Source organism: Hydractinia symbiolongicarpus, chromosome 14, assembly GCF_029227915.1.
Source record: "Hydractinia symbiolongicarpus strain clone_291-10 chromosome 14, HSymV2.1, whole genome shotgun sequence".
In the NCBI taxonomy this organism is placed as follows: Eukaryota; Metazoa; Cnidaria; class Hydrozoa; order Anthoathecata; family Hydractiniidae; genus Hydractinia; species Hydractinia symbiolongicarpus.
In genome coordinates this window covers 18,765,087-18,836,967 of record NC_079888.1, presented here as the reverse complement: position 1 = coordinate 18,836,967, position 71,881 = coordinate 18,765,087, and the positions used below count along the sequence as shown (strand labels likewise).

At 36.4% G+C, this 71,881-nt stretch overlaps 7 protein-coding genes across 7 annotated transcripts; 6 read left to right on the top strand and 1 right to left on the bottom strand.

Moving 5' to 3' along the window:
• Window positions 1–29,191: 29,191 nt before the first annotated feature.
• On the top strand, window positions 29,192–29,816 carry LOC130625263 (uncharacterized). The gene is made up of 2 exons (XM_057440315.1): window positions 29,192–29,273; window positions 29,374–29,816. The coding sequence occupies exons 1-2, from the start codon at window positions 29,192–29,194 to the stop codon at window positions 29,814–29,816; spliced, it is 525 nt and encodes a 174-aa protein (XP_057296298.1).
• A 621-nt stretch (window positions 29,817–30,437) lies between these two features.
• LOC130625262 (uncharacterized) lies at window positions 30,438–31,990 on the top strand. The gene has a single exon (XM_057440314.1). It carries the CDS (start codon window positions 31,550–31,552, stop codon window positions 31,988–31,990), a length of 441 nt encoding a protein of 146 aa, XP_057296297.1. The 5' UTR covers window positions 30,438–31,549.
• A 12,541-nt stretch (window positions 31,991–44,531) lies between these two features.
• On the top strand, window positions 44,532–47,126 carry LOC130625260 (uncharacterized). The gene is made up of 3 exons (XM_057440313.1): window positions 44,532–45,645; window positions 45,695–46,392; window positions 46,467–47,126. Exons 1-3 carry the CDS (start codon window positions 44,532–44,534, stop codon window positions 47,124–47,126), a joined length of 2,472 nt encoding a protein of 823 aa, XP_057296296.1.
• Window positions 47,127–52,316: 5,190 nt separating this feature from the next.
• Window positions 52,317–54,203, top strand: LOC130625259 (uncharacterized). The gene is made up of 3 exons (XM_057440312.1): window positions 52,317–53,612; window positions 53,835–53,897; window positions 53,979–54,203. Exons 1-3 carry the CDS (start codon window positions 53,286–53,288, stop codon window positions 54,201–54,203), a joined length of 615 nt encoding a protein of 204 aa, XP_057296295.1. The 5' UTR covers window positions 52,317–53,285.
• Window positions 54,204–55,819: 1,616 nt separating this feature from the next.
• On the top strand, window positions 55,820–56,758 carry LOC130625258 (uncharacterized). The gene has a single exon (XM_057440311.1). The coding sequence runs from the start codon at window positions 55,820–55,822 to the stop codon at window positions 56,756–56,758; it is 939 nt and encodes a 312-aa protein (XP_057296294.1).
• A 6,173-nt stretch (window positions 56,759–62,931) lies between these two features.
• On the top strand, window positions 62,932–63,672 carry LOC130625257 (P2X purinoceptor 7-like). The gene is made up of 2 exons (XM_057440310.1): window positions 62,932–63,214; window positions 63,377–63,672. Exons 1-2 carry the CDS (start codon window positions 62,932–62,934, stop codon window positions 63,670–63,672), a joined length of 579 nt encoding a protein of 192 aa, XP_057296293.1.
• A 2-nt stretch (window positions 63,673–63,674) lies between these two features.
• LOC130625380 (uncharacterized) lies at window positions 63,675–66,778 on the bottom strand. Its single transcript, XM_057440463.1, has 3 exons — window positions 66,260–66,778; window positions 65,950–66,084; window positions 63,675–65,722 (listed from the first exon to the last, which is right to left on the bottom strand). Exons 1-3 carry the CDS (start codon window positions 66,476–66,478, stop codon window positions 63,821–63,823), a joined length of 2,256 nt encoding a protein of 751 aa, XP_057296446.1. The 5' UTR covers window positions 66,479–66,778; the 3' UTR covers window positions 63,675–63,820.
• Window positions 66,779–71,881: the final 5,103 nt, after the last annotated feature.

Here is a 71,881-nt window from a genome sequence, read left to right as displayed (position 1 = left end):
AAAATGCTTAAGATAGGAAAACAAAATAAGTATAAACCCACCTTAACCATGTGAAAAAACAGCTAAAGGCAAATTTCTGATTCTTATAAAAATGTTTAGAAAGTTCTGTATAAAAAATTGAGGTTACAAAAGTTATTATAAATTTCCAACCCCGGAGATGACGCTTTTTTATAAGAATCAGTGAAATCTTGGCTTTTGTTCTTAACCAGAAGTATAAGAGCACAACTTCAGAATTTAGCGTTATTTTGTTCTTATTTATGGAAATGTTTTCTTAAAGTTCTCTGGAATTTATGTGTTTATGTGAAAATTAGTTGTTTTTGTTGCTGATGCAGCTCTGTAATTGTGCTTATGAACAATGGCGTCATTCGTCAAAATATAGACTCGGATTGTTCCTCGTTTTGAGAATTATGCTTGTTTTATTTTGGGCTCCAGTCAAAATCCGCGGGCGTAACTTCGAAGATCGTAATCACAAGCAATTTCTAAGGTTGTTTACTACACCCCGGCAAAGTAAACTGTTGCAGCTTATGCAAAGGACTGACCAAAGCATGCTGTTGTGCCATTTCGAGAAATAGCAAAAAACGGCCACAAATATCGTGTCCAGGGTTGTAGATAGATTACGCTTATTACAATTACAATTAAAATGCGGTTGCGGTTTTTTTACTCATGTATGTTAAATGAGGACTGTTGTTTAAATAATAATAAATTCTTTTTTGACTTACGAGGTTCCAATGAGCAAGTCTTTGTCCGAACTATGAAGGTAATATGTTCTTCCTGGGGAACCATCTTTTCTAACGGAGAGTAAGCTTGCAATAGATTGATCCATTGTCTATTTTAAACTGCAATTGTAATTACAAATACAGGTCACGACATATACAGAAAAAAGCACGTTTTCATGAGAATAATTGAATTTTAAGTAAGATAATTGTCGGGACTGTCTTGTTTTGACTAATTAAATGAACTAAATCGACAGAAATTAACTAACAATTTTCCGAATGATCACAGCTGGAAACAGGGGGAGGGGATAAGGATTTGAATTCTCTTTTAACTATTGCTTGACGCTCAAGAAAGGGCAACTGACTAGATAAAAAATAAAAATGACTATTAGAAGAAATTAATAAATAAAAAGAAAAAATTAATAAGTAAAAAGAAGAAATGACTGCCAATATTTATGTACCGCCTATAATAGTTTATATCATCCTTTTTTGACTTAAGAGGCATTACACACATTACATAGGACAAACATTTTTTATCTTTTAACGGGCGTTTTAGCCAATATAGAGGCTCAAATTTGAAAACCTTTTGTTCGTTGGACGCAATCAAGGTTGCGCATCCTTAAATACTAAACTATTTAGCGTCTCCACGAATTCTAAGCTACAAACTTGTGAGGCGAAATACAACTCTATACTCATAACTTATGTAAACGCTATACTTTTTATTGTTTTTCCATAATTACAATCGCTCGCGATAAGTTGCTGGACGGGTTGGTTGGGAGGCAAAGGTGCGTATCGGACTACAAATTGGTACATTTGACATAAAAACACTGTTTAGCACTGACACGGTTCATCAGAATACAGGGTCGTTTGTCCTATCGTTATCCTTTGTGGGGAATGACGGGACGCACGGGGCACGTGTGACTAGACTTATAAGTTAAAGGGGCAAGTTATAGTACAGTTTTTCGTCACATTTTAGCCTATACATGCATTCTGGACCTGATTTAAATAAACGTGTTGTTAAAAGATAACAACCGCACGCACTAATTTATCTGCAGGCACTATTTCAACAACCATACATAGTAGAAATGCGCTTATTGGACTGGAGATTGGTGCATTTGACATAAAAAGACACCGTTCAACACTGAAGCCATCTATGCGAATGCAGGGGTGTTTATTCTTTTTTATAGGAATGAGGGGCGCATGGGGCAAGTGTAACTTTACTCATAGGTTAGAGGGGCAAGCTATAGTACCGTTTTCCGTCACAATTTAGCCTAGATAGACCTTCCGCACTAAATTGGAATAAGCGTGTTGCTAAAAGATGACAAACACATCCACTTATTTACCTACAGGCACTATTTCCGCAACTTTAAACTATAAATGGACACACAAAGTGTCGTTTGGAACTTATTTTTAGCCTCCTGTTTTTCCCAAAGAAGGAGTTAGGTTACCAGCCACGATGGAAAAAAATTGCAAAGCAAGATCAAGTTTGTTTGTTTATGGTTCCTTAAGAAAAAGAAGGCACTCTAATCAAAGCACTATTTTGTGTACCTAGCTGGTTTGCTAGCTACATAATTGGTCTTTAGATTGGTCATTAAATTGGCAGAAATTAAAAGGTGTGTGTATTCTGGGTACAGTATTATACATTATACAATTTATAGAACAGTAGTAGAACAGTAGTATTACATATCATACAATTTATAGAACAGTAGTAGAACAACAGCAGTAGAACACAGCACCGGGCACATATACATTATACAATATTCAGAAGCGGAGGTGATCTCTATCGGCGAAAGTGAAAACCTGACCGAGCGGAATTTGAACCAGCGAACATTGGGTTAGCGCCCCACTGCTCTGCCAACTGAGCTATCGTTCCGATAGTGAGACGAGTTTGCAATTGCCTTTTCTCTCACTACAGGATCGAGCCCCGTTGGTGGTTCGAGCCCACCATATACATATGTATATCTCTATCTTCCATCAGGCAATTTCAAAGATTCAGCCCAGCGTAGCGGCGACGGAAATCAATTGACATAAGAATAACCTAATAGAATTTATAGAATGTTTTTTCCAGATACTTGCGCACACATTAACTATATGGTTTGGCATTTTCTTTCATTACAATCAGGGGTGCTGGGTGAGTAGGTGCTTACTGTGACTACTGTTCCAGTGTTTTGCATTATCTAGGAGGATATATCAAAAGATAAGAAAATTTAGACAGGGTATTTAAATTTTTAGGAAAGGTTTTCTTCTTACAAAAAACCACCGAGGACTTTATTTTAAAAATATTACCACTTATCTGTTCAGTCATTGTCATTGAATAATATACATATTATCATGTCATCAACAAGCGAGTTTAATCTAGGCTACGAGTATATGGTATCATTTGACGTTACTTCACTGTACACAAATGTACCGATAAAGGACACATTATATATCATCAGGGAATTACTGCTAAATGATGATGAGTATGAGAACAAAACACGCATCCCTATAGACAAACTAATGTCCTCGGTCCAAGTTGTGCTTACAAAAACATGGTATTTATTTGACGGTAACTTCTTTACGCAAACTGACGGTGTGGCTATGGATGGCCCAACTTCCTGTGGTAGCTGAAATATATATGCAGGCTCATGAGACGCCTTAACAACTGCAGATCACGCTCCAAGAGTTTGGAAAAGATTTGTGGATGACGTCTTTTTAATAATTAAAAGAGCACATCTAGACGCATTTCATGAACATATCAATAATTTGCACCCGAAGATTCAATTTACAACTGAACACGAGAAGAACGGTACGCTTCCTTTCTTAGACACTCTAGTGTCTCGAAACGGTGGTAACTTATCAGTATCAGTATACCGCAAACCAACTCATACTGATCAATATCTCAACCACACATCCAATCACCAACTGTCCTGCAAAGAAAGTGCGGTGTCTTCATTACTGGACAGAGCAGTCAATGTAGTCAGTGGAGAGAATGACCGAAAGAAAGAGTTATCTCATATAAACAACGCCTTACTTGCAAATGGGTATTTGAGACAAACAATTAAAAGGGTTGAGAGGAAAATCAGGAACAGAACTGATAAGAACAGTGACGGAGAGGATGCAGAAAATGAACAGTGTGTATGCCGTATATACCAGAGACAAGTAACATACTTCGTCGGGTATTGAAAGATTATAACATAAAGCCAGTGATTCAATCTAAAAGCACGCTACGTAGTATACTGTCGCATCCGAAAGACAAATTATGTCTAGAGAGTCAATGTAATTGTCTACGAAATCCCGTGTAAGGATTGTGATGCTGTTTATGTCGGTGAAACGAAACGAATGTTCAAACAACGTGTGCAAGAGCACAAAAGAGCTGTACGCAACGCAGATACAGACAAAAATGAGATTGCGGACTATAGCTGGAAGAATGATCATGTTATTGACTGGGACAATAAAAAGATCATAGACCGAGAGTCTGGTTGGAAAGCAAGAAAAGTGAAAGAAACCATAAATAGTATAGACAGAAATACTCACATCAATAGTATTTCCTATCAACTTCCAGAAATATGGTTACCTGCACTTCGGAAAGCGAATATTTAGAAAAAGTGCAAAATGGTTCGGGACAAACGTAACAAAAACTTTTAGAAAAAAAGAAAAGATTTTAATCAATCCATTGCTTCCATCTGGGTCCGTGAAAAAGTTAATTACTTTAATCGCTGTGATCTGATTGGTTGATTTCGATCCTCTAATTATCCTCAAATAATAAATAGCCAAAGATGATTACGATCATTGCCCGTCGATGACAGCTGTAGCTGTCGAAACGAGGACTTTATTGTGGCTTAGCAGATCTGAATAGAGTTCTTTCTCTCTTTTCGCTAGGAGAGGCTGAGGTGCTTTTATTGGAGCGCACATATTACAATTTGCAAATGTTGTTGGGACAATTTGTTCGAATTGGAAACTCTTGCCAACGGAGAGGGATTTTGTGCTTTTCAAAGAAGTACGGATCATTTGTTTATTTCTAGTTACAAAACATTAGTTTCCGATATTCCATGCTTAGAAGGAACATTATCAAAGACTTTTAAATGTTGAGTTTCCTTGGAATAAGAACTCTCTGAACAACTGAGTAGCAGTTAAATGCCCCTGCTATATTTGTTACATGGAAAACTTCCCGTTACTATCCAGAAGATATGGCAAGGAAAAGACGATACAGTTGACAGATGACAGAGATATAGTAATGCAATAACACAACTTGACAAACAAATCGTCCATGAAGAAAAGTCGTTGGAAGGACACGTTTATTAAAAACTGTTATGCAAGAAACGGCAATGCAACATATCAAGGAAACTACAGAGGCACCAAGCTCCAGAACATAAAAGTTTTGAAGCCTATTGTTCGAAATCTTATTCGTTCCCAAGCTTACATTAACAACATACAGTTTAGATTTATGGCTGGACACAGCACACACAACGATATACATCGTTTAAATGTATCCTTTTAAATGCGGGAGAAACACTTTATTAGGAAATAGTCAAGGCTATTGATACTTGATTTGTTTTTAAAAGGCATTGAAAACAACCTCGTTTCCAGCACATGTTGTCTTTTATTATACTGGGACGGCGAGCCGAAATAGAAATAAGAGGCGCTGGGAACAAGGTTGCATAGAAACATTATTGAAAGGAACTGGTCTACAAGATCTCTTTCAAAAGTATATGCCGAAAACAAGGTAATTTAAATGAAAAAACACAATATTAAAAGTAATGGTTGCGTTCATTAAACAATAGTTAATTACCATTAATGACATTATACATTTTTAGACCTTAGTACTGTGAAAACATTTAATCAAATATAAAAATGATAAAAAAATGGTGTAAGTGCACATTCGCAAATAATTATTTTGACCATACTAGTCTTTGGTGTGCCAAAAATCCCACAGGTTCGCGGGGAAAAACCCGACGTAGTATAGTCGATAAAAATATATCGCATTTGCTATTTCGTTTGTCCGTAACATGACTTTTTCTCACGCGCGCAGACAGAATACGGATTCTAAAAATCTTTTCCGTATAGTAAGTAAGTAAGTAAGTTCCCGCCTGTGTTTTTATGGATCACTTATTTGGGCGTGGTTAGCACGACCTGGTTTTCACCCACAGACAGAATACGGATATTACTAGCCATAGTTACCACAAATGCACCCCAAAATGCTAATAGCAAGAATTACTAATTCAGAAAGGGATAGAAATGTAAAATGAAAAATTGTGGTGTTTTATGTGATTGCATGATGACGGGAACAGAAATGTATCTAATGGAGGATTGTTGACAAGCGTTTTGCCCAAAGGAACAGAAAATACATAAAATATGATAATATATAAAATTGCATCAATCAATGCCTTTTTTGCCGTTTGATTTATTGTAAACCTTGTTTAGTGTACAACCTGAAGTCAACATTAGAATCATTTTTAAAATTCCACAGTACTTCTCTTATTATACTACCCTTCGCTCTAAATTAATTCATAATTAATTCTGGCTGTGATAGCATTCGTATTGGTGAGAAATCTGGCCACCTGAAAACATTTATATTCAACGAGTCATGTTTCTCAACTTATAGTAATAATTGATTTAAAATAATAGATAACGTTAAACACAAAAGAAAATTTAAGAGTCACAGAACCCCTTTATATCCAATGAAAAAAACCCGATCTCAATTCTCAAATTGCTCACTTGGCAATTTTATTTATTCTTAAGATGGCTAATGACATGATTGAAACAAAACTAATTTGTTTCTTAAATATATTCACCCAATTCGTGATTTCGTGGAAACAGCTATAGGCCTTTGGATCGACGCCAGGATGCGTTCTGAGTATAATTTCATATAAGACATAAGTAGTTACTTTACTTTCTTACTGTTAAAAAGTTTAGCAACGTGGTTGAAACAACAACAAATACTTTCTTGAGTATAAATTCACGTGGGCTGCAGCAATATTTAAGCAGGCTTTTAGATTAAACGAGGCAAACAAACTCCTATTACCATAACAAAAGCGTGTCAATTACATTTTTAACAAAAATTTTGCTGAAGTTTTTGTCTTATTAGTACAAAACACACAGGTCGTGTTATAAGAGCCGACTTGGATAGTAGAGTAAAAGTGCCCCGCGAAGTAGACAGTGAAAAAAAATTATCCATACACAACACAGTCCATTAAATGTGCGCAATTAATTGAGACTAGCCGTTAGCTAGCTCGTCCGCCGGCACTCAAATTTTTGCCTGTCGTACAATTTCCTGCATCGGTATTTCGTGGAAAAATCCACGAATTTTTCCGTCCTATAAATTCTTGCAACAAAGTCGATAAAAATATATCGCATGTGCTACCTCATATGTGCGTAGCACAACTTTTTTTCTCGTGCTCAGATTACGGGTATTATTATTATAAAATTTTTTTATCAAGTAATGGAGTCTTAATATATCTCGTTGGACTAAGAGAAACAAAATGCACGGTGCGGCCGTCCAAATAAAATCATACAATATGTGTCTCAATAGATTCATGGAAACAAAATGCACGGTGCGGCCGTCCAAATAAAATCATACATTCTAGTACAATATAAGACCTGAATTCTACAGACATGCATCAAATTGAAAATTTATGGTCCATTTTGAGCAAGATCGATAAATACAGTCTTGATGCATCTCAATAGATTCAAGAAACAAAATGCACCTGTGCGGCCATCCAATAAAATCATACAATAAGCATCTCAATAGATTCATGGAAACAAAATGCACGGTGCGGCCATCCAAATAAAATCATACATTCTAGTACAATATAAGACTTGAATTCTACAGACATGCATCAAATTGAAAATTTATGGTCCATATTGAGCAAGATCGATAAATACAGTCTTGATGCATCTCAATAGATTCAAGAAACAAAATGCACCTGTGCGGCCATCCAATAAAATCATACAATATGTGTCTCAATAGATTCATGGAAACAAAATGCACGGTGCGGCCATCCATGCATCAAATTGAAAATTTATGGTCCATTTTGAGCAAGATCGATAAATACAGTCTTGATGCATCTCAATAGATTCAAGAAACAAAATGCACCTGTGCGGCCATCCAAAAAATCATACAATAAGCATCTCAATAGATTCATGGAAACAAAATGCACGGTGCGGCCAAATAAATTGGTAAATCAGACAGTAACTTACACAATAATTTTGTTTGATATTAGAGATACCTAACACCAAGAAATAAATTAAACCTGATATATAAACCATAAAATATGGGTACTATTTCATCAAATATTCGAATTAAACGGTTACATTGTGTTAGCAGGTGTCGAGTATGTGGCCTAAAAGAAAACAAAGTGAGTTTCACTATTTCACTATTTCGTTCATACAAGATCTGGCTGAGATTATGGGTACTTTTAACTGTTACACCTGAAATATTGAAAAAATATATTGAAAAAACTGATAATTGACAGAGCTCTTGGGTCAGGCTTAGCAAATTTGAGGAAAACTAAAAAGTATAAGAAACATGCAGACAACACCTCAAACGTATAGGTTTCTTGGTAAAAAAAATACGTATTTGTATGATATTACAGCATTTTATAAAGAAATTTGTTAAGGACAAGTAAATGTATTTGTGCTTTTCTACAACAACCTACTACATATATATACACTTATGTGTAAAAAGCAACAGTAAAAAAAGTTTGAAACTAAAAGTCCTGCTATTCGGTTTTCTTGAAACAATGTGATCTGATTACTTATTGGTTGGGTAGGGTTTTTTTTGGAAGTATATATAATTAACTTTCCAGCGATAAAATTGTAATTTTCTCAGAAGTACCATAGTCAGGAATGTTATGATTCATTACTCTTGAACAATAGAATGAATAGATCTTGCTTAAGGACAGAGAATTGTGTATATGCAATCATCAATCTTTGAGCAATTCACAACAACATAAAAACCACAAAATAATTCTTACAATATAACAAACCTACTTTAGTTCTGCCACATCTCGCAGATTAGTGTAAATTCTTGAACATTCTTAATTAAACCTAAAGATAAAATGATGCAATGATTTTGTCAAAAGCTCAGATAAATAATGTGCAAACAAGACAAGAATTTGGTACAAGTATATACATTTTCACCTTTTCCGTGCATCACTAATTAATGAAAGGATATGCACAGTATAAAATAACCGTATATATATACATGTTTTGAAATTGTTTCAATGCCAATGAAGAAAAAGTGTTGAAAAATATGAGAAACATTTTTAGGCTGATCTGTAATATCTATCAATATTTTCCAGAAAAAATTGTGTGGCCATGACAACACTAATCAGTAATCAAAGCATTATGTTAAGTTGTGCAATATTATAATAGTGATTTATATGTGGGACAACATTGGCTATCATCCTTTCAGGATAGAAATAGTCATGTTACAGTTTAGAAGTTGGGAAGCTAATGTGCAGGCTTACGTCTACAATAATCTCGTTTTTACTGCTTTTAATTTGTTGTCAATAATAAAACACTAAATAATGTTTATCTGTTACGTTGCTATTGATCAAAACTATGTTCGAATCATTAAATTTGAAAATACTGTGTTGTGGATAAGTTTTTGCATGCCAAACTAAATAAACTAGAGATGGTCAGGATTCTCTGACCTGCTAGTAACTGAAATTTATCTTTGTGCCATATTACAATATTTTACCACAAGAGCATTCAAAATCAATGCAACATAGCCAAATATGATATTTTTTTGCCTCACATCAGCAGATTTTTTAAGCAAGCAGAGAGAACAAACATAGGAAATTTCCGCTCTGCAAATTGGTGAAGCGTAACATGCAAAACTATGTGTCAGTGCATATTAAAAACGAGAAATTTTTAAAAAGAGGTCCATAGCTGCTGATGCATTCAGATTGCAATTATCTTAAATAGGGTTGTGAAGCAGGATTCCAATCAAAGTACAGGCTTGCTGTCATACTGGAGATGCTGCTGTTACTGTTAAAAACTATATATGTACCCATACTTTTAAATTGTGAGTCATGATGTCATGACGTCACTGATGTCATTGATGAAATAAGAACAGCTTCATGCTCAGAAACAGTGAGGTTCAGGTTAAATTTTACTGGTATATACTTAAAAAAAATAGTATCTAACAGTATCAAAATGAACTGAGTTTTTGTGTATTAACCTACTCATACCTTGTCGTGGAATATAAAAATGTGCCAAATCGAGCTTAATCAACATTTCTTAATCAAATTTCTTAGCATATCAAGAGACTTTAAACAAATCATTTTGCTAAAAATATTGGTACCTATTTGCTTGATTTTTAGTCAAAATCTATTGTTTTGTTTAAAAAGTCTCATCTGTGTCCTTTGAAATGCCTAAATTCTGAAACTCAGGAAGTATATATAGCCAATGCAAAAAACATTTTTTATGCTAATTTCATTACATTGACCTATATGCACTCCATAACAACTTTCAAGTCCATAAGCTTTTTTCTACGCAAAATATTTGAATTTTTGAATTCCACGAAAAGGACCTGGGATGCTTCATTATGGACATTTGACCGCTATAGTCACACTATCTGGACATTTATTGTCATTTTTTCTATGTTTATCACTTTACTAATACACAAAATGTTTGTTGTGACATATAGATTACTCACTATGTAGCTAAGTGTCATTGCCTTTTCAGACCATTATATTTCACTACCTAGCTAAATCTTCAAAAATAAAAAAATTAATCTTAAAGGATAAACAGATAAACAATATTTTGTCTTATAGCATCCTTGTATTGCATATACAGGATACTACTGCTATTCTGTAGCTACTGCTTCCATGACTTGTTTAAATTTTCCCAAAAGGTCTTTAACTCAAATCAGAAAATTGAAATTCCCACTTATTTTCTAGAATTATTTTAAAAAGAAGTCACTTTAACAGAGTAAAACATTGTTTTATGCTGTGCAGGAAGGTGTTTAGCTAGCACTTTTAAATTGGTTAGCTACATTAGCTACAGTACAAAACAAAGGGACAGTATGCTTTGGGAGCTCTCCTAGTACAAACATAGCTTTTGCACAAGCTAGTTAAACCAGTATAAAAGCATAGATAAAAGAAACGACCAATTAACAATATAATTAGTGTATTTCGGATTTAAAAATTAATGTTTTACCTAAAAACATGCCACAAACAACAGCTTTACGATGCACAACCCTGCAAACGACCTGGCGAGGTCTGTTTAGCTTTGTATGAACCAAGCTAGCGCTACACACAACAGCTTTGGGCCCCTTGCCGTTTCGGCTTGAATGGCCCGCTTGGTGTATGAGATTTTGCAACAGGGTAGTATAATTCCCAGAATTTTGTAAACTTTTCTTTTATAAAGCTCCAAGAAATTATTAAAAATTAATAAACTTGTTCCCAAATTACTGGTGCTCTCGTTTCCTTTCTGATGGTGTATACATACACACAAATGTATTCACTTACGGGAAGTCATAATATTTTTTTCTGCATGCTGTTGTTAGAATGAGTGTCAGCGAGCGGAGACGAGTTTAGTTGGGACAGGTCAGCTCGACGTTCTGGTGAAGTCGAAATTTTAATAATTTAATACTAAAAGTTGCTGAAAATTTTTGGAGTGAAGAAAAGTGTTCTTAAAACAATTTGTAAAAACGCATTTGCTTTCTTAAATAATATCCCGAATTCTTAAAAACCCCAATCTAAACATGGTAGTATAATTCCCTTTGAATAGCAATCTATTCCAAAATAAAAGGGTTTCAAGGGCTGGTTTGACTTCAAATCATCTTCATTTAGGCTAACTTAGTTTTTAAAATGGATTTCAAGCATTGATAATTCTTCCGATCAGCGTATTGTGAAATATTGCAAAATAAAAATTAATAGGGGAATTATACTACCAAATTGATATAATTATTATTATTATTATTATTATTATTATTATTATTATTATTATTATTATTATTATTATTATTATTATTATTATTATTATTATTATTATTATTATTATTTATTATTTATTATTATTATTTAACGAATGTTTATACAGGATTTGCATGTCAGTATATAAAACACTGTTATAAATATGCGTCCTGAAAATAAAATGTTAAAAATATTAATATTCATTTAAAATGGTTATATACAATAGATAAAAAGTAAATATGTAATGTGAAGATTATGTATATTTGTACGGAATAAAATGAGAGACAAAAAGAGAGAAAGACTATATCGAGAAAAACAGGGAAACAAACTAAGAAACTGTCACAAAACGGTGCACTATATAGAGTCCTCAGTTGAAAAAGAATGTTAACACAAAACTCAAAAAGATTGTGTCAAAAGCTAAACCAGGCTGTATGGAAAACACACTCACAAATACACTTATCAAACAAAATGTGCTTGACACAAAGCTTTAAATTCCTCAAAAATTTCACATTGCCTAATTCCAATGGGTAAAGAGTTGAATAAACTCACACCCATTGAAAAGAAGCTTCCCTTTGCAAATTCTAATTTCACTTTAGGTATAAATAAAAGAAAACCGTTGTTTCTTGTTGTTCTTTGATGACGCTTCACAGTGAAGTAGTCTTGAAAGTTATCACAGACATTACCATCCAAACATTTTTTAACAAACAGCACAGCTCGTTTTTCAATTTCTTTTCTGATCTCAGGAACATTTTGTTGAGTCAGAATTCTAGCACGATTGTCAATGGATTCGAGTCTCTTTATTTGAGTATCACTGAATTTGAGCTGAACGTTACTGCAATAGGATAATCCTGGTAAAATAATAGCTGTGTAGATCTTTCTAACAGCATCCGCAGTAAGACCCATTTTGAGTGAACTTAACAAACGTAGCTTGTTCGAAGCTCTTTTGTAAATCGTGTTGAAGTTTTCGTTCATGTTCAAAGATGGATCCAAAACAGTACCAAGATACTTATAATGTGTAGTTGAAGATATTGGAACGTCATTGTAATATAAATTCATTTGTCGTGAATACATCGAGAGTCGTTTTTGAGTTCCAAATACCATTGACTCGGTCTTTCCTTTTCTGAGATTTATTACTAATTCGTTATCTTTGAGATATTCGGCTATCTTCTCGAGATCGTAATTGAACTTGTCTTCGATGTCTTGTAACCGTTTGCTCGAAAAATATAACACCGTGTCATCTGCAAACTCTATGACTTCAGAATATTTAACGCACTCTTCAAAGTCATTGAAATAAAGTAAAAACAAGATAGGTCCTAAGATGGATCCTTGTGGTACACCACAGACAATACTTTTCTCTTCGGATGCTACGTTGTTTACTACGCAATACTGCTTTCTATTGAAGAGGTAGTCTGAGAACCAATTCAAAGCAATTCCTTTAATACCATAAGAACATAATTTTGACAGTAATAATCCATGACTAAGAGTGTCAAATGCTTTTGACAAGTCAACAAAAATTGCACCAACTAGATTGCCACTGTCTACTTCTTTCCTGATGTTGTCCGTTAATAACGTAGTCGCCATCTCCGTTGATCGTTTTCGACGGTACCCAAATTGATTTCGAGAAAGTAAGTTATTTGATTCTAGATAATCAATTAATTGGTGATGAACAGCACGTTCTAGAATCTTGGAAACTATAGGAAGAACTGAGATAGGTCGATAGTTTGTTTCTTCAGATGAATTTCCTCCCTTAAAAAGTGGCGTAACTTTTGTGATTTTCCAGTCCGACGGTATTGTACTGGTACGCAGCGACAGGTTTATAATGAATGCTAATGGTTGAGAAAGGAGTGTAGCAGCATCTTTCAAAACACCCGGTGGTATGTCATCTGCACCGGTGGCTTTCTTTCTCTTCAAAGATTTTAATTCTTTTTCGACAAACACTTTCGTGACGTAATGAAAATGAAAGAGTTTATCAGTCCTGGTCGAAATTATTGGAGTATATCTCCATATAAGGTTTCGTAATGGAAAAGCGACGTCCTTCAATTTTCTAGCGCAATCTGAAAAGTATCGACAAAATTTGTTAGCGTAAAGAAGTTTCTCAGCTGCATCCGGCTGATCACTATTTGTTGGAGATGATGACTTTCCTGCAGGAAATATGCTTTTGATTGTTTTCCAAAACTTACGAGGATTATGCCGGTTTTCCACTAACAAGTTTTTCTGATAACTATTTCTTGCAACTCGAATTTTGTTGTTACAAAGATTTTTTAATTGTCTGTACAAACACCAATCTGACGCTTTCTTCGTTTTTCGTGCCTTTCTCAAGAGTTTATCTCGATTGTTCATATGTTTCTTAATTTCAGCACTCAACCACGGACAGGAACGTCCTTTTACCATTTTGGTTATAACGGGAGCGTGCTTGTCGATTATAGCATGTACTGTTGTTTTAAAATATTCCCAGGAACTTTCCACGGAACTCATTTCATACATAGGTTGCCAATCATGATTATTTATGTCTGTGTTCAATTTTTCAGGGTCATATTTGTTGTAATTTCGACATCGTGTGGTGCGCGATTTAAACTTTTGATGGTTAACTTTTCTTACGCAACCAATACAATCGTGATCACTCAGACTCAGAGGTAGAACGTCCGTGTGGGAGATCGTCGAACTTTTGTTAGTAAATATCACATCAATTAATGTTTCAGTGTCTTGCGTTATTCTCGTGGGCTTTTTTACGAGCTGTACAAATGATTGCAATTTGAATATATCTTTGATTTCACGATGATCACCTTGTTTCAAATAATTCACATTAACATCGCCCTTAATGATTGTTTCTAGTGTTAATTTATTAACAGCTATTAACATTTCTCTTAAAATTTCGTTAAAACGAGAATTCAGATATAGAGATGAGTCAGGGGGTCTATACATACAGCATATAAGAAAACTTTTTGCGTTTTTCGGAAAAATTTCGAGCCAGATACATTCAATGTCATTCACCTCTAGATCTTCCCTCCTTTTCCATGTCAATTGTTCCGATATATAAGTGGCCACACCTCCACCTTTCCCAATTTCTCTACAACGTGAAATGAAGTTGTACCCCGGTATTGTGTATAAATCGTTGTTATCAAACCCACTCTGTGCTTCGATGTGAGTTTCAGATAATGTCAAAATGTCTATACGATTTTCATAAGATAATAATGCAGTAAGATTTGCCATGTTATGAATAATTCCTCTGATATTTTGGTGTAAGAACTTTATACCTTTCATGTTTGTAAACGATTTTATCTGTTCATATTGCGGTCCTGGACAACTTTCGACATCTCCGCAAGCCAGTAATAACAAACAAATCAAACTTCTTTTTCTGTCTCGAGCTATGGACTTCGATCTAACTGCAAACAGTGACGAATAAACGAATGTTTCTTCTTGTTCTTTACACAAACCAGTAATAGTGATACTGATCCCATCTGGTTGACAAAAGCAACTTTTTCTGATGCAAAAACATGTATAAATAAAAATGAACAACAGGAGCAAGCAAAACACGTCCGCACGCCTTGCCGCCATTATGATGGAGTTTTTGAATTGTTTTTTAATTTTCCTTTTGGGCTAATTTCTGCCATATTAACAATGCTTCTTATTTACGGTCAAACTATAAATAAAGACATATATAATAAAAAGGGTACATAGATTCATATACATCAGCATTTCATTAACCAAAAATAAATACCTAAGGAATGTTTATTCCTCGTAAGTTTTATAAGGTTTAGATTTAACTAGTATGAAGTTCTCACACAGCACAGCACCTGATTTGTTTGGGGTTGCAGTTTTACCTATATACTCGCGCTGTCTCCCATCTTCCAGGGTTTTTCACTTCAACTATTGTCTAAGTTTTGCTGTTCAATCATTTTTAGTCTTTTTCATGCAGTTTTTGGTTTAGTCTTTGATACAGTCCTCAGCGTTGTTGCGTTTTATTATTCAGCAGATTATGCTCTTACTAATAACATAGATGTTTTTACGTATTATATAGCCTTCAAGTTGTTTTCTGAGCCTTTGTTCATGTATTTATGTAAGCTTGTGAGAGTTTATTTTCATTTGTTTGCTTGTAATTGTATATAATTGTAAGTGTAGGTAGGTGTTTGTGATGTAATGCATATAGAGGGTCTTTAGTTCAATTACCTTGATTCTATCTTTGTAAAAAGGGATATCGTGCACTGAATATAGATCTTTTAGAGAGTGTAACCTCTACAATTCAAACACGAAAAAGTCAGTAGACTAGTTCCATCATTACAGCTTGCTGCTTTGTTAACCCACAATCAATAGTCACTTTTGTAGAAGAACTGACACTATGCACACATCACTTTTTATTGGTTGATTTTAATAGCCTTTTGAGTTTTGTTGAAAGAATAAAAGCTCAAAAAAATCTCACTCCTGGTAGGAAAAACAACGACTTAATAACAATGGCTATGGAAAAAACGTAGGGTTGAGTTCGAGTTCGTATCGTAGAGTTGCAAAAACCTTTTACCATCTTGGATATGTATCCGCTCTTGACTGAAGGCTATAAGGTATGGTTCAATATTTCTTATTTTAAAAAAAAGCTTAATAGAATAAAATTGTGAAAGATATTAATTTCGGGAAAGTTGCTAAATAGTTGCTTAATTTTGTTTGATTAAATTTTCAGTGTTTGTTGTTCTCTTGATTTATACCGAGGCTTGCTTACTTGACTTTTTTATTTTTATGAGATGCTTTTCTCACAAGTGAACTGAAGTTGCTTAATAACTTTTCAAATAGAGTTCAGTTGTTTAAAAAAGAGTTGCCTATAAAAAAGATTTGTGTACATTTGGTATGAAAATCTTTTTTTTTTCTCATTCTAAATTTTACAAGAATTTCATAGAGTATCTGGTTTTACGGCCAAAGTTTTACAAAGAACTGCTACAATTTTAAGACTGCAGTCAAAACAAATGTTGGAGAAAACATCACCGTTGATACCGAAGATTGCAGAACCACAATGAACTGCAAAAAGAATGTAGGAATTTAGCTTCAGCTTTTTATTTTGGTGTTGTTTATAACCTTTGACATCTTTCTTCTCCATCTATCGAGAAAATGTATTATTAGGTAGATAACAAAATGCCAAAATAAGAAGGTTACAGGCAGTGACTGCTAGAATTTTATAATGGCTGTATCAACTCAGATTCGTTCACTGATAAAGAAAACTGCTACCTTTCCCATCAATCTTTGATCAATGAATATAAAATGGAAATCCGAATTAATATTGGAGCTCATTCTCGCGAATAAAGATCCAAATAAAAAACGCTGCTGAAATGCTTTGTTCTACAAATCTAAATATTACAAAAGCGTGTCGTCAATAAAAATCAAGTGTATAACTTCGAACAGACGACAGTAGCAATTGACATTGATGGTTACCACGCCAACCCGTGGGTTCTTACAATGTTATTTTGATACTCAGTTTTTGGTGAAGGACTCTTATTTTTCCAAGTTTTTGTTTTCTCAGAAAGTTCGAAAATATACGAAGTTTGTCTTTTAACCCCATAGCGGATATCTAATAGTTTCAGTACTGATCCCCTGGAAGCTGAACATGTTGAGTCAGCTCTATGTTAAAATTTGTCTTTATCTTTTGTCTGCCATGTTTGATCTGTAATTTATTTAACTATTGTCTTGTCAAGTGTAGTTACCCAAGTGTATTTAGTGTAAAAATTTAATCACCTGTTTGTGTCTAAAAGAAAAATTTAACATCACAACACCTTCTAAAACAAATTCTGTATTATTCGCGGCGCGTAAGCTAACAGCAACATTATTCTCAGAACAAAATTCATCTACAGGGTAAATTTGAGCCTCAGGAAATTCAGTTGTCCGCCAATCAAAACTAATTAAGCTGACCATACTGCCTGTGTCATAAAGACCTTGAAAGTTTTTGCCTTGTATAGAAAAATTTAACATGGGCTTTTCTCCTACAAGCTTAACTTCATTCGCATTAACACTTTCAGAAAACAGTTTGATAGAACTAATCATGTCACAGACGATAGCTTTGTGAAATATAACATCAGGACAACTTGAATTAATGCTACAATTCTTAGGAGATACTTCCTTATTATTTTCGACATGTAATTGGTTAGATAAAACAGAAGTAGATACAACCTTAAAATCTGGATCAGAATGACAACAACCACAACTTTCGCAGACATAATGCGCCATCTTTATTGATGTTTTGAAATTTTCGCAATCAACTTTCCGATTTGCGCTGCTTCATAAACATTCAAATCCGATTTTTCGTCAAAATATAAACGGGTACTATTTACAAAAGTTGATTCCTCCCCGTTTTCAGGACCAACTATTACTCGTTTTTTTGTTTTCCTTTGTTAAATCTCTTTTTACAACCTTCCTCATCCTCATCCTCCTCTTTTTTTAATTTCGTCGAAAAGGGAAAATTTAGCCTGGACTTATCTTTCAGTGTTTGCATATAATCTTTTAGTTCTAAGAAAGTAGAGAGCCCTTCATCTTCAGATTCTTGGATGTCAGTGCCCATTAGATGCTTAAGTACCACTTTAAGTAGCAACAGTGGATTACCTTTTTTGTCTTGCACATCTAGTGTCAGGCGGAGGCAGACTTCTTCCAATTGATCTGCATCCAGCGTACCCAAAATCTGAATCACCTGCTGCTCTGCATTCACTTCTGCTGTTGCCATTGTGTTCTGTCTTCTTATATTTATTATGGTGCGGGAACCAAAATGTAGGCTTGGTCTTATTCATAAAGAATAAAAACTCAAGTTGCAAATTACTTTATCTTAACTAAATCTGGTTTTCACAAGTTTTCTGTCCTTTCAGGTTGAAAGTCTATGAACAACTGCCAATCCCAATGTACGGTCAGAGCTCAGAACCACACAGGGGGCTGAGACTAGAGAGCTCTGAACTCCTGCACTGGGCCCCACAAAGCACCAACGAAGGAGAACTGGGGGGGGGGGCAAGATGGGAGAAGACTCTAGGACAAATATGGCTGCCACTGTCCCATCTTGCCAAGGGCACTACAAATATGTACAAAGTATCTACATATGATTTATATGCAACAGGATTAAAATAAAACTCTTTTAGCAGGATATTTCTGTGCTGCCCACATAAGCATTTATACTTTATAAATATTTGTTATATTTCCTTAGTCATTTTTTGAATATTCACTACATACATTTTTTATATATATTGTAGTCTGAACACATCGTTACAAGCATCAAGAGAATGTGAGCAAAACTTGTCTTTTCTTTTGGTTAATCCTAATTTTCGGTGATGACCGCCCTATTACCAGTCACAAGTCATATGTTTTCTTTTTAGAAGAGCTGAGGTAAGAAAATTTTAACCAGAATGAGTCAGCAAGTGGGCTTGACTATACTCAGTCTTGTCTTTGGAGAGTGACGACTCCCACACATGATCTTGTCTTAGGAGAGTTAAAACAAAGAATAGCACAGTTGAACAGAAAGCGGTTAAAATTTCCTTTAGGAAGATAGGGATGTCTAGTTTCTGCTGATAACCGTCCGCGGACCTCTTCTAGGTGACCAAGCTAGACATCCAGGATACTTAGGTTCAGAAGTATGGGTCGAAACACCTGCTCTTGGTTAAGGTTCTGTTCATCTTTTCAAATGTGTAAATTATTTACTTCTAGCCTAATGCTAACGACATGACAGTTTTTAAAACTAATAGGCGATCTGATAGATGTTCATTTTCCGAAAATTTTCTAAATAAAATAAGATGTTTACCATACCAGCTAGCCCACTTTGCCTGAGGGTTAGTTAGAAGTGACAATTTTTGCGATAGTCTTTAAAACCATTAAAGTTGTCATAAAACCTAGAGATCCAGAAGGAAAACGCATTTTTCATTTCCATTAATTTATTTCAACACTAAGAATAATTATAAAAATTTTTAAAAAATACATTTTCACAAAGGCTTCATTAAAATGTTATATGCAAATTTACCAAAAAGGAAGTTTTATGACTTTACAGGTGTTAAGGGATCTCTGCTTAATATTTTCCTTCGTTGATTCATGGTGGGAACGTTATATCGTCCTTCATCATGTCATCGCACACCTTATTGTGCGGCAGATCTTTTCATGGGAATGTAAAAACTTACAGCTTCATTTATTTGACCGATACATATACACCGGTAGAGGAGGGAAAGCGCGTAGTCGGGATAGTGAAGGGGGATTAATGTGTTAATTATGCCGGGAGATGACAGTTGCCTGAATTCACATGGCAGATACAAAATATATATCATCAACCTTTTAACCAACCTTTCATCGAACAATCAGATTTATTTATGTACAATGTTTATCCTTCATTCTTTCAAACGAGTTAAAAAATAAAAATTACTTCCCAAAAATTTTTTTAAAATTGTTGGTTGTTAAACTTAGAAGATTCGGAGGGAAGACAGTCAAGGAGATCACTAAAAACTTCCACCCCACACTTTAGTTGCATGGCCACCTTTAACATGACGAAAAAGAAATCGTGGGGACGCCAAAAAGAAGGCTTTTTAAGACAAAAGGATTGGTAGGTCTAGTTTAGTTTTCATAATTCAGGCCAGTTTAGGAATAACAATTACTGATCACTGTACTATGCTTATTTCAGTAAAAGATCAATAGTAAGGGAAAGTGCCAACGTTTGAGGGGACAAACGAATCTCGATGTTGTGCTTGGAACAAGTCCAAGATTATGAATAGAATTATTGGCTTTAAAGATACTGATTAGATATGTGGTGATAGGTCATTGTTGTTAATAACTGATTAATATTAAAACGATTTAAAAATACGACAACGAGCTGTTAATTTGTTACATTGGCCGACTTTTAGTTTTTGGTAAACCCCAACAGACTAACCCATATTGCAAATGAGATTTTACAAAGGCAGAATATATGGCTTTTAGACTCGGATTTGGAAGAGACTGTTTGAGTTTCTTGAGAATACCTAACACTTAGGATATTTTATTTTCCACCTCTAAGCAATCACATATTTTGGATAATTCTTGGTTAACAATTAAAATATTTGTCTTTGAATTAAAAGAGAGTGTCCAGTTTGGAAGTTGATGGTGTGGAACCTGCTTATCTGCGTCTGTAAGCCACTTTGAACTTCGTAAAACATAAGAGAAAATCAAAACAAAAAAGATGGCGGTAGAACTAGAAGCAGAGTAAGAAGTGAAGAAGAAAAATCAATAAAGTTACCATCGCAAACGTATTTGCCCCATACAAAATTGCATGAGAGTGACCCTTCATTTAAACGAACACCTTTCGAAGTTCCATAGAATGGCAAAAGACGCAAGATATTTCAAATTGATAAACAGTGCTTTTTACTTTGTTCCTGAACAAATGCCTAGCGAAGTCATTTTTTAACCTATACTTGCTGAATAAACAGCAGTGATCCATAGAAAGAACCGGGGATATCACCGTGTCAGACTCTTATTCTGCAAGATTAAGAAAGCGAATGGAAAAGGAAAGCAGTAATGGTCCATGAGACAGGGGTGGAGATTGGAACATTTTGTGACTATACATACCATATACCAAAAGCTTGCAAATTTTATGTAGATTACGAATATAAATGATAATAAGCTTGAAAGCGTCATTTTTGACCCATATTGCTTGACTGCATCATACCCAATATAAAATTTTGGTCATAATTAGTCCTTAGGATGAGGATTTAGAAAACCAAAAAAAATTCGAAATGGCTACCATGGTGGCCAAGGCAGCATGCTGAATTATGCAAAATTAGCGATATTTCGATATTTTTATCAAAGATTTCAAACAGATTACAATGTAATTATAAGCAGGCATTCAAAAATTTTAATGCTAGTTATATCCACTTGATAACCGGTGTTCCTACTTCTTAGAATTTACTTTTAGAGTTCTCAGTGGAAGAAAAATGGTGCACCATATTACTTAAACCCTCTATAAGATAATTATTTTGTTTTTTCCATGTTGTTACTCATGTATACTGTTTATTTGTGAAAAAGTATATTTTGAGTGAAGTCACTTTGTTTGTCCATTTTAGATTAGGCTGGAGATTATAGTTGACCTTTGGCCATAACTTAAGGCAACAAAGTTTTACCATGAAGATCATTTTATATTTTTAGATATATCAAAATTAATAAAACATTTACGAACTAACAAATAATTATGGGACCAAAAAAGAAACCATCAAAGAAGAAGGCAGAACCATCCATGAAGAATAACAATAAGAAAGATAGATGTATATTATTCTCAATCATTGTAGGAATTGACTTAACAGACACTTTTTTGGTGTTTATATTAATCCCATTATTAAATTTTTATCATTTCAGGTATGCTGTATTAACTGTACTGATTCGAGGAGGGAAACATTTTACGTGGGAAACTCTTCAGACAGCAGCATCAATAAGAAAGTTCGCTATTGAATTACCACCAATAAAAAAGAATGAAGAAAATGTAGATAATAAAGAACGCTACCATTGCTTTTTTACCACCGTAGTTGTTGCAGCATTTCCACAATGAAAACTACATTAGAGAGAATGATGGCTGAGAAAACTGCCAAACAGAATGCATTGGAGTCGCGTTTGGATGCAATAAGTTCATACGAAGAACCGAATGAGATGCTCATTGGGGGAACAGTGTACCAGGAGACGGGACTCTGAGGATAAAAAAAATACTGCCAAAACATGCATATTTTGCGAGAAAAACAAATATGTAAACCGAATCCTAACAAAGTTGGTTTCTTCCTGAGAAGATCGTGCAGCTGACGCAATTTACATGTTTTTTTTAAATAAAAATGGTCTATTAAGCTGGGTTTCCACTTAGCTGGATCGGACTGGACTTGATCGGCCTGGACCGAAATCTGATCTGGTCCTGGCGGCAAAATGATTTCCAACCAATTTTATGAGCGGCAAAAGTTTGGCGGCTATAAACGTACGAGTATTGTTACTCCTTTTGCTTGCTAAAAGAAGAATTTGGCAAAGAAAGAGGAACAACAAATACAAAAAAAGATTTTGGTTTCGGAAAATCTCCAAAGAACGCAAACGAAAAGGAGAATATCAAGTGCTTATTCGTGACCACGAGTATTTTTTTAAACATTTTATGCTACCTGATAAATACGAAAAACTTTTATCATAGGTTGCTCCCTTAATTAGGAAATCATCGCTGAGACGAGAAAGCATATCTGCAGACCAGCGTCTTTGTATCACACAAGATATTTAGTAACGGGTGTAGGACCAACAACTATTCGTAGAATAATCAGTTAAACATGTAATGCTATATGGACAAAATTGTTACAAGCAGATTATCTAAAATGCCCAACATCGCATAGTGAATGGAAAAAGGTAGCCATTAGATTTCAGAAACTTTGGCAATTCCCCAATGCAGGCTCCAGCGCGTACTGGCTCTTCTTTTTTAATTACAGCAAAACCGACAGTGTCGTATTGATGGCAGTTTGTGATGCCGACTACAAGTTCCTACTAGTTGTCATTGGTAACAAGGGTCGCCAGAGTTATAAGGAGTATTTTCAAATGGGAATATAGGACACGCTGCAAACGAAAATTTGCTTATAATCTATTAGAAACGCTGTCGGGTAAAAATGATAATTCTGCAAAAAAGTTACATGTTGAGAGCTTCTTGTTCCCAGCACCAGAACGGGTAGCTTTATCTCGTTTGCTTAATGTTATTCTTGAGTACTATTGCAAAAAAGAGACTGTTGTCACGTCCATTTAAAATTCTGTTCAAAATTTCTTCGAGGTTATCCACTACTTAACAAATAAATTTCCTTCTCTCAATATAGACGTTTTTCGAATAAGCGCTATAATGGCTGCCCTTATTAATTCAAAGTCACATGACCAGAAAAATACTAGTTCTTCATTGGCTTAAACATCGATCCAGCCGATCGATCGTTTTTTAACTTTTTTCAGATCCATTTTGGATCGTTCTGGACCCAAAATGTGCGTAATTTAAAGGTCCGATCCAGTCCAATCCGGTCCGATCCAACTAAGTGGAAAGCAGCCTTTTGAGATAAAGGGCATCAGGCTAAATTGCCAATTAACCAAGGTAGAAATTATCTCCGCATATCTTTTCTGTCTAGTCTGTCTCTGCCTGACTCGGGATTTGAACTCGCAACATTCTCTAAATTTGACTCAACTAGACCTTTTACTTTTCTTAAGCTAATTGTCAACTGAAGCAAAATGCCGTCGCAAATTATCATCGCAAAAAAAATTATATTTTGATGGAAACACATTCGCGATCACCAGTCAATCGTTAATGTCTGTATTTTTTTGCAATTTAAAAAAATTCGTTCGTCGTGAAAAATATAAATTTCAAAGGAAAGCCGCGCAGGTTATGACGTAAATTAAACTAATTTTTAAAGAACCTACTGTTTAAATTCATGCTCGCTTTTACTATTAAGAAACATGTAAATGTATGTGCACAGAAAGATATACAGTGAGAGTTTCGTTTGATTTTAAAAAGAAATATGGGTCGAAAATCTTCCCTTGATATGAACTTGATACGAACAAGAAACTTTAGCAGAATGCGTCCGAAAATATCCTTGTCTGTACAGCAGGTCGTGCAATGATTATAAATATAGAAATTGTGTAGAGAATGCTTGGGTGGAGGTAGATAAAGAACTTGGTTGTGAAGAAGGTATGTAATATTCAAAACTGTTAATCAACCAAAAACGTCAGTTGAAAATACTCAAGTATTCGTTATCAAATTCAGGTGAATCGAAGAATGCATTCACAAATCTCATCCTCTGTGTCCATGATAGAAATGCGAAAGAAATTCAATCTTTAAAATGTTTTCAATGAAACTTTTTTCACGACAAAAAATTTCTTCGTTGTGAATTCTTAATTAATTAATTCTGTCACGTTTCAGTGGACACTTAGCTTTACTGACCATACGAAACTAAATAACCAGATTTTCTCTAGTACATTTCTTTCAAAGAATACCATATATTTTGAAATTGACTGTTAATTAGTGAGTTGTAACTGTTCCAGAAAGATTAAATATATGCCTAATAAAGGATGTGCAATCTTTCACAGCCTTGTCCCAAAGAACAAAGTAATCTTGTGACATCATTCAACTAAAGTTCTTGCTTGATAATGAGATGACAAAACAGCAAGCTGTAATGATAATACTTGTCTAAAGACAGGTGGTTATGGCTATGTAGAGGTTTTACCCTCTAAAGGTTCCGAAATAATCCAAAATCTTCGTTGTTGCAAGGATTTGGCAAATTATACGATGACCACTTTGACTAACATTAAAATAACACAGTACACAGGAACAAAGAAGAACAACCTTCGAATACAATAGAAAACATTAAACAAAACAATGATGAAAACAGCTACGTTTAGAGACAATAAAAAACAAAGTTGAGTTTTGTCATGAGAAAAGGCGTAACTCCACCTCATGCAGATAAGTGCTCAAATTAAAAATTAAAAAAAATTTTTTATGTGCTCTACAAGAATTTGTATGTATAGTCTGCAAAATGCTTCAATTTCCACCTCAGTCTCATGAAATATAATGAGCATGGAATCAACATTTTCTCGTTAAAGGATTTCGCGCAATTTTAAGTGCGGTTCAGGAAAGATCTAGAAATGCTTGTAACACTGGAACAAATGAAGCAGTATGAGGACAGTGAAGAAGCACAAATGGCAAAAACCTTGTTGACCGACTTAAAAAATTATACTGTTAGGAATATAACTCTTTTAGAGTACTGTTGCATTAGAGATCAGTTGTGTGCTATAATTGCTTTTCGTAACTGCCAAAGATCTGGAGTTACCGCACATATGACAATAGAAGATATCCAAAGAGCAACAATAGCAGGCGAAAATTATCAAATTGAAGTTTGGGACCACAAAACTGTAGCAAACTTTGGTCCAGCTAGAGCAACCCGGGTACCTGCAGCCTTGAATGACTTTGCGTTTTTTGTTGAAAAAGTTCATTAAAAAGCTGCGAGGTTAATGCGTTTTTAAGTTGGAAAGGAGTATCCATGACGTCTGGTGACGTTAGCAGTCGAATACACGAGTTGTAGGAAAAGAATACGAAAAAGATTGTCAACTAATATAATTAGAAAATCTGGTTCTATTGGTTTGAAAGAATCCGACAGCCAGTTTACGTACAAGTAGCAGACAAAATGATGCACAGTGAAAATACAGCAAGCTCACATTATTTTGTGAAAAAACAAATTAGATCAAAGCAAATATACGACAAAGTGAGGAGATTGACAAGATATGAAGGGCGCAGATCTCAGGTATGTATATATCTGTGCTTGATCAGAAAAAGCGTTTTTTTTTTGCGTCCGCATGGAAAAGTACAAAAGAGTTTTCTTTCTTTTTAAGCATTCAAAAAATTTAATAACTCTATTTGAGTAATTGTTAGCATTATGTTGGGTAAGAATAATAGTTAATCTTTGATCTCAAAACTCAGGAAGATGTTTTTAAATCCTTACCAAAAAACATTTACGGCACTCAAATTAGCCCCATTTCCTATTTGTGATATAATTTTGATACGTTTCACATTCATGTCACTATTATAATTCCTCATTAAATTGTATTTCGACCAAATACTATTTCAAGAAAGTCAATGTGGTCGGAGCATGACATACACCTGCTGACTACGAGAGGGGAAAATTTGATTAAAGGGGGATTGTGAGATTTTGAAAAAAGTTTACCATAACACAAATCCGTACAAAAGTGAATTATGAAAGAGCTAAAAGAAGCAAAAAACACTAACATTTCTTATCAACAATCGTGTTGAAACTTTTTTTTAGTTTTCGTTTTTTGTGTATGCACGTTAAGATAACTTTTATTTCTAAAAATAACCCTCTGAAGACACCAGCTATGTGTAAAGCGTTTTCTTCTGGGGTATCTGTGGCCCGAAAAAAGTCTGGGAAGAGGTTATTAGTACGAAAATCTCATATCAATATCATTATTGATATTTTTTAAATTGGCTGCACAATCCCTACCATATTTTATAGCATCGACCACTATTTAGGCTTCATGATGAGGTAATAAAACAGCTAGCTGTAATGATATTTCTTCTCTAATGACAGCTGGTTCTACTATAGTTAGAAGTTGCAACCCTGCAAAAGATTTTTCAAAAAAGCAAAAAAAACCGTTTTGCAGGATTTCCTAAAAACATTGATGGTAAAGAGGCAGAAAAATACAACAGCGTCAGAACACAACACAAAACAATAAACATTAAAGTAATTCAAAATGAATTGAATAACGGATAAATTTAAAATTGTTCTAAACGGAACGTGTTTAAGTTAAAGCAAACAACTATCTGTGCGCCAGGACTTGTGACTCTGGCTGTAGCTTTCCACAGCTTACACAGATAATTGTTGCTGTTGACCTGCCTAATGACGGTACCAGCCTGTCGTAACTGGGGTAATATGAGTGGGCGTAACACCACGAAGACCAGATAAAAAAATCTAACCCCATTGCAAAGCTTCTTCTAAACTGACAAGGGCAGCAGGATTGTCAATCCTAAAAGCAAAGTGATCAAACTCTGCCTCCCTACTGGACTGGGGTAATAAGTGGGATCGTCAAGCTCAATGACAGGATATGATGTCAAGCCCCCTTGCTGTGCTTCTTACAGTGTCTCTATAGGAAGAGAGGAGTGGGCATACTCCGGTTTCATGGTGCACTGACCGCTAGGGTGATGGATTTTAAACCACAGATATCAATGCAATACTTGGAAGTCATGGTTTTCTTTAAAGGAAAGTTTTACTCCTTTTTTTTATAATTTTGGCTCACAGAGACGTTAGCCTGTCCAAGAACCAGTTTCCGCTGCTTTACATTTTCCAAACATCAATATTTCATGCATCCTTAGCTCAAAGTTTGGTATTATTTTAAGCACAGACAACACGGCTGTAATTTATAGAGACTGAAAAAAACCATCGGGTAGCCAATTATTAAAAATATCGCATTTATGTTCCCATAGCAAGACTCGCGCGCACAGACACACACACAAAATACATAATAATAAGGTGAATAATCCACGGGTCCGCTGGTTCTCTGTTTTTGGCTTGTCGTAGGATCGCAATTTTATGCGTATTTTGCACGACATCAGTCAGTGTGACAGATAAAGCGGCGCTTACAACTGACAATTACAAGGTGGCTGTAAAAATTCTAAAGGAAAGATTTGGCGATACTCAAACTATTATCAGTGCTCACATGGATGCGCTCCTCAATATCGCACCTGCTAAAAGTTGTGATACGACAGAATTGCGCACAATTTTTGATTTGATAGAAGTGCATACCCGTAATCTTCAGTCTCTTGACGTTGAATCCAAGGCGTATGGCCCAGTCTTAATTTCTATTGTAATGAATAAACTGCCAAGCGATTTTAAACTGGATATTACTCGTAAATTGCCGCAGGGAACATTGAAAATAGGCGACTTAATGAACTGCTTTAAAAAGGAACCCATGGCGCGCGAGCGCTGTTGGGCGATGGACCCTAACGCAGGTTTTGCTTCCGCATCCCCTTCTTCGACTCTTTTTGCTCTGCAATATAACGCTGAAAGAAACCCTCGGAAACAGCAGCATGGATGAGTCAACTCTATCTCCTGTTCTTATTGTAAGGGTTCCCATAATTCTTACAGGTGTACCGTAGTTACAGACGTCACAGCAAGGAAGCAAATCATTCGTGCTAAAAACAGATGTTGTAATTGTTTAAAATTCGGACATCTCGTTAGAAATAGCAACTCTAAAAACACGTGCTTTAAGTGCAAGGAAAGAAAAAATAATTTACAAAGAGGTGGCAAGCCACCGCAATGGTGAACTCAACCTGTTAGTATCTCCCTCTGTGATGCTAAGGGTGAAGGAGAGCAAAACAAAAATAACAACGATGGACAGGTTCCGCATTCTCAGGATGATGAACAAAATCAATCATCAACTGTGAACTTCGTTGGTTGCCATGACAGTACACTGCTGTAAACAGCAAATGCGCACTTGTTAAATACTGACGAAAATTCCTCTGTTTTTTCTGGTTGCGTGCTCTTTGATAACTGTTCACAAAAAACATTCATCACAAGTAACGCAAAACAACGATTAAAATTAAAAATCATCCGCAGCGAGATTTTAAACGTAAAAGTGTTCGGCGACAACTCTGAAAAACCTCGAAAATTAGACGTCGTAAAGGATAAAATTAAAAACGCCCATTCTAACGATTATTCCGTAATCGAAGCGTATGTTATGGACATGATATGCTTACCTCTATCTAACCAAAGAGTCAATTTAGCGCAAACCTTTCTCCCAAACATTTGCCTTGCTGACAACAACGCCTCTGACAATAAACAGATCGACGTTCTTGTAGGTGCAAATTATTATTGGAACTTTGTAACAGGACAAATTATAAAAACTGAGAACGCTCTTACCGCTGTTCAAACTATCCATGGTTGGACTCCTAACGGAAATGTGCGGGCATCTTCTTCGACTGTTAACGTTGTACACGTTTTACTTTCGCATGACGGGAACAAACCGTCAACTGATAATCTTAAGAAATTTTGGCAAGTCAAGGACATAAAGAAGTAGATACTACGTTTAACATACGTAAATTCAGCGAAAAAATTGATTTCGATGGAGAAAGATATTCCGTCCCATTACCATGGAAACAAGATCATGAACAGATACCGGACAATTTCCACAACAGCCGAAATCGGTTAACATTAGTCTTCCGCCGACTTGAGGCTAAGCCCGAGCTTCTGCAACAATACGACGAAATCATTAAATAGCAAAAACGTGACGGTATCATCGAGCAGGTGAGCCGCCACCGCCGCCAGGTCAAGTCCATTACTTGCCCCATCATTACGTCTTTAATGAAGATAAGTCCACAACCAAGGTACGCATTGTTTACGATGCTTCTTCAAATTCTCAGTCACTCAACGATTGCTTGGAAAAGGGTTCTTCTCTTCTTCCTCTACTTATGGACATCCTCATCCGTTTTGGGACCAACAAGGTTGCGGTAGCAAGCGACATTAAACAAGCATTTTTAAATGTGACGATCAGCACACCTGATCGTGACTTCTTACGCTTTCTATGGTTTGACGAAATAACAAAAGAAAATCCTCAACTCATGATATACCGATACACTCGTGTAATCTTTGGAATGAACGCTTCACAGTTCCTTTCAGCTGCATCAATTATAAAGCACTTGGAGAAATACCAATGTGCCGACACTGACTTTGAGCTATCTTTCTTATAAAACCTATGTCGACGACAGCATTGGAGGAGGAGATACCAGCGATCAGGTGTTCACATTTTACCAAAAGGTAAAAGCAAGGCTTAAAGAAGCTGGCGTTCTAACAGTTCAACTCTCCAAACGCAAATCGCCAAATTCGAAATCGAGGATCCAGCTCCTCCCGATGAAAAAATGTTGGGCATCACATGGGATACGGCCAATGACGAAATGGAAATAGACCTGTCAAGACAAAAACAGTTAGCTCAATCCGACGTCCTTCTATCTAAAGGCGACATCCTAAAAATCATCGCATCGATTTACGACCCAGTCGGTTTGGTTTCGCCCCTCGTTGTACCGTTTAAGGTATCCTTTCAGAAGTTATGCACAACCGTAAACGATTAGGACACTGAGATTAGTGAGGAATTAAAGGACGAATGGAATTCGTTAATACAGATATTTTCAATCTCGTCAAAATATCGATTGCAACGTTATTACTTCTCTAACTATCCTTTAAGTGATTTGAAAGACATCACCCTGCATGGGTTTTGTGATGGAAGTAAAAGATCATACGGTGCTGTTGTCTACATTATTGGAACGTTGTGTCCGGAACGTTGTATCCGGATGGTGTGTATACACACCATCCGGATAAACTATCTGAGTTTATCACTAACATATTGCCGCACGTAGTGTAGTGGGTTCGTCTGCGGCTCCCAGTTCTGGGGACCGCGGATCGAATCCCGCTCACTGCTTGGCAGTATCTTAGTGATAAACAAAGTAGTTCTTCTTCAATATGACTTACACGCATTATACTCGCCCGTCATGATCAGAGGTCTGATCGGGGTGAAGCATTCTCTGTTGAGAATGAAATACGAATGTAACTGTGCTATTTTTTGTTTTTAACTCAGGTAATAAGTGGAGTCGTTACTCTCCAAAGACAAGATCATGTGTGATCAAACCCCTCCTGCTAAATTTTTTTTTTAACTGGGATAATAAGTGGAGTTGTCACTCTCCAAAGACAAAACTGAGTGTAGTCAAGCCCCCTTGCTGACTCATTCTGGTTAAAATATTCTTACCTCATCTCTTCTAAAAAGAAAACATATGACTCGTGACTGTTAATAGTGACCTTAAGAAATAAGGACGGGAAGTTTTAAGGACGGGAATTTCCTAGAATTACGTAATTTTTAAACACTGCGCATGTTTAGAACAAAGGTGATTCCACCTATTCAGCCGTCTAGCGAAAGTTCACAACGTGAAGACACATGGTTTCACGTCGTGAAATAAAGGTGACAACAAAGTTTTTCTTTTTCGCTTTACTTGATAAAAATGGATGAAGAAATTGCGAAGAGTGTCAAAAAAAGGTAAAAATCATCATTATGGATATACTTTTCTCCAAATTTGTTACATAAATGCAATATAAGTGTATAGCTAATCTGTGAGTGTGTACGAAAGTGAAAGCTACTTTTTCTACTATTTTTTTAAAATTTTCAAGGTCACATATGGTTTAGAACGATCGTAAAGACGAACTGTTGTTAAGAGAAGTGCTTCTTTTTGAACCCTACAAATATAAAGCACGAACAAAAAAGAGAGGGAATGCTTGGAAAGTTATTGCTGAAAACTTAAATCAGCTGGATTCGGAACAATTTAAAGCGGATCAAAGATCTGTTCGTGAAAGATTTGGAATTTTAAAAACACGTTACGAAAATAAAACTCGAGAAGAATTGAAAGCTAGTGGTATTGCTCCTGAGTTTGATGAAATTATGGATGCGATGGAAGATATTTCAGAGAAAATTAAGGAGTATGAAAAGGTACATGCTGAACAAGATAGCCAGCAATCAGAGAAAAATGAAAAAGAAGCTAATGCAGCATCCGACATGAGAATGAAAGCTTTAGAAACGTTCAGTGAAAGTAAAAAAAGAAAGGACCTAACCACAGAGGCTGGAGGTGAAGATACTGAGAAAAAAGCAAAAAAAACTAGAAGTTCTGGAACTGATACCATACAATACTTGAGGGAAAAAGGTGAGAGAGAACAGAGTTTGAGAAAAGATGAGTTGACATTGAAAAAACAAAAATATGAAATGCAAGCAGCACAGCAAACATCTGCTGAAAATCAACAACGGGAGATGATCCAAGTTATTAGAGAACAGATGGAGTCACAGCGACAACAGACACAGCAGATGTTAATGTTTTGGCCAATATAATGCAAAGAAAGTAGTGATTTTTGAAGCAGGGGATTGTTGATATTGGTTCTTAAGTTTTGTTTAACACTAAAAGTTTTATTGATTTGATTGCTCCTAACAAACCTTTTTAAACTCAGCAGAGAATATTCAGCATATATTTCTAAGAAAAACTGTTTTTATTTTATTATTTTCAATATAAATCCAAGAAACAACATTGATGGAAATAATTTTCTCAGAATTTATTTTGTTTATGTATATATATTTTGTTGAGTATGTTTTTACAAAGATATCACAAAAATGTCTAGACAACTGTATTTATTCAAAACAACTGTTGTTCACAAAAAATAATCCTCCAAATGTGGTGGCTCTATTTCAAAATACGTTGAGGTCATAGATTTATACAAGCAGGTGTGAGCATTTGCTAGCAATGCACAAGTGATATACATTTTCCCAACAGCGCTGAGTTGTATCTTCAAATTTTTTCTGAAGTCAATAAAAGCAAAATATTTTGAAATATCTCAAAAATACCCATTCAACGGAGGTGCGAACTTGGCTCATTGCTTTGTTGTAATCTTTTTGGTGTTGGTTCAAGTTACCTTTAAATGGACCTTGCAGCTGTACTCGCAATGGATATGCAGGATCCCCATATACACAAAGTGGATTACCATTGGGCGATCGTGAGTGTAACTGAAGTTGTTGCAGGAGTCCAGACATTGCTAGCATTCCACTATCATGCCTTCTTCCTTCAACTGGACCATATAAGTTTGCTATCATTCCATTCGGTGCAACTATGGACTGAAACTTGATAGCATGTACTCTTTTGTGGCCATTATACAAAACACGTTGATTTCTACCTGGGCGACACACAGGTCTGACGGTTCCGTCGATGAATCCCCAACAGTGATTCAATGGTGCTCCTTTACTCGAAATAGCAGCTGCAAAAATTTCCAGTTGCTGTGGTGCCAACCAGGGTTGATTAAATGTATGTAGAAGCGTTCCATATGTGTTGTATAAAAAATCCACCATATAATTACTCATGAGTGATAGCTCTGGTACAGGTCGACCAAAGATGGAAACCATACCTGCATACCTACATGGGTAAGCAAATCGTTTGAGAAGCCCACTGAACACTGACCCATTGTAACACGTTATTTCTTCAGGTATATGTAACTTTTCGTTCAATAAATAGACATCGTTTCTGTAAAATCGGAAATATGTTCGACACTCGTTGTCACTCAATAAATTCAAATCAAAAGGCTGATACTTCCAGTAAGGATAATCCAAATTCTTACTACTGTTCAAATCAAACAACAACAGAAATTCTTCGTCGTTTATGAGGTTATCGCCATAAGCGAAAAGCAAACTTTCTTGAACGTCTCGGAAATACACCATGTTTGCTGTCTTGTTTCACCCCGTCTGACATTGTTTTTCTTACGGTGATTATTACCGTACTAGATTAGTGTACTCGATCCAGTCTTTCTTCATTTTGTCCCGTCCTCAAAACTTCCCGTCCTTATTTCTTAAGGTGCCTAATAAGGTGGTCATCACAGAAAATTACTGCTCTATCGTTGCAATGTGTCCACCTGTGAACCATTTGGTCGAAGGCTATGGTTGTGTAGTGACCATTATTTAAGTTGCCGCAATGGTTAATAATAGTCCTTAATTAAAAATTTTTACGAAATTTCACTTCTCCATCTACGGTAAAAGGTATGGAAAGGGTACCAGGGTAAGCAGTAATTACGAGAGGCAATTTTTGACACAAGGCAGTTGGCACTGGCAAAACGTTTTAGCTGGAAAATGAGATGGGAACCGCACGACACTACCTCTTTTTCAATTAGAGCAGTTTGATGAGCGTTGCAAACACGGCAGAAGTAGACATTGGTGTCTGACAACTCCTCGCTCCAAAGATAAGGCCAGTGCAGTCAAACCCCCTTTTTGTTTTTTGTTTTTTCCTTTTTGACTAGGGTAATAATCAAGACAGGTACAGTCATGTGTTAAAAAATTTGTTAACATAACTATCAGAATTATGGAATATGTGCACAAGAGATAAATAACTTATCCTAAGATTACTAATATGGGCATTGTGTCATAAACCACAAAGCATATCAAACCTTAACATTACACAAACCCTACCACACTTTGTGGACTTGTGTAGAGCGCCATCTACTACACCAACAAACATTGGCGGAGCGCAATTAACCGCAACAGTAAAAATATCTGATAATGCAAAGACTAATCTCAAAATACAATATTCGAAATGTTTTGGCCATCACCTCTAAGCTTCCTTTGTAAATGATCAGGTAAAATAATTAATTGAATTGTTTTTTCTGCACCTGTATTAAACTTGGAATATGGGAAGTTTGAAGCCGATGAGATCTTGCTTGGAAGTACTGATGCAGTGGAAGGAAAGCAACGACAATGTTAAGATTTATTTGACCATCCAGAATCCTCTTTATCTATCCCAGTTAACTCAGTTAACGTTAAGTTGAAAACAGAGGTGATGCGTTCTGTAACTTCATAAAGAATTTCAGCTCATTCGTGTGTTCTCCCCGGAGAATGGTAGCTACAGAAATCGTTAATAACACTTAGATAGATAGCATATTTTACATGGACACACCTATTACATTGGACACATGCTCGACAAAACTTAGACTCTCAATAATGAATTTGATGCATCATACAAAAAAGGTACAAATCGCATTTATATAATGGTAAAACTTGATCTTATTCCCCTCAGGTTGCAACTATTCGAAATTTACGTATTTCCAATCCAATATTGACGTATATATACAAACATGGTGAAGCTGCATCTCACAAGAACACAGTTTTCCAAAATGAGATCATTGGAACAATGTGCATATTCTTGCGGTCGGAATGCGTTGCTCTCCGATGGGGTACAAAGTGGATTTTTCAAGGTCAAACCTTCACTGTAGCAACCTTAATTAAACAGAATTTACAAGTAAAATGGCGTTAAAATGTTGCAAAATGACAAAAATTAAGCAGTATTTATCTAAAACATATTCAAGATTTGACTAAAAAAAAAAATATTATGATTACGGCTTTTGTACACCATTTCATAATGGCTTCTTAACCTTAATACTGGCTCATGATTAGTTCAACCAGTATTATGAGTATTATGACGCGAATTCGACCATAAGAATAAAGCAGATTATCACCGCCATCTACCGAAAACATCATCTAGAAGAAAACAATCATTTTTGTACGAAAGTGCTTAAATAGTGACGTTTGTCCAAACATGGTTGTTGTGAGACGCGTCCTCTCCAGCGTTACAAATCTGCTCCGCTTGTACGTTAGGTTACTTTGCAAATGCAACAGTTATTTCCAGGAGTCACACAATGAATACATGGAATAATCTTGACTTTGGCAAACGTTTTTATATATGAAAGCACAATTTTATAACGATGTTCCTATCAAGGTTATTTGACATTTTCAGTTTTATAGTTTCAACTTTCTGTGCTGTCCATTTAGTTCTTTTTAGGTTTTCTGCAATTTTTTTAACTTTTGTCTTTCTGTCTAATTTTTGTTTTCACGCACGCATATGCACTTAAAGAGAACTCATTGATAGCAGTAATATTTGTAAAATAACTGAATTGTTTATATATACACAGTATCTCTTAGAATTTCAACTAATAATAATAATTGCTTTCTAGATTTTATTATTTTCCTTTTAAATATTTTGATTTTCCTTGTGTATGCCACATTTGACAAACACATATTGTCGTAGCTGAATTTTATTCTGTTTTCAGAAACTGAATTCTCGACAAATGTGATACAAGAGTGACAGTTGGAAGAGGATCCAGTTCTGTTGTCTTTAACCCACATGTTTGTCTAGTTTTATTCTCTAGAAGTAGCTAACACTAACAGAATTTTTGCAACATGTACATGCAAATTCATGCAATCCTTCATCTTTGTTTTCGTATATGTATTTACGCTTACTTTGTATTCTAATAATAACAATAATAGTAATAATTATAGTTAATTGGTGGTGCATTTCAGACCAACATTTTTTATCTTTGTATTTCTTTTTTTTCTAGTGGTAACACAATAACATTGTTTGTATTTCTTATTATGTAAATAATCGTTGTTTTGAAACACTTTCAATGGTCTTCCTTGGTTTTTCGTTGCTTGTATGGAACTTTGGTCTGAAAGATACCACCAAATAATACATGATGTTTTTCTTGTTACAACGCGTCGTACAGCGTTGGTCATATTATTTTTTTGTGCATTCACTTGTGAAAAAATAAACCCCAATTCACTTTTATTTAATGACATATAAAGTTTTGGAAAAATTTGTTTGTCCAAAAAAATGAAGCGAACTTCTAACAATGCAACACGCGTTGCGGTTTTCATGAGAACGGAATCCAGTGTCGAAAATAACGCTTTCTACAGGACCGAAATTTGTAGATATGGCTTTGCTTTTCGACCTTACCAGTTATTGGCCTGGAATTGTCAATGGTATGTGTCAATAATGACATAAAACATGCATTCGTGTGACAGTCCATTTAAGGCCAAGGTTATGATCATCGGATATGGTCGTATATACAATTATTTGTATAAAAATATTGCAATAGTTGTTTATGCCAATGATTTGTACTTAAGAATGGCTGTCTTCTCTGCAAATTATGAAATGCGATTATTACTATGCCTTCCTGGAACACAAAAATCATGGTATTAGGTTTTCGTTATGAACCGAAAGATTTATAAAATACGGGTTGCTCCTGAAACACATTGTTTCAAACTCCGTATTGAATTAAAATTGAAGTGTATATACCCTAAAAATTAATGCACAGCTATAAACCATCTCATTTTGTTAACATATTTTTGTTAACATATTTTTAGACATTTATACTAACTTTGCGTTATATTTTTTTAGACTGAAGCTTTGAAGTTTTGTGCAGTTTCCTGGTTTGAAAGAATTGGTAATATTTTAGTAAAAGTTGTTTGTATACAATTTACTGCATCATTTCAAGTTACCATGAAATACTGTAAAGAAGTAACTGTAGCTTAAAGTTCCTGCTGAGAATTTACAGGCAATCGGTAACCTAATTGTAGGGGAAAGGGTGGGGCAGAGGACAAGAAAATTTTACCATTTATTTCAATTTATTAACACCCCTCATTAATTTGCGTTCTTCAATAAAAACGTTGTGAAGAACAAAAATATTTATATAAATAACAAAAGCTATCCAATCCTGTAGAGGAAACATTAACCAATGTTTACAGTGTCTGATACAAGCAGAATACTTCAGATACCTGTTGCACTCTATACACTACCCTTCTAGCCCTCCTCCCCTTGATTTCGGCCCTCTACCCCAACTATTGAGTTGAAGGAAATTACCATCCCTGCCCCCACTCCCGCCCCTCATAAGCCCCTCCCACTACAATTAGGGTTACCAAGTGTAGTCTTATTTCTTTCATAATACAACGTTTTTTTCATAATACAAAGTCAGTAGTGCTGCTAATTAATCCATTGTTACTTTGGCTGCCAAAAATATTTTGTCAATTTTTAATCGGGGTAAAAAGATAATTCGTTACTTGGGATGTTTTTTGCTATTACCTTGTATCACTAAAGTAATATAATAATTTTTTATTTTTTAGACATTTTCAGCGTTACACGTTTTATAAAAGAACACTTGGTGTTCCAGTTTCTCATTTTGTGTACTTTATAAATTTAGTTTTAGTTAATCAAATCTACTAAAATTCTTTTAAAAAATTTCAATACAAAACCGTGTTTATTCCAAAATTTCCTTACATAAATTTTGCCTGCAAAATTATTCTTGCTAAAAAAAATCAAACATTGATTCGAATAAAAGTGGATTTCGTTTCTGATGGCAGTATTCTTAACATAAAATTTAGGTGATTTGAAAGGCAAGCCTTTTAAAACGAAAAGTAATTTCTCAATAAAAGACTTTTGATAATAGAACGTACAATTAAATTTATGGTAACTTGAATTTCTATTACTTTTGTTATTGTAGAAAATGTATGTGTTTGTGCGGTACCTCGTATTCAGTGGATACGCCTGTACCTTATGCATACACTCGTATTCAATGTAGACAATTGTATTTGTAGGGAATGTAGGCGCTCGTTTATAATGCAAACACTCGTATTAGTTTTAATGCAAACACTCGTATATAGCTAATGCAGACACTCGTATATAGCTAATGCAGATACCCGTGTATAATGCAAACACTTGTGTATAATGGAAACACTGTCGTATATGGCTAATGCAAACACTCGTATATAGCTAATGCAGACACCCGTGTATAATGCAAACACTTGTGTATAATGGAAACACTGTCGTATATGGCTAATGCAGACACTCGTACATAGCTAATGCAGACACTCGTATATAGCTAATGCAGATACTCATTTATAATGCAAACACTCGTATATAAGAAGACACTCGTATTTGCTACAGACACTCGTATTTGTTGCAGCCATTGATATTCGTTGCAACCACTCGTGTTCGTTACAGGCACTCGTATTCGTTGCAGACACTCGTATGTAGTAACTCGTATTTCAGTGATTCGATTGTATTTAATGTATCCACTTGTATTCAATACAGCCAAATGTATGTGGACAGTTGCAATTAGTATAGACACTTATCTCTTATTTGTTGCAGTCACTTGAATGCCGTAATTGTATTTGATGAATGAATTTTATTTAATGTATATACTTGTATTCAATGTGTACTCTCGTTTTTTATGCAGACATGTACTTTATGTAAACACCTGTATTTTATGCAGGCATTTGTATGTAGTAACTCGTATTCCGTTATTACACCAGTAATTAATGTATATACTTCAGTGCTTCGAATAAACGCCTGAGGCGGTTATTTAAGTTTTCGATTTTTAGAGGGGCGTTTATTTAAGAGATCTCTACATTTTCTATATCCATATCTATATCATCCATATCGTCAATTATATAATGATATAGTCCAGCGTTGACCTTATCTTCATATTTATTAAGTGAAACAAGCGTCCCTGTAAAGGAGAAGGCGTTTATTAAAAGGGGCAATTGATGAAAAAACCTTTAAAAAAAGGGAAGGGCGCGAAAAGGAAAAGGGCGTTTAACCGAAGCATTGCGGTACTCATATTCAAGCAGACAATGTATGTAAACACTTGTATTTATGTAGACACTTGTGTTATATGTAGATGCTGGTATTTATGTAGACACTCATATTTTATGCAGAAACTTGTAACTGTGCGGAATATGTAAGGCACTCGTATGTAGGAACTCATATTCAGGGAGAAAACTGTATGTGGACACATGCATTTAACACAGAAACTCGTAAAACTCTCGGAAAAGTTTGTGTTTTTAACCCTAAGCATACCAGATTATATATCCTCCATAAAACTTGTGATAGCTAAAGCTTCCTAAATGAAATGGAAACACAAAGTAACAGTAGGAACTGGGAAAAACGACTAACAGGGAAGAAACAGTACCTGGTCCTGATGACAAACTGATCATTCTCGTTGTTTGATAACCTACACCTATGGTTTTTCTATCGTACTGTTTAATAAAATATTCTTTCTTTAATTGCGTAACGTTAAGCCGCCCTAATTTTTATCGATTTTGCAAGCGTTGATAATTTGTTTTTTTTATACAAACGGGTTGTTGGAGGAAAAGAAACACAGTAACTCGTTTACCCACAGGCACTATTTCCGCAACTTTATGCTACTAGTCAGTAGCCCGTAGATAAATCCACGGGTTATCCTGTCCTTTATCTACCGCATTTCGTGTGTTTCACTACTGCAGTGACCATTTTGCGTGACAGACACACTGACGTATACGGGTATTATAATATAGACAAATAAGTAACAAGAAAAACCCGTTCATTTTTGGGAGTATTCAAAAAATTTCCGCAGATACAATATTTCGAGAAAGTGACAGAAACTCGCACTTTGTGGAAATTACTTCACGTTGCAATTAAACCTTATCTACTAAGATTAGCCGTATAAATGAAAATTGGATCCTGGTTGAGAAAAACAAAAACACAAAATACAGCCTGCAGTTACTATCGCGTAGGAAAATTCACCTGATACTTCCAGTTCACCGAAAACAAAGATGAAAGTTCCATTTAATTGCTAAGTACAGGTGGCTACGCCTTATGAATTAAATTTACGCATCATTTCCTTCCACCGGTGTTATTACAACTGCTTACTTCAGTAGAACTGTATTTGTATGAATATGTATTTTTATCTTTATTTTAGAATTTTCGACATGGAAGGTGTTAGAAAGTCTCTCTGCAGAAATACAGTACGGCAATTAGTTTATGTAACAAGGCTATCAAAACAATAGTTGTTGTAGTTTTACATAGCCAGATGTTAGTAAAGTGTATAAAACATAGCCTATTTACCTATTGCTATGTTAAAAAAGAGTTGTCCGATTTTTTTTTAAAGTTATGGACTTGACTTGAAAACAACGGTTTTGTTTATTATTAGCCTACCATTCAGAAGTACAGTTCTCACGAGTTTGATAACTTGAAAGATGCAGTGAGAAAAAAGTCACCGTGCAATGTGTTATTTGGCGTTATTGAAAAAATAATGGCTTTGAAAAATGTTTTGGTTATTAAAGTAGCTGATGGCACTTGTGAAGCATTTGTTCGTGTCCAGGAGTACTCCGACAAATTATCCAAATATATCAGCTCTGGGGAAAAACTAACTTTGGTGGTGTTACCATATCCAGACCATTGTAAGTAACTCTTAGTAATTTTTTTTATTTTATTTATTTATCATTTATTCGGCAAAATTAGGTAGGTGCAAGTATTTCTTGTCTCTTATCCATTTATAACGATTTTCAAATTTCTTATGTTTCAAATTTTTAATTACTACTAGTCGGTAGCCCATGGAAATATCCACGGGTTCGCCCGTCCTTTTTATACAGCATTGCGTCTCGCTAATTGGGCAGCTAAACTACCATTTTGCGTGACAGACAGACGTATACGGGTATTATATTATAGACTAGTCGTTAAACCGTGGAAAAAACCACGGGGTAGCCCGTCCTTTATATATCGCATTTCGTGTTTCCGTAACAAAAAGACAAACAGACGCACGAACACACAGACGGAATACGGCTATTATTAACGAGATAGCCGGTAGCTCGTGGAAAATCCACAGGACCGCCCATCCTTTATATATAGCATATTTCGTGTTTCCGTAGCACAACGTTTTTTTCGTGCACATACAGACAGACGGAATACGGCTATTATTAAAGAGACTAGTCGTTAACCTGTGGAAGAATCCACGGGGTCGCCCGTCCTTTATATATCGCATTTCGTGTTTCCGTAACAAAAAGACAAACAGACGCTCGAACAGACAGACGGAATGCGGCTATTATTAAAGAGATGTGCGGGCATCGTGATCTTAAATTCAGTCGCACGGTAGCACACTTTTAAAAGTCACTTTGTTGGTGTTGCTAATATGATCGATAAGAGTTTTTGATTTTCTGGTCGGCGAGAATATGTGTTGATTTCGTCCAAACATTTGCAAGATATCTTTGTATTTCATTGTTACTGGGTTATCGGTGTCGTAAAGATCTATGTTAAAGTCATCAGTAAAAAAACGAAACCATTTCGTTTTTTAAAAATTTCTGACAGTTGGTGCTTAAATTTATTTAGCTATTCAATTTTTTCACTATCCACAAAGTTCAATTGATAAAATGTCCCTAATTACATGAATTTAAGATAATCTTCCGATGTTACTAGGTTAACGGTACGGAGCATGTTTTTTTATGTATCATTATGTCAAAGTTCATACTGTTCAATATAATATAAAATCCATCGAACATTGAAGAAAGTGACTGAGCGTCCTGATGAGCTGTTTTGAGTTGTGTGATTTATTTTTTCTTTGTGTGTCCAGTAAATGTTTTGATGCGATTGATGAGAACCAGGCCACGGATTTTTCGCTATATCGCCTGACAAAATTATGTTAAAAGTTGCTATTGAATTACTGTAATATAAAATGCGTCTCTTTGATCGCTTCAGTGGAGAAAACATGAACATAAAACTTGTCTGTAATATAACTAGGGTTAAATCCAAAACTATCACACCACCAAAACAACATCCAATTGTTACCATAAATATATCAAAACAGTCAATAATCCAATAAGCTAGTTAACACTTTAACAGGTACAACTCGTTTAACATATAATGTTTATGTATCCACTCCACATTTACGCGTCTGTTACACATCCGATAATCTCTCGCTCAAATTTTATAATGTTTTTAATGTTAAAGTTCAAGCTTTTTAACGTATTGGAGACGTGTTTGAAAAATAACTCACAATATTGTCTTTCAACGTTGAAGCTATCCCATGAATGTAATGCCTTCTTATTCGCATTATCTATATAATAATACGCCAGTTCCGTGTGTCTGTGACAGGCGAAGTTGACATTGTCATTTTCCTTTGATGTCGCCGAAAAAATCTTTGATGTTACCGAAAAAATATGTCTTCTTTGTCGAGAAAAGCCGCGAGTTTTGTTTGTTTACGTTTTAAAATCACGTGATCAAAATAAAAAAAATTCATTGGATGAACAAAATCACGTGATCAAAATAAAGCAATTTTATTTGTTCAAAATTCCAAGTATCACCTGACGATCAAAACAAACGTACAAAGTTTTTTCAAGTTCAGGAGACGAACGAACGAAGTAGGTTGCTTGCTATATACAAATATTGGAAAAATCATTTATTTTGTGTGTTGTAACATGTCCTTCACTTTTGTTTAAGTAACTTTAAGTAGAGAAGAAAGAAAAGGAAATATTAGAAGTTGGAAAAGCGAAGTTGAGGTGGATTTCCTGAGATCGTGGTGGTAGACTGCACTATTATTAGCTAGAAAAAGAAGTTTTAAAAAATCAGTTGATAGTAAGTAACCTATTTACCTAGGTTTACAGTTAGTTTAGCAAGTTATCTTTAACTTTTATTTACCTAGAGGACAGTACTACAAAGTAAGAAATTTCAAATTTATCTTTGTAAAACCTAAGGATTATATATCATACTTTGTGCACTAAAAACCGTTCTTTTCACTAAACAAAACTATTTTTCCCGTTTACGTTAGCTACATCCCTTGGCTTAGGTTGCAGTGTTTTTTACATTCTTCAGCAGGTGGCCTGTCAAACGTTTTTATAACAAACTTCTTGCATTCAATCCTTCATGTTTCTCATAAACTTTATAGAAATTATTCCAAAATTATGTTGACCCTAGGCCCAATTTTATACCTTAAAATGGTTCTTATATAGGAAAAGCATGTAGCCATATTAAGATCTGAGAAAAAGAAAAAGGAGACCAATTTTGACTTGCATTTATTTTAAGGCAAAACCCTGATAAACAAAATAAAATATTCTTGCCTAATGTTTGGTTTGGTTGCTTGCAGAGTTAACTATATCTTTCTTTCTATTTTACCTTAATTTACTAAAGTTTATTCTAGAGTAAAATTTTCCCAATTTGCACTACTGTATTAGCTAATACATAAATAACTAGCTAGCTATGTTTAGTTTAGTAATGAAATTTTAGCTCACTTATTTCTTATTTATTTTTTAGAACTTGTGGTTCCTATACTAGCTATAGCTAGCTAGGCTGTGTATTTTTCTCTATAATGTCTAACCCATTAGAGAGCAGTAACACTAACAACCCTGTACGTGGTCTTAGGCTTTTTAATAATGCTGGAAGGTTTGTGTTGCAACGCCCTGAAAATAGTCAAAGGTTAGTAGGTCTTATTATGGGCCAGCAGATGCCAGATACTCCTCAACACGTTGAACTGCCACATGAAGTTCATGTAAATGTCATACCACGTGCATCAATTTTTGATGATGTGTCTTTAGCTAGGCATAGACATGCACAATGTGTCGCATCTGTGCGTATCGCTGAAATTAATGAGCAGTCTGCCAATAGACGTGCTCAGGATGCTGAACGACATGTTGTTGCACGTCAAGTGGAAAATGGTGAGCGGGCTGCCAATAGACGACGTCGAAATGGTGAGAGGCAAGCTGTTGTTCGACAAAGGCAAAATGTTGAACAGGTAGTAAATAGACACCATGCAGATATCCAAAGGCATGCTGCTGTTCGTGCTCGCCGAAATGCGCCGTATTATAATATTGCACGTCAAAATGTATTGCCTAATTTATATTTTCTAGGTGCTATGGACAAAAAATGTGAGTATTGTCAAGCTTTAAAGTTTGAAAATGAAAATTGTTTTAAATGTTGTCACACAGGTAAAGTTGCATTAGATAACTTGTCTCCTTACCCTCAGCAGCTTGGGGAATTATTAACAAATACAGATACTGTTCAAGCAAAAAACTGTCAGTCAAATATACGTAAGTATAATAGTGCCGTTGCCTTTGCTTCTTTTGGAGCAAACCTTCGCCCCCCCCACCTAACCGTGGACCACCATGCTTTCGTATCTGTGGTCAAATATGGCATCGTGTTGGGGGTCTTCACCCTCCTGAAGGACAAACCCCTGTTTTTAACCAACTTTATATTTATGAAGCAGGTAGGGCTCTCAACGAAAGAATGGCACGCCAAGAAAATAATGGCTGTCGTGAAGACGTGATGCAAACTGTTCAAGATGTTATGGACAGAGTAAGCCCGTTTGCTGCTGCCTATAGGTACATGGCTGAAGTTGAAGCTGAAGAATTAAATCAGGCAGCAGCACAAAACCGTGCTCCATCTGAAGTGCGTATGTACATGGGAGTTGGCAATGACCGAAAGCGCTACAACTTGCCACATCATGATGAAGTTGTGGCAGTATTTGTTGGCCAAGATGGAGCACCTCCTGGAAACAGGGATGTTGTTATCTATCCGCGTGGAGGTGATTTACAGAATATTTCCACAATGTCTGCAAACTTGGAGCCAATGGTGTATCCTCTTTTTTTTCCAAGGGGTGAACCAGGTTGGCATAATAGGATACCTCGTGTTGCTGTACGTGCAACCCGTACTCGCAACACTACTACAATGTTGCAGTATTATACTTACCGTTCAGCTGCTCGGGAATATTTCAGCCCGATTCATTATGGTAAGAAATTGTTTCAGCAGTATTGTGTTGATTCTTATTTTAAAGTTGAAGGTAATAATTTAAATTACATTCAAGCAAATCAAACCAACCTTCGTGTTGATAGTTATGAAGGTTTAGTTGACCATTTGAATGCACGAGCTGAAGAGCGAGGCCTTCAACCAGGTCGTATTGTTGTTCTTCCTTCGAGTTTTCAAGGAAGTCCACGTGCCACGGCTCAAAACTATCAAGATGCTATGGCAGTTATTGGTAAGTTTGGAAAACCTGATTTTTTTCTGACTTTTACGTGCAATCCAAAATGGCGTGAAATTACAGAAAATTTGTTTGCAGGCCAACGTGCACACGATCTGCCTGATTTAGTTTCTCGAGTTTTTAAATTGAAACTAAATGAAATCCTTAAAGATGTTACTGAAATGGGAGTTCTAGGTAAGACTATAGCACATGTGTATGTTATAGAATTTCAAAAGAGGGGTTTGCCTCATTGTCATTTGGTAATTCATTTAGATCCCAATGACAAACTTAGGGATGCAGATGACATAGACAGTGTTATTTCAGCAGAAATTCCTAATCAACAGGAACACCCTGAGCTGTTTGAAATTGTACGATCGTGTATGATTCATAGACCATGTGGACATCTGAATCCTAATTCCAGATGTATGGAAGATGGTGTTTGCACAAAAAGTTTTCCAAAGAACTTTTTTAGCATCTACGGTAGCTGAAGTCAACGGATATCCATTATATAGACGTCGTGATAATGGTATACATATCAATGTCAATAATGTTGACGTAGATAATCGCTGGATTGTTCCATATAATCCATGGCTTTCCAAGAAATACAATGCACATATAAACTTGGAGGCGTTCATGTCTGTTAAATCTGTTAAATACCTCTATAAATATATTTATAAATGTCATGATTGTGCCAACATTGAGATCAATGAACGTATTGATCATGATGAGGTGCAGACATTTTTAGATGCACGGTATGTCAGTGCACCGGAAGCCATATGGCGTCTTTTTGAATTTACCATGCACCAACAATCTCATGTTGTCCATAGATTGCCAGTGCACTTGCCAAATAACCATATTGTTTATTTTCAGCAAGGACAGGCTGAAGAGGCTCTGGACAGAGCTGCAGATCAGGCTACAAAATTAACAGCTTGGTTTGTGTTAAATGCAGAGAATCATGATGCTCGCCAATATATGTATCCAGACATTCCTCTTCATTTTGTTTTTAATAAGAACAAAGTTTGGAAACCAAGACAACGCGGTCATGGTAAAAGTGTGTCCAGAATGTATAGTGTGAGTCCTCGCGCAGGTGAGCTTTTTTATTTACGTATGTTGCTATTGCATACACCTGGTGCAACTTCTTTTGAAGATTTACGAACTGTCAATGGCAATGTTGCTGAAACATTTCGTGACGCCTGTTTACTGCGTGGTCTCCTGATGATACTAAATGGAACAATACTTTGCAGGAAGCTGTTAACTTTCAGATGCCTCGACAATTAAGGCAACTGTTTGCTGTGATATTTACTCACTGCGAACCTTATGATCCTTTTACTTTGTGGACAAGGTACAAGGATGCAATGTATGAAGATTATATTCGCCAAATCAATGAGGAACATGTTGAGTACAGGCTGCTTCAAGATATTAATTCTGTACTTAGGCAATTTGGTAAATCTCTTACTGATTATAATCTTCCTCATTTAGATGAATTACCCCCAGCTGAAAACATTGATGTAGCTATGGAGGCTGAAAGAGCTTCCCAACTAAGGGCTCAACTTACTGACGAACAGACTGCACTGGCTAATGCAGTCATAGAAGCTGTTGTAAATGTTGCTAACAATGCAGTCCAAAACAACCGTCTGTTTTATTTAGAAGGTGCTGATGGTAGTGGTAAAACCTTTACTTATAATTACCTTATTTCTGAACTTACAGGTAGAGGTTTTCAAGTTGGAACTGCTGCATTTACTGGCATAGCAGCAACACTTTTGAAAATGGGTACCACCATTCATAGACTATTCCGGTTACCTGTTCCTATTGTAGAGAACAGTACATGCAACATAACCCCGGTTTCTGCTTATGCTGCAGAATTGCGAAAAAGAGTCTATTTTTACTTGATGAAGCTTCCATGATTCCTAAGCATGCTTTTCATGCAATAGATCGTCTTCTACAAGATATTTGTAAAAATGAGCTTCCATTTGGAGGTAAAGTTGTTCTTTTAGGTGGTGATTTTTCACAGTTACTGCCTGTTGTCAGAAAAGGAAAAGCAACTGAAATTGTGGACATGTGTTTAAAAAGTTCTCCATTATGGCACTTGGTTACAGAGTTTAGATTAACTCGCAACATGAGAACAAGGCCAGGAGAACAACAATTTGCTGCATGGCTTCTGCAACTTGGAAAAGGTGTTTTACCTGTTCGGGAGCAAGAACCTTTCCAAGGTGCAATTGAAGTGCCATCCAATTGTGTGTTGCAACAAAATCAATGTATTGTTGATACTTTGTAGATAATAAATAGAGTTTAGATGGAGCAACATTTTTTTTATTGGACACAGTTTTGGTATTATTATAAAGTTATTTTATTTTATTTTTTTCTTATCTGTTTTGTTTTTGTTTGTTATTTAGTTTTGACGTATTCAGCTTATGAGGAGTATAGAAAGACGCATCCTGGCCCCCTGTCCACAAAATCATTCAAATGGTGGAATACGCATGGGGGTCAGGATTTAGCCAATTTTAATTGGAGCTAGTCAAAGAAACGTCGACAAAAGCATAAACATCGACGCACACATACTATTCATAACCAATATAACAATTGTACATTTAATAAATAAACCAATAATTCTAATAAACCAGAAAAAATCTTTCTATTTATTTATTTAAATTATTAATTAAGATTATATTTCTTACAGTTTTTGACCAAGTATATTTTGATGTTAGTTATTACTCTGGGGTATCCAATATTTCTACACATTTACGCAATTACTTATTTTATCATGCAAGCTTTTTTTTGTCTATTTAATGTTTAAATGTTCACAAACAGTGGATTTGCAAAACATGTTTATAACACTGTACACTTATCAATTCCATCCCTGTGTTATTATTTCAGTGTTGCTGATCGTCGATACCTCAGAGTAGTTTCTTTTTAAGTTATTTTTTTGTTATGTTACAATAAAATACATCAAAATACATTCAGTTCAGTTATTTTCCCTTTTACCAGTATTGAGGACCCGCCAGCTACTAGAATTTATCATGTTGCCTAAAACTTTACTTTAACAACTGTCTTTTTAATATACCATTTTATAACAAACACCCTTTTTGTGTTTGAGCTATATACTTTTTTTTAAATCGCATGGATTATTTTGTTAATACATTTGATACATGTCTTACATGCTTTTTACTTCTTTTTAGGTTGAAGCGCAAAGCCCCATGAGTTGCCTTCCCGTGGCGCGCTTTGTTAAGTGGATTATTTCCTTTTAATCGAGATAATTCATGAACTAAAAGTCAGGGCATAGCATGTTACTCAAATCCATCAAAGATTTATTGATACTGGTCAAACTCAAAAGAACAGCAGAGGTACAATGCCATTATGTCACATTACTGCACAAAAAACAAAAAAGTAAAGTATTTTATTATCTGAAATAATTTTTGAACATGCATTGGTGACGTCAATAATTTTTGTCAAAAGTACACGATGTTATACGTTACTTTAAATAGCACTTCAGTTTTCATACAATAAAAGCAACAAGTATCTTTTTCATTGTTCTCTCGCCTAAGTTCTTTATTGTTTTTCGGCCTAAGTGGATTTTTCCACAGGCCTAATCGACTAGTCCTTAACAATAATACGACATTTTTTAGGGAAAAAAATGTTTTATTTCGAAAATTTGGAGGCACTTTGTTCGTTTATCTACTGCAATTATAATATTGTTAAAAATACATCTGATAACGACGAAAGCGAATAGAGCATCTTTTCCTTTAGCGAAAAAGGTTAGAATATTTCATCAAGGTGTAGTATTGTGTTAGTCTGAAATAGAAATTTTTTTATCTTTTTTTTTTTTTAGATCCAGAGTTCATTATCACAATTGCAGTGAGTTAAATTACTTTGTACTTTTAACCCTACTGAGCGATGAAAAAGGTTTACAATACAGCAAGCTGCACTGAAGTATCTTGTCTACAGGGACGGTGGATGTAAATAAAATTGGGATTAGGCTCCCAGAAGAAGGTGCTGAATACACTTTCTTGCTTATTACAAGCATGAGTACTGTCCAACTTGGACCTATAACTTTTCACTGAGAAAATCTTAAAGAAAAAAAACAATCCTTCAATCACAAACAATACGACACAAGTAGGAAGGGTGGAGGGAGGGGACTTGGAATTCTTTCTGCACATAGCGCTTTATAAGATAGATAAAATGAAGAAAACTTTAAAGAAGATTTTCTTAACAAAATATTTCTGAGAGATCACCCAATTCCAACACTTTGATGCATACCGTAAATGCTCGATTAAGCGCCCCGGGCGTTTGTTTGAATGTTGACTTTTAGGGTGGGCTCTAGATGGGCAGTAAGTCAAAAAGCGCTTATAACAAAATATCATTTTTCTGATATGTTAAAGTCCGTTTTAAGGAAATTATATTGGTCGCAAAATAAAAAGAACAACGGATATAGATTAAGCAGGTATAAAATAACATGCTTCTGAGCGTAAAGGTTTATGGTTAAATTTTCTCTGCGTCAATGAAATGATAGCGGATTTTTTAAACAAAAAGGTAGACAAACATTTTCACAAATGTTTTATGATGCAGTAAATTTTAAAAATACTTGATTAAGTGCGCTTATTCGGGAGTGGGAGCTTAATTGAACATTTATGGATGCTTAGTAATAGTTACAATGGATAGTTATAATGCGTTTGCTATAAACTTTGCAGTCCGATGAAGCGCCAGCGCACACGGAGGAAATGAATTCAATGCAGAAAGATAACCTTGTAAAAAGATTAACTTCTCCATAATATTTTACAGCGATTTACATTTGTGTTCTTATTAATGAATTACTTGTTTTATCACTAGGTTCAAATTCAAGAAGAAGAAAGCACTTCGGAATACGAGCCCAGCTCATTGGATAGTGAATCAGGTACAATTAAACCTGTTAACCTGTTATTATTATGGGCTAAGATTTTAAATTAAACAAAGTCTGTTAAGTTGTCGGCCGTCCAATGAGCTCTGACAGGTTTACGTATTTGTTTTATAGATATTTGTTCTAATTGCGACGAACTTCGAACCTCGACCAACGTTTGCAACGTATTAAGTCCGAAATTGTATTTAATCTTTTAAACATTCTCTCTTTCCTTGGTTATTTTTCCTTTGCTTTTTTGCATTTAGAAGAAGAAAGAGAAGATCAACATCTTATAATGGTTACACATTATATCACCCTCTCTTTTAATCTATTTTCTGTTAGGCTTTAGCCGGATTTTGTGTTTCACAAGGGAAATTTACAAAATACCCGGGCATATTATGATCAGATACAAAGTTAAGCTAAAAAACTGATAGGGGACCATTTAGTCCATTGTTTTCTCCATAGCTTGAACTATTCCTGTCTACACTTTTGTTTTATTGTCTACTGAAATGTGACTTACTTATTTAGTATCATAAAGCTAAGAGGAGAAAACATTCCGATGTCAACAAAAACACTGCAACTAACAGGAAGGTACAAATGCAATTCTTTTCTTGTTATTGTATCTATTCACACAAACATGGTCACTAGTATTTCACATTTTAATCTTTTTTATTAGAATGGAAAAAAGGAGAGTGGGAAGATGGAAACATCAGACTCCGAAGAGGACATCTTCTCTCAACGCAAGGTATTATAAAACCATAACGATGTATTATATATTAAATATTTATTTTATATATAATAAATTCAGCTGTTGTGCTCAATATCTGTTGTACAATTTTTCGGATATATAGACTTACTTGTTTTTTAGACAAAGAAACTAAGACAAGCAGAGCAAGCTGCGGAGTACCAGCCACAAGACATTATTTGTAAAAAGCGTGAATTTCAACACCGCTTAAAAAAAAGGAATGCCCCTCTTAGAAAAGTGAAAACCGAATTGCAATTAAAGAAGCAGAGAAAGAAAGTTGAAGAACTCGTTTCCCAACATTTGGGTTCTGCTGATGCTATAACACAGCACTATCATGGTTTACAAAAGAAGTACTATATCCACAAGTGTTCTGTCTGTGGGGCGTTTGTGAGCGAAAAATTAAGAAGACACTTGCAAGAAAAACATAAATACTCATGGTCGGATGCCAGGCTACAGGAAACAAAGATGCGTGTATTTTTTCTGTCGTGCAACGCGACAAAACATGAAACACATTTACCGTTGCCGTGTATGGAGTGCAGCGAATGGCATACGAGGTAGAGTTATTTTCTAGCTATCGGAGCTCCTCTGGGCATCCTCACCCTTGTCAGGTTTATTAGTAACTCTCTTTTCCTATATTGTATGGCTACGATACTTTGTAGCCTTCATATTAATCTTCAATTTAATTTAATTTAAAGACGTTTAGTAGTAAAGTAGCAATGTGAAAAAGGCTGTTTTGAACGTTTATTTTTTATTTTTTAATACAAATATTTTATTTTTTACCAAAAACTTTCCGTTACTTACTTACTGTTAATTCGTGTAGACCGACCTATCCGCTGGATACAAATTGTTAACGCCCAATAAGGCGCATTGTGGCACTTTAGGTTGAGAGAGGGTGTAGTGGTAGCGCATTTGACTTGTAACCATAAGGTTTAAGGTTTGATTCCTCACTCTGCTCAATTTGAATATACTGTAGTCAGCCCATTTCAGCTTTTTAATGGCCGCTAATCGGCTTGTGTGGCAGGCAAACAAGTTAGAGCAATGCTATACTTATCTCTCGTACTTAGATTTCGAAAAGCGAAAACATCTATAGTAACTCATTGCTTATACTATATTTTAAGGCTAGATCATCATCTCAAACGTCATCCTTTTCATAAACAGATGTCTATGGAAGAAATAAAAGAAACAGTAGAGCAAGCTAGGGCTGAACATTGGAGCAAAGGATTTGGCTAAAATGGCAGTAAAGTACCAAGTGAGGACAAAGTAACAGAAAAGTTTAAATCTAACCTAAATGTTGAGGCGGATGGGGACGATTTTGTGTCAAGATCACAGCCAGTGCCTTTGCAACATGATCATCCAAGTTTGGACTATATTCCGTCAGGATCTTGCCGTCTCACTTCGTCCAAACGAAAGGAATGGGGTGTAAAACCTGATGAATTTTTTAGTATTTATTTTTCCACAGGTGATGACTTGCTAGACAATTTTCAAGAAGAACTGCTACAGTCTGGCCATACAAAAGACAACTCAACTCAACATAGAAACCAAGTTGTATTAATATGGACATCGATAAGAAAAGACCTCGTCATGTTTCCCATAAATCCCCTTTCGAACATGCATTTGTTAATGGATTATTACCATCGGCCTACATTTAAAACTATTGGCAAAAAGGAAGGAGTGCAGGCGAGCACCTTGCGTGCACGTTATGGATCTTTAGGAATGTTTTTACAGTACCTCCGACGTAACGAGATTTTTGCTGGAATGAGCAGATTGCAGCTTTCCTCTCTTTCACAATCTGCTAATGATTTCAACAAGCAGTTAAACCCGTTGGTGAAGTAGAGAAAGGTCAAAATTAGAAAGAACAAGTGCAAGCAGCTGCTTCGACCAACGCATTTTATCAAGTATGGTGAGAGCAAATTTGTGCAACATTTAATTTCACAAGTGCAGAAGGGAGTTACAAAGAGGAGCCAATTTACAAGATCGTTTGCTATTCAATTTCGTGACTATTTGATCACCAATTTAGTTATTGGAAACGGATTGCGTGCCTCTAACATTATCGAGCTGACAACAAAGGATGTGGATAATGCTACAGTTGTGGAGGGCTATGAAGGACATAAAGTACTTTCCAACTACAAATACAAGACAAGTACAATTTATGGCGAAAAATTCATCGTCGTAAATGACATGCTCTATTTGCATCTTCAATTTTTCCTTCGCAATTTGAGATCAATAATTTCAAAAAACCCTTCATTAAAAGTTTTTCTTCCTGGCTCTGGAGCGCCGAAGATGAGCCAAACAAATGTGTCGGCAAGCTTAACGGCAAGTTTTAAACTTGCAAAAGTTTGATCTCAAAATGAATACCAACGCATTTCATGTACAAGAGTGCGATGTGGTCTGGCAACGTTTGCTTGTAACGATGGCGGCTTTGAATCAGGTTTTTTTGCAAAGCATTTTATGAAAAACAGAGAACAGACGACGGACATGCACTACAACTTACTGTCGAATCGCAGACATGCGTTGAATATAGCCATGAAGCTATATGCTTCTTTTAACGGCGTCGATGGAGAGAAAATTACGATAGAACCAAAAGATGTCCATGAAATAGCCGATAAGCTTAAAAAATCTTCCGGGAATCTGAACAAAGAACAGATACTTCGCTGGTTAAAAAGTAACGATCCACATGTCACCAAAAGCGAGTTGGCTGATTTCAAGGAAATGTTAGCTGAGTGTGATCAAAAACCAAGCGAAAATACTTCAAGTTTCTATGGTGCTTCGCAGCAGGTAAACAATTATTTTAAACGTTATGGTACCTAAAGCCACAAACAAAAACAATAAAAAACAATTATTTTGGCTATTTATTATTTTACTTTTTTTTAACTTTTTTTTAAAGATTTATTTTAACCGACGCAATTGTTTTCAAACAAACTAAAAACTTTTGACTCATAGCTTATTCGCAAAAGTTAAAAAAGTGAAGTACAATACAGTTTAAATGAATTTCCTTAGGAGAAAGATATTGATTTTATTTCCGTTGCTAACTTGGATGGTACTACCACAGAAAACGAAAAGGTTTGTTTTTACTTAACATACCAGATAACTAGTTGATAAACAGTGGTGATAAAACTACCGTGATCTTCATATAAACTTTAGCTAAGTAGCGAGCGCAGCTCTGAAGATGGCGACAGTGATAGCGAGAATGAAATTTTATTTCATAAAATCTCAATCGATCTAATACTGGATTCTTACAACCAAACAGGCTCCACTACACAAAGCTGGTGGAGCCCGGACCTCCTTCCTCTGTCAACTTCTTCGCGATCGAGATTGGAGCTCCGGTTATATCAATATTTGTTTACAAGTTATTATCAAGTTATTTAACCGCAATCATTGAATTACTTGTTATATATTTTATTACACCATTATCATTATGGAATCAACATCTTATGCTGCAAGTATTTCTGTCGACCAAGAAGGTGACAGTGATACCTCAAGAACTTCTGTGGTTGACGATACCATAGCATGCGACACGCCACATGGCAAGAGAAAGGCTGCTGATCAGCTTGAGAGCGATCAGTATAAGCGCTTTAAAATCACTAGGGAAGAGGATATCCACAAGTGGTCTCTTCCTAATGATTTAGCCTCCTATGCAAACGATGCATCCGAGGAATTCATCCCAGAAAAAGAACTAAAAGAGCAAGTGCTGCTGGAGGCTCCCAGTCCAGTGAACTTGGATGCGATAAAGGTTTTGGACGAGGCTTTATCCAGCAATCTAAAAAAGGATCATCCACAAAGCCTCGAAATGGATCGAGTGCTCAAAAAAGTTCAGGAAAAGGTGGGTGATATAATGGGCCCACTATCCAAAGTTTGGATGATGGTGGAGCAGGTAGGAACTGCTGGAGATGAAGAAAATCTTCCCCCTCCGGAAGAAGTAGCTTCGGCGGTAGAAAAAACAGTAACAATGGTGGGTCAATGTATCAACATTTCAACGTATGAGCGTCGAAAGAACATCTTATCCGCTACAGCAAACCTTTCAGCTGCACAAGCATCAACAACGTTAAAAGAGAAAACCTCGCTGCTACAACTTCATGATAGTGCACTGTTTGGGAAGAAATACCGCGAACACATGGCTGATTTAAACAAGACAATTAAGCAAGATGTTATGGTTACAGCCGGGAAAATTTCAACCAGCAATAGAAGGTGGCCAAAGAAGCTTCTTGGTGGCCCCTCCCATTCAAAAAAGAACGGTAGGGGGCATTCCAGCTATAAACCAAGACAACCATATTATAAAGGTACCTACTTTTCTACAACTAGAAAAGGATCCTTTTCTCAACAATCAAAAGTTGCAACCACTTCCACAAATCGAAAATTGGGTGAACTTGGAGGATCTTACTCAAGTTCACTCTGCCATAAAAAATCTGTTCTCAGGGTGGCAGATCCCAATTGTACCCTTAGCAGGACGCCTAAAACATTTTCTTCCAGCTTGGAAAAAGTTAACACAGGACAAAGATATCCTGTCAGTCATACAAGGGTTCAAAATACCCCTTATTTCGAAGCCAACACAGGCAATAATACCCCATTCTCCTGTTCGAAATCTAATAGACAAAAAGTTAATAGATGGGGAAGTGGCAGACATGTTGAGAAAAGGAGTCATTTCGAAAGTAGCTCCCACAGAGGGGCAGTTTCTAAGCAATCTGTTTTTAGTAAAAAAGAAAGATGGAGGAAATCGACCAGTAATAAACCTCAAGCATTTAAACAAATTTGTTCCTTACGAACACTTCAAAATGGAGGGTTTGCACTCACTGAAATTCCTATTAAACAAAGGCGATTGGAAGTGCAAGTTGGATCTGAAAGATGCCTATTTTAGTGTTCCACTGCACAATTTCTCCAGAAAATTTGTGAGGTTCGAGTGGTCAGGCAACCTATACGAATTCCTCTGTCTTTGTTTTGGCTTGGCTCCAGTTCCACGGATTTTTACGAAGTTATTGAAAATTCCCATGGCAGTCCTTCGTCGTTTAATGATAAGAATTGTAATTTACTTAGACGACATGTTAATTTTGGGACGGTCCAGAGAGGAGGTCCTTATGGCACGAGACACATTGATTTTTCTGTTACAAAATCTGGGCTTTTTAATAAATTTGAAAAAGTCTGTCTTGGAGGCAACTCAGAAAATAGAGTTCTTGGGAATGTCTGTGGATTCAGTAACCATGTCTCTTTATCTAACAAGGGAGAAAGTTACCAAAATACAGACGCAGTGCTTGAGTTTGTACAAGACAAGAGAAGCCACTATTCTGGAGCTAACTCAATTAATAGGGGTTCTGTCTTCCACCATACAAGCAGTTCTTCCGGCTCGTCTAGAGTTTCGTTTCCTACAACAACAACAACAAATTCAAAGTCTAAAAGTATCGAAATCTTATGCCACCCTAGTGCATTTAAAAAGGGAATCTCTGGAAGAACTTCTACGGTGGGTGAACAATCTAAAATTGTACAATGGGCGTTCCCTTATGCAACCTCAAGCACAAAGTTTGTTACAGACAGATGCTTCCCTAAAAGGTTGGGGAGCAGTTTGTCAAGGGACCAGGACAGGAGGCATGTGGTCCCAGACAGAACAGATTCTTCATATAAATGTTTTGGAATTGCTTGCAATCAAGTTAGCTCTTCTGTCTTTTCACAAAATGAAACAATTTGCATCAGTTCACATTCAGGCAGACAACATGACAGCTTTGTCTTACCTTCTCAAAATGGGAGGAACAAAAAATTTAACTATGATAAAAATAGCCAAGGAAATTTGGGATTTCCTATTACTCCACAAGATCACGATTACTGCAGAGTACCTCCCAGGTTGTCTAAATATCAAGGCGGACTGGGAGTCTAGACATACCGAGCAGAATGGAAGCTTTGTCCTGTGGTTTTCAAAACAATTTGTCAGAGAATAGGATATCCCAAATTGGATCTGTTTGCCTCCCGTCTATCACATCAACTTCCAATGTATTATTCTTGGAAGCCGGACCCTCACAGTCTGGGTACAGATGCATTTCACCAAAAGTGGAATAAAAAGTGTCTTGATGCATTTCCTCCTTTTTCTCTGATCCACAGAGTTCTAAAAAAAGTAGAAGAGGAACAGGTTCATTTTCTGATTTTGATCACACCAACATGGCAGTCACAAACATGGTATCCCGAAGTGTTACGTCTGTCAGTGAGAAATCCATTTCTTCTTCCTATGCAGAGAAATCTTTTACAAAATCAAAAAATGGAAAACTACCCCATGGTAGCGACAGGGGCTCTACGGTTAGCTGCTTGGATAATTTCAGGGGAAAACTCCGTGAGGAAGGAATTTCACCAGAGGCTTCCAATCTCATCATTGCTTCCAGAAGAAAAGGTACTAATGCAAATTATTCATCGTCCTGGACTAAGTGGGCTAGCTGGTGTGGTCAAAAACAGGTTAATCCATTTCAATGCCCTATAAATTTTGTGATAAATTATTTGGGGGAGTTATTCAAAAAGGGTTATGAATATAGAACTATTTGTTCCCATAGATCAGCCATTTCAGCCTTTCGCGATAAGATTCAAGGAAGGCCTAAAGGAGAACATCCTAAAGTTATTTCTCTTATATCAGGTGTTTTTAATGAAAAGCCTCCTCAACCAAAGCATACTTTTATTTGGGATGTTATGGTGGTCATAGATTACATTAAACAAAAATTCAAAGATAACAGACAAATATCTATAAGATCTTTGTCTTTAAAATTTACAATGCTATTAGCTTTAACTTCAGCTTCTAGGGTGTTGGGTATTCATAATCTGGATATAACATTTATGACTAAGACTAATGATCAATATACGTTTACTTTTAATAAACTCCATAAGTCGTGGAGACAAGGACAACCAAATCCATCTATTGTTTTTGTCAGTTATCCAGAAGATGAAGACCTTTGTGTGTTTAATGCATTGACTGTTTATTTAGAACGCACCAGTGAATGGAGGAATGCAAGTGGTCCTTCACAGTTATTAATTAGTACTATTAGTCCTCATAAGGGTGTGGTCAGCTCTACAATAGCTGGCTGGATTAAAACCGTGCTAAAGGAGGCAGGGATTGATACTACTAAGTTTTCTGCCCATTCTACCAGATCAGATTCAATTGATTTTGAGATAACAAGACAGCAAGCTGTGATGATGGAACTGGTCTAACGACCCTTGAAGTTAAAATTGTAGAGGTTACACCCTCTAAAGATCAAAACGCAATGCAAGATCTCCCTTTTTGCAAGGATAATCTGTAGATTCAAGGTAATTGAACCAAACAACCCTCTCTACACAATACAATACGTACAACTAACGGTCAGTACACAAAAACTGACAACATGAAAACAGAAGAGACATAACGACAACAATACAACAAAGAATTTACTATAAAAATAAATAAATAAATATAAAACTATAAATATGAGTAGACAACCGCCCGAGCGCCAGGACTTGTGAACCTGGCAGTAGCTTTCCACATGTGTTACGGGATCCCAACACTCAGAAGACAGACATAACGACAACAATACAACAAAGAATTTACTATAAAAATAAATAAATAAATAAATATAAAACTATAAATATGAGTAGACAACCGCCCGAGCGCCAGGACTATCAAAAGCAGAACTATCAGGACTCTCTGTAAAGGATATTCTAGAGAGAGGGTCATGGTCTAAGAAATCCACATGGCAACGTTTTTATAGAAAGGAAATTTGTTCTAATGCCAAATACAAAAACTTTCAGAATTCTGTTTTTAAGAGGGGCCAAAACGCTACGAACTGAGGAAGAAGGTCCGGGCTCCACTAGCTTTGTGTAGTGGAGCCGGTTGGGTTGTAAGAATCCAGTATTAGATCGATTGAGATTTTATGAAATAAAATTGAAGAATTACGTAAGGGCGCGAAGCGCCCGCAATGTAATTCGTAGAGCGCGGGCCCTAATTTGGTCTGCGTCGCTTAAAATGAGCATTAAATACTCTAGGACTCTCCATCTAAGCCATGGCCCCTCCTGGAAATAATAGACAGGATATATCCCTCGATATTTGTGAGGCTAGCCATGTAAAATATGCACATCTATCTATCTATCTCTATCTAGTTGCATACATTCTCCGTTGAAAATATTAACACAAAAATGAAAGGTTTTGCTACACGAATGGGTCTATTCCAGCGTTTTTGTTACTTATAAAAACGGGACCTAAATTAACCTTAACTAGCGCTAAGTAATCAGGTACATATGTCAACTAAATCAATCAATAGTTTTTTTAAGAAAATAATTTACAAAGAGGTGGCAAGCCACCGCAATAATGAACTCAACCTGTTAGGTCCTTGGAAACAAGCTAGAGGTTGTACTCCTCTAGAGAATATGCCTCTAAAAGCACAATTCTCCCTTTTTACAAGGAATTAAAAAAAATATATAAAATAAATAAATAAAAAGGACACAACACATTTGAAAAGATGAACAGAACTTTAACCAAGGGCAGGTAGGTTTCGACCCATATTTCTGAACCTAAGTACCCTTGATGTCTAGCTGGGTCACCTCGAAGAGGTCCGCGGACGGTCATCAGCAGATACTAGACATCCCTATCTTCCTAAAATTAACTTTGACCACTTTCTGTTCAACTGTGCTATTCTTTGTTTTTAACTCAGGTGCTATAACTTCTGAGGAGCTGACTCATTCCGGTTAAAATATTCTTATCTCAGCTCTTGTAAAAAGAAAACATATGACTTGTGACTGTTAATAAGGCGGTCATCACAGAAAATCACTGCTCTATCGTTGCAATGTATCCACCTGTGTACCATTTTGTCAAAGGCTATGGTTGTGTAGTGACCATTATTTAAGTTGGCACAATGGTTGATAATAGCCCTTAATTGAAAATTTTTACGAAATTTCACTTCTCCATCTGCGTTTAAAGGTATGGAAAGGGTAAGCAGTAATACGAGAGGCAGTTTTTGACAAAAGGCCGTTGGCACTGGCAATACGTTTTAGCTGTAAAATGAGATGGGAACAGCACAACGCTACCTCTTTTTCAACTAGAGCAGTTTGATGAGCGTTGCAAACATGGCAGAAGTAGGCATTGGTGTCTGACAACTCCTCGCTTTTGAAGAAATTATCTAAGGAAGATTGTAACGTAGGGTGCAGAGAAAGTTGGATGCATGGTGCTATAACTTCTGAGGAGCTGGTAATATGACATGAATTGCAAGTGGTTGATGTCTTGATGCCAATACTAAAAAGACCTCCAAGAAATGGAAAGTGTAATGACAGACCAGGTAGGAGATATTCATGAACCTCGGGGACGTCGTGCTGAGCAAAGATATTAATGCACTTTCCTTCGCAGCTGAGATATGATGTTTCATAGCACGCAAAAAATGGGAGGGATCAACTGGACTTCTAGAAACAGCCAAACTTTAAAGAACACCTGCAAATGCTTCGCCTAACTTTGAGGTTGTTTTGCTGACAGAAATGGCTTCTTTAACTTTTGGAAGGTTATAAAAACATTGTAAGATGGAGTTTGCATAACATGTGTTTCCCAAGTTTTTTAGACTGCTATTCCTAAAATCAGGGTTAGATAGCAATGCGACTGTTGTTTTGGAAGACCTTGTAGCAAGTTTTTCGGGTTTTTTTATTTTACAAGATTTTGTGTGATTTGCGGAAGATTTCTCAGGGTTTTTTGATTTCTTACATTCCATATTTGTAACAGAAGAAACTTCAGGAATGATTGGGGCCTTTTCAGGCTCAACCCAAGTGGTAGAAATTCGAGACATCCAGATGTAAAAAGAAGCACTCATTGAGGTAAAAGTTAGGGATTTTAATAGGGAACGTAAAAGCTTGTTGGGGAAACCAATGCGGCGAAAACAGGTCCTCACAATCCATCCATTGTTTTTCATAGCAAAACAAAGTGAAGAATATTTGCTAAGCTTTCGTTTGTGCCAATATTCCGTCTTTTCTTCACATGGACAAGTCAGTTCTAACATAATTACAGTTATGGAAGAACTGGATATTAATAACACGTCGGGGCGTAGTTGTGTTATTGCAAAAACGGAATCTAAATCTGACAGTATTTTCCAATTGGAAGCAAGGTGAAGAAGGCCTGGACACTTTGTATGCCTCTTCTTAGATGGTGATTGACCGGCCGGAATGAAATTAATTTTGTTGCACTTGGAAACCTTAAGAGATTCATATGATACCAAAAACTCTTTTAATGCCTTAATCAAAACTATTAAAACCGAGTCATGACGGTATGTGTATCTACCCTGCGTAAGGGAGGTCCTACAGGCACCCAAGATGTGAGAGACATTTGAGGATGGTTTCTTGCACAGAATGCAACTTTTGTCTTTCTCAATTCCCCGTCTCACAAGATTGTTTGGAGAGGGAAGGGTGTCGTAGGTTGCCCCTATACAAAAGGAAGTTAGACATTGTGGCAGTGAAAGAATTGTTCTCCAAGATAAATCATTTTTCACATAAGAGCACCATTTCGTCCAATGGTCTTGCAAATGCAACTGTACAGCTCTGGCATGGTAAATATCTTCTTCGTTTTCTTCATTGATATTGGAAACAAGCTTTCGGTAAGCATAAGTGCCTTTTGGTAGTATATTTTCGTGGTCTAAGAGCACTAAGCCAGCTCGACCAGTCTGATGCAAACCTAAAATCCTTTTGAAATTGAGCTGACTATCCGCCGAAAGAACTGCCTCACTAACTTTCCAATTTCCAGATTTTAAATCTGGTACGCACTTAGACACACAAGGGTCGACAGAATCTCTTAGTAACAGATGTCCACTGATTTTGGCAGATTTGAGAACAGATGCAAGGCTTTTCAGGGGAAAAGGACAAGGCGATATCGAGGAATATAAGGAAATGTTGGAAATTGTATGATGTAGTTTTAACCATTTCCTAATAAACACAAAAAATCTTTGCTCTAGTTTTGTGATAGTTGATAGAGCAACTTCATAAATTTAATAATGGCCAGCGGATTCTAGGAATTAACAGATGGTGTAAAAACCAAACCTTATGGACACCTTTATAAAAGGACCTGTCTATAGCCATAAGTTTGTCTTCGGCATCATTTAGAAATTCTTGTATTGCAGCGGAATCAGACAAGAATGAGTTTATACCCATAAGTTTGTCTTCGGCATCATTTAGAAATTCTTGTATTGCAGCTGAATCAGACAAGAATGAGTTTATTGTTCTGCCTAAAAACCTAATTGGATTAGAATGAATAGATGGAATTTTTTCGCTGCCAACTGTAAACGGTGAACTTTGGACGAATCTTCCTTTATCAATAACAATGCTGCGTGATTTGGAAAGCCTAAACGACATGCCTACCCAATCAAGAGCTGTTGTACACCTGTTTAATAAATTTTGAGTACTTGGAATTGACGTGGACATTAAGAACATATCATCCATAAAAGCTTTTATTGGGGGTTGGTTTTGGATTTTGTTTTTATTACCTTCAGTATCAATAAGGCTAGGGGTAACACACACATACTCAATAATAACGTTTATAGCTGCAAGAAATAGTATAATGGAAAGTGTACAGCCGATAACAATTCCCCTACAGTGTTGATGCCAACTGGAAGGAGCAGAAGCGGGAAAAGACTTACTCCACAAGCTGTCGTAGTATAGCTGTATGAGCCTTATCCATGATTCTGGTACACCATAGCGTCTGAGAGCCATAAAAATCAGCTTGTGCGGAACTGAAGGGTACGCATTAGCAATATCAAGCTATATGTTTGAAAGTGAAGAATGTTGTGCCTTCGCATTTTTAAGTGTGGACCAAACAGTAGACATGTGTTCCCAGCAACCCGGAACTTTTTTCATACAACCTTTTTGAATGGAAGTATTAAAGGGGAAGTCCGGTAAATTTTCAAAATTTTTAAAATCACAATATTACATGTCTGTATAACAGCCAAAAAAAATTTTTCAGCTAAAAAGTTCTAAAAGTCATGAAAAAAGCAATTTTGCCTCATATCATTTCTACTTTCACTTCATGATATATTTCCGCAACGAGTAGTCTGGACACTAATATTCTTCTGACGTCATTCGTGACAACAACATTCGGCGCGTTACTTTCTTGCAGTAGTAAACTTATCTTGAAGTAGTTATGTCATCTTCCTCTTCTGATGTAAGCGATGTTGAATTTAATGAAGATGAAGAGTTTGGTTTATCTCCTTTCATGTTCGAACCGGAACGGAGTCAAAGTGAAGTGGCTGCAGCTTTAGAAGCTTTAGGAAACAACGTTGGTGCTAAAAACTGCAATGTTGAAGCTGGAAATCGTGTTGGAAATGTTGAGTGGTGCCAGTGCAAAAAGTGTAAAATTATGGTCACTGAAACGGAAAGTTTATGTTGTCGTGATAATAATGATATTCCGGACGGTCATTTTCAAGGTTTCTGTTGATTAAAATATCTTCTTATCGTGTATTTTACTTCCTTGTTTGCTACATCAATCACTTTCTGTTCTGTCACAACAAAGTTTTAGAAAGCTAAACGTTGTTTATTTACACACGGGGGTACGCCTTTTTAAAGATCTTTTTTCTTTTTTCGCTTAGGTCATACGTGTGTTACAAATTCGGATGAATTCAAAATGGTTTGTTTGCCGGAACCCGTGTTACGGACAGCACTAGGTGCTATTCACAACATGAGAGGGATTCGTCATAAACTTTGCAACAGATCATATCGGTTTGCTGCTTATAAACAATATATATGGTGGGTGTATGGAAGACTGGGCATAGGTTATCGAAAGCCTATACCATCATGTGTTGTGTGGGTAATCCGTAATGAATACCCGCAGCCCGATGGGGTATACGTGCCATACACAGAATCAGGAATGGATTTGGACACATAAAATGTATAAGAACATGTATAATTGTAAAGATGATGAATGAAATTTTTACAATATATGTTTTTAAAATATAACAAATGTCCCCCGGAATTGTAAAATAAGCGTTTCTTGATGTAATGCTAAATATCATTTATAAACCTGGGGGTTACTTTTAGGTAAATCTTGAACGCATATTCGAGACAACAACTTCCTTCCCAGGGTTTATTTTTAATGCAATATTTCTGGGTGTTTCAGGCAACTTAAAAAATATAGGAGCTTTGATTTTTTGAACCAAATCAAACACTTCCTTCATCAAGTCCTCTTGGTATTTCTTTTCTTTCGGATCCATTACTTTTTTTGCCACCCACTCCTTCGTAATTTTGGTGAAAGAAACTTTGAACTTCAACCTCCCATCGGATGTAGTGGCTTGTTGTCGTTCTACACCCGAGTTGTGGTCAAGCACAGCTAGTTGCGTCCTAGCAACCATCCCAGCGTACGAGAATGCTAAGCGTTTGGGACAGTACTTATTCAACAGGGAATGGTAAACCTCGAGCTGTCCAGTGTGCTTGAAATCAGCTACGTGTTTTAAATCGTTTAGTAGCTGTTTTTCATTAACAATTTTCTCCAGGGCGATGTAAGCAGGGCTTTCTTCAGTTAACCACTTCTTCTGAGCTTGTTGTAGCAGGGTAAGTTCTTCATGAGCACATTTATGATATAGCGTATTATTTACCCAATAATGTACCCCACGGATATGACAGAGTAAACTCTGCCACTTTTCCTTCAATAATATTGGATCTCCTTCGCAAGTCGAACAAGCCCACCAGAAGTGGTTTATGATAGACTTCATCCAGTCATTCAAGTCACGACAGCTCTTTTTTTTTGCAACTTTCAAAATCTTTTTTTTGATATTTTTTGTCATGTGCCACACATCAAACTGGTGCGATATATGTTCATGTTCGGTGCGCATAAACTTTCGTATCTGGCTATGTCTGTCGGTAACTAGTGTGTCCACTATTACGCCAGCTTCGTCGATAAATTCCAAGCACTCAGCAAGTCCATGTTTTTCCATGCGTGCCGAGTTTCCTGCTAAACGAACGTGTGAAATAAAAAAGTTCACCACCTCATTTGTCATGGCGTCCATGAGGCTGTATGTACCATATTTAGCACTAAATCCAGGTGAGTCACAGCGACCATCTCCAATTAAATCGACACCCTCAAGCGCAACGAGTCTAACAAGTGTGGCTTCCTGATAATGCGTAAAAATGCTATTTATGGCTGGGAATAAAAATCTTCGCTGAAGTTCATGGAACTGCGACCTACTTATAAAGTTAACATTGGCAGTTTCAAATGCTTCTTTCACACCTTGAAATGTTAATCCGTTGAACAATATTCCAGCAGACAGCCTTACCGTTCCTTCCGCAATTCGATTTAAGTAAGGTTGTGATCTCCAAGTCACTTCGTGGTTACCGGCGCAAACCAATTTCACAATAAGCATACTACCCTTAGTTATATGTTTTTTGATAGTAGCTTTCTCACCGCATTCAAAGCAGAATTTGAAGAGCGACTTAAGCATTTCAAAGTACACTAGAAACATTGTTGAAGGTGCAATCGACTGCGTACCTTCCCTAACATCGACATCTTGCTCATTAACATCACTATCAGCCGTATCGGCACTACTATCGACCGTATCAACATCGCTACTGACATTGAAAGATGCATCCGGATCAGCGCGATCTTCTACTTCACTTGCGCAAAATGAAGAGCAATCTCCAATTTCATCTCCCTCTTTCGCAATAAGGTTGACTGTGGAAACGCTAGCATATTGAGTTAATATAACAGTTTGCGTGTTCGTCGAAGACAAAGTTGGACTCATCTGAGTAGACATTGATTTGCATAACACAGCAGGAACCATAGTGCTCTTTGTTCGCATTGGTGTAGCACAGCTAACTTCTTTGTTGATCATGACGACATCAACAGTTTGCGTAATAGCATCCTTAAAAAGGGGCTCAAGTTCTAGGGAAGGTGCTTCCGGGCCACCTGAGTTTTCTTCTGCCGTACAAGCTTCATCCACAATCTAAAGTTATGAACACATTAAGAAATTTTTTATTCCTTAAAAGAACAAATATTTTTTCCAACTCCAAGATTTTTAAATCTGATCATTTTTTTGGAAGAGCACATAAAAAAGACATTCGAGGCTGAAAAAGTGTAAAAAAAAAGAACAACCAGACTGAGGTAAAATTTAAATGTTCTTATAAAAAACGTGTAAAAATATGTTTAACCACGATTGGCCTGCTGGGTTACCTGGCGTTTTGTTTTTCTTTCGTTTCTTGCAATGGATGCAGAACGCTTTGCAGGTAGCGGTTTCGAGAATGAAAATACCGATGGAATAGCGTTTGGTAATAATATAAACTTTCTCACAGAGCCACAGAGCTCCGCCTAAATAATAAAATTTAAAAATGTATTTTTACCCCCTGGTTATTTATGGACAAAAAGATCAAAAGACAGGTGTTCAGAAAATTATTGAAGGTGAATACAGTTTCGCAACAAGCTTATTTACAAAAGAAATAATGTGAAAAGAAGTCAAGAAAAATTTAAGAAGTGCAAGAAATACCTTGAGATCGCGTTGAAAACATTCGGACGTGAAATGCATACCACAAAGAACGAAATTCGTGTCTGCTGGATATGGTGGATCTCGCTTCATAGCTGCTAGCCATTTCTTACGACGTTGTTTATTTTCTTTTTCGGTGGGAACGTTATGCCACCCTTTTACATCAGCTACCGATTTTTTGGTGGAAGAGTTACCACAATTTAAAGCACCACAAGTAACCATGATAACAGTAAAATCAATGGTACATTTATGACTTGTTTGAAGTGGTGTAATCGACAACTGAAGTATTCCGGCGTGCAGAAAGCTGTTGTCATAAAATACGTCACGATAAACATTAGAGCCCAGACCTCGATGATAACAACAAAAAGATGGCGTCGTTTGAAAAAAAACAGTAACAATCCTAAACTTTGATAGACATTTATATCATTTGTAATACGAATTTTTAAAAAAGATTTTGCAGAAATTAATAACACGATGGTGTTTATTCAACACACAAATTTTGAAAAATGACCGGACTTCCCCTTTAATGGAGTTGTTTTTCTTTATAATATGCGATTCTAACCGCTTGGAAATCAAACTAAAAAATAACTTTCCTTCAACATTCAGAAGAGCTATGGGGGCGAAAATCCTTTATGTTGGATGGACAAGGTGTGTTGTTTTTAGGTATATAAACTTCTGATGCAATTCTCCATTGCACAGGAATAAAAGACTTCTTTAGACAAGCTTGAAAACTGTTAAACAGAAACGATGCAATATGAGGACAATTCTTATATACTGTGTAAGGAATTTGGTTCAGCCCAGGAGAAGAAGCATTTCTACGAGAATGTAGGACAGCTTGGAAATCCTTGAACTTTAGCTTGGAAGAATCGAAAGCTGAGACTAGATTTGGTGGTGAAGGCAATCCAGGGAGATCTGAAAGAGGTATATGGTGTGAGGGATTGTTCAAGGTTGAATGTTTGTGTGAATCCATTTCGTCCTAGGCAGCTTCAAGTTTTATTAAACATTTGGGATCTAAAATATTTTTTCCAGCCTGATATAGATTCTTAGAGAAAGCCCGGCGTGCATTCGAGATTTTCCAACGTCTTTTCCTATTCCGCTCACCTCTCCGAAGTAACCTTAACTTGGCCATTATATCATCTAAAAGGTTTTGCATGTTGCTTTTCTCAACTGCGTCAGATGTGTTCTTAAGAGTTCGGAGTAGATTGTTCTTCTCGTTCACCAAACTGATGCTGCGTAAAGCTCTCCTGTTCAAACATGATAGGTTGTGCTGGGGAAGTGACCTTACACCAAACAGGTGAGACGCATGGTAGTAAATTGTTGATTCCAACAGCTCCATTTTTTTGACAATGAGTAAGAGTCTAGAAGATTGTGGAAAACTGCATCATCAAGGGAATTCCACAATTTTGTGTCAATTGACTTCGGCCAAGCAATAGGTTGTTTCCATTTCATAGTGCTAAGATGGTCAGGTTCTGTTGATTGCTGAGAAAGAACACTGTGGAAGTTATCCGGGTTAGCTTTCAGCAGCCGAAACTTTTCAGTGGAATCAACAGCTAGCACATCTTGCAAAACAACTTTACACGGTTTTAATGTCCAATGCTTAGTGCAAGGGAGTAACGAAGAATCATAGGGAGCAGGAAGGACAGAGGAGTTAGTAATAACGAAATCGGTTCTATACCAGAAATATTTAGGCCTTATTTATACGAGGTAGGGATAGCCCTTGGAGTGGGCATGTCCTCCTAAGCGGGCTAGATTTTAGCCCTCCTTTACATGAAAATTGCGTGGTAGGGCTGTGGAAATTTGAAGCTAATGTAAACCAATATGGCAAAAAAGAACTTTCGAATGCCACGGTTTACATTTATGAAGCTAGCCAAAAAATTGCCGTTATCTTGTGCTACCCTAAAGGCGGAGGTTCCCTGGTAATGACAGCAAACACTTTTAGTGTAGCAGTATCAACGGCTTCAGTACATGTGATGGAGGTTTGTTCTGCTGTGAGGCATTTGGGTACACGTTATATTCGTCTGCCAAAAAGCGTTGCCGAAATAAGAATAAAATTTGTAGAGTTTGAGACCAAGTTCATATCAAATTGAAGAGATCTTTCAAAAAACTTGTAACATTATTTCAACTATAAGCGATTACTAAGGTCAATCCATGGACGTACATTTTAGGTGGCCAGGAAGCGTACATGATGCAAATGTATTTGCTAACTCATCAATAAAAACCGAATGCGAGCTAGCAATTTTCCATTTTTTTATAAACGGAGAATAGCTGCGATAGGGAAGTTTAACTGTCTTTTTGGCAGTAACTTTGGAGGAACAAAACCTCTAAGATTTAACCCTAAAACTTAACAGGTTGAGTATTTCATTGTGCCTTCCTGCAATGTTTAAAATTTTCTCTGGGCAGCCTAAAATTTCCAACTATCCCGTTATGGACCCTGCTTACCCTGCAATGTCATTTGCATGAAGGAGTTGCTAAATGTAGCAAGAAATGCTATAAAACGTGTATTTAGAACACTCAAAGCTCAAGGCAAAGCTGTAGACCTCAAACTTGAACATGTACAGATTATTATTTCAGCTTGTTTTTTGTGAACACCCCCCTTGTTGTTACGTTTATATGGGTAAAGAATCTTAAGTTTATATATCCAAAACTGCTCTTTTCTCAACAGTGAAGCTCCGTCAGTTTTATAGATCAACGTAATTTCACCGTCAGCTTCAATATCCAAATGACCCTCCCTCAAATATGTGCATGCATATCTGCTGGGAGATGGTCTTCGGTTTCGACGGTAGTAACTTGCTGCATTCTTCACATTTCCTGACCATCTGTTCGATGTGTAAATTTATACCCGGCCAATATACGGCTTGCTGGGCTCTTCTTTTGCATTTATCCATCACTTGGCGTCCAGCGTGTATTTTCTGGAGAATTTCAGCTCTCATGGTCCTGGGTATGACGATACGATCCCCCTACGCAATGACTCCATGATACTCTGTTAGGTCATGCTGGCTCGCCCAAAAGGGTTGTAGATTGATGGGACAGTCTTGTTGTCTGGCTGGCCATCCCTCTCTTATGATTCTTATTAAATCTGATAGGACTGGATCCTTAGTGGTTTCTGTGCGAATTCCCTCTAAGCGTTGATCAGTTGCTGGTAAGTTTGTTAACACCAAAGAAACATGTGCGGTGATGTCCTGTTCGGCGATTTCATCTCCCAGTTCCAGCTGGGAAGATGGTGCTTGTAATAAAGCATCTGCGTCTGTCATTTTACTGCCACTGACGTGCTCAGCATAAATGTCGTACTTTAGTAAACGCATTCGCATATGCTGGATCCGTGGAGACATCTCGGCTAACGGTTTGTAATTCAAGATAGGGACTAACGGCTTATGGTCGGTTTGCACTAAGACCTTCGACATTCCATGAATGTATCGAGACATCTTTTTGCAACCCCATGTAACAGCAAGCATTTCGATTTCAATGTTGTGATAGTTTTGTTCTGCTTTAGAGAGGTACCTTGATGCATAGACGACTGGTTTCTATTGCTGCTGTTCATCTTGTTGCATCAGGATAACACTGATGCCATTTAGTTTACTTTCGTCTGCTCGTAGTTTGGTTGGATGGTGTACATCATAGTGTGCTAACACTGGTTGGGTCGATAATGTGTCCTTAATACAGCGGAATGCCTGCTCATCGACTGCCCTCCAGGTCCAACTGTTCTTTGTACTTAACAGGTCCCGTAATGGTTCTGTGGCTTGTGCTAAATTTGGGCTGAATTTAGCCAGTTGCTGCGCCATACCCAGGAATCTTCGAAGTTCGGTAATATTCGCTGAAGCTGGGTATTTCTGAATTGCAACTACTTTATCCGGTACTGGCTGTATCCCTTTTGCTGTGATTCGGTGTCCCAAAAAATTCTACCTCTGTTTTCCGGAACTCACATTTGTCAGTGTTGAGCGTAACACCTGCCTCTGTCAGTCTCTTTAGTACGGCTCTCAATTTCGTATCGTGATCCTCTTAATCTTTACCGAAGACAAGTAGGTCATCAGTGCTTTTCACTATCCCCGGCAACCCTTCAATGATTTGGTCGAGACGTTTATTGAAAATCTCTTGCATTGATGATAGTCCGAAGGGACCTCTTGTTGGGCAGAATCGTCCGAACGGTGTGATGAATGTTGCCATCAGTTGGCTGGAGTCATCTAATGGCATCTGCCAATATCCCGAATTGGCGTCAAGTTTTGACATCACGTGGCATTGACTTCCGAGTATCGCAAGAATCTCATCAATGCTCTCCAGTTGGTAGAATTCACGCTTGGTGAATGTATTTAACTTTGTGAGGTAAATGTAAAAGCGCATACTGCCATCCGATTTCTTGGTTGAAACAATTGGGTGGTACCAGTCTGTTGGTTCTGTAACTTCTCGTATGACTCCCATATCCTTCATTCGCTAGATCTCTGCCTTTAAGGGTTCCAAAAGTGGTAATGCTACGTGCCGTGTTGCTGTCAAGTGGTAGGGTACTGCATCTTCCGTTAATTTGATGTTGATTGGGTCTCCGGTGATACATTCTAATCCGGTAAAAAGTGTTGGGAATTCTTGAATAATGTCTTGATTGTCCTCAGATACTTGTGACACTGTGCTATTGACTGGCTTGTTGAATGTGAGTATCTCTAAACGTTTTATAGCCGGTTTGCCCAAGTAGGGCGCTCTCAAGTTTCTGCAAACATACACTAACCTCGTTTGACTGTTTATCGCCCCATTTTAGCAACGTTGTTATATATCCAAGGCATTGTAACTTTTCTGCTGATGGAACGGTCAGTGTCTTCCCTCTGCGTCTGATGTCCTTCATGGTTCTTCCGAATTGTTTTAGCTGTGGTACGCCTACGACTGTGACATCCGCTCCAGTGTCTACTTTGAATTTTATTTTTTCCATTTTTGACCGTTATATCTGTTTCCCATAGCTCGTCCTGAGTTGACAACCCTTGCGTACCCTCCACTGTTCCAAGAAAAAGGCTGTTCATTGCGGCTTCTTCTGCTTGTATTTCCTTCACATTTCTTCCTCAGCATACTTTACTCTGTGCAAAATGGTTTGAGTTCCCACAGGTGTTGCATCTTCTTCCCCAGGCTGGGCAAAAATTCCGTCCAAATTGGTGCTGTCTCAAGCAGAACTTGCAGTTGGTCCCGTTGCTCTTTGCTGCTGCAGATTGCTGCTGCTTCTGGTCGTATCGTCTTCCTGGTGGAATTGGTTTCCCCAATATTGCGTTGATATCACCCTGTCCCTGGTCAACAGCTTTGGCTGCAGTCTTGTATGCACCCATACCTTCTGCCGCTTTTCACCCGCTCTACATATCTCTTCCGCTGTTTTTAAATCTAAATCCTTTTTGCTGAGCAGCTTTTGTCGTAAATTGTCATCCAAAATACCTCCCACAATTCTGTCTCGTATTATTCCTTGAACGCAATTGTCACAATAGTTACAGTTTTTGACCAAAACTTTGAGGTCTGTGCAAAAATGATCGAACTTCCTGTTGTTGTCTATGATTGAACGTATGTATCTCCATGGTTTCATTGATGACTCCCTTTGCAAACACTTCTAAGGCATCGATAATGCCCTTTGTAGTAGCCGCTGCTTCCGGCGACAAGGTAAGAGAT

Excerpts from the sequence above, each read along its gene's own strand:
- LOC130625263 (XM_057440315.1), top strand. The coding sequence starts at position 29,192 with ATGGAGAAAGATATTCCGTCCCATTACCATGGAAACAAGATCATGAAC. Across the intron at positions 29,274-29,373 it reads TTCCACAACAGCCGAAATCG|GTGAGCCGCCACCGCCGCCA; the intron begins GTTAACATTAGT and ends ATCATCGAGCAG.
- LOC130625262 (XM_057440314.1), top strand. The coding sequence starts at position 31,550 with ATGGATGCGATGGAAGATATTTCAGAGAAAATTAAGGAGTATGAAAAG.
- LOC130625260 (XM_057440313.1), top strand. The coding sequence starts at position 44,532 with ATGCAAACTGTTCAAGATGTTATGGACAGAGTAAGCCCGTTTGCTGCT. Across the intron at positions 45,646-45,694 it reads TCTGAATCCTAATTCCAGAT|CATCTACGGTAGCTGAAGTC; the intron begins GTATGGAAGATG and ends GAACTTTTTTAG. Across the intron at positions 46,393-46,466 it reads TACGAACTGTCAATGGCAAT|GAAGCTGTTAACTTTCAGAT; the intron begins GTTGCTGAAACA and ends AATACTTTGCAG.
- LOC130625259 (XM_057440312.1), top strand. The coding sequence starts at position 53,286 with ATGAAAAACAGAGAACAGACGACGGACATGCACTACAACTTACTGTCG. Across the intron at positions 53,613-53,834 it reads TCTATGGTGCTTCGCAGCAG|GAGAAAGATATTGATTTTAT; the intron begins GTAAACAATTAT and ends GAATTTCCTTAG. Across the intron at positions 53,898-53,978 it reads CTACCACAGAAAACGAAAAG|CTAAGTAGCGAGCGCAGCTC; the intron begins GTTTGTTTTTAC and ends TATAAACTTTAG.
- LOC130625258 (XM_057440311.1), top strand. The coding sequence starts at position 55,820 with ATGGCAGTCCTTCGTCGTTTAATGATAAGAATTGTAATTTACTTAGAC.
- LOC130625257 (XM_057440310.1), top strand. The coding sequence starts at position 62,932 with ATGTCATCTTCCTCTTCTGATGTAAGCGATGTTGAATTTAATGAAGAT. Across the intron at positions 63,215-63,376 it reads TCCGGACGGTCATTTTCAAG|GTCATACGTGTGTTACAAAT; the intron begins GTTTCTGTTGAT and ends TTTTTCGCTTAG.
- LOC130625380 (XM_057440463.1), bottom strand. The coding sequence starts at position 66,478 with ATGGTTACTTGTGGTGCTTTAAATTGTGGTAACTCTTCCACCAAAAAA. Across the intron at positions 66,085-66,259 it reads GTTTTCAACGCGATCTCAAG|GCGGAGCTCTGTGGCTCTGT; the intron begins GTATTTCTTGCA and ends TTTATTATTTAG. Across the intron at positions 65,723-65,949 it reads AAAGAAAAACAAAACGCCAG|ATTGTGGATGAAGCTTGTAC; the intron begins GTAACCCAGCAG and ends TCATAACTTTAG.